This window comes from Blastomyces gilchristii (genome assembly GCF_000003855.2).
Source record: "Blastomyces gilchristii SLH14081 genomic scaffold supercont1.12, whole genome shotgun sequence".
Classification (NCBI taxonomy): domain Eukaryota; kingdom Fungi; phylum Ascomycota; class Eurotiomycetes; order Onygenales; family Ajellomycetaceae; genus Blastomyces; species Blastomyces gilchristii.
In genome coordinates this window covers 309,165-372,641 of record NW_003101671.1, presented here as the reverse complement: position 1 = coordinate 372,641, position 63,477 = coordinate 309,165, and the positions used below count along the sequence as shown (strand labels likewise).

General features: G+C 36.2%; 8 protein-coding genes across 11 annotated transcripts; 1 reads left to right on the top strand and 7 right to left on the bottom strand.

Moving 5' to 3' along the window:
• Positions 1–23,207: 23,207 nt before the first annotated feature.
• On the bottom strand, positions 23,208–26,453 carry BDBG_05820. Of its 2 annotated transcripts, XM_002623600.2 has the most exons (8): positions 25,992–26,453; positions 25,753–25,905; positions 25,623–25,663; positions 25,477–25,503; positions 25,296–25,371; positions 24,667–25,197; positions 24,164–24,587; positions 23,208–24,064 (listed from the first exon to the last, which is right to left on the bottom strand). In XM_002623600.2, exons 2-8 carry the CDS (start codon positions 25,775–25,777, stop codon positions 23,842–23,844), a joined length of 1,347 nt encoding a protein of 448 aa, XP_002623646.1. In that variant the 5' UTR covers positions 25,778–25,905; positions 25,992–26,453; the 3' UTR covers positions 23,208–23,841. The 2 variants fall into 2 exon arrangements, with proteins under 2 accessions (XP_002623646.1, XP_031579179.1); XM_031722326.1 differs by having other exon boundaries at positions 25,753–26,453.
• Positions 26,409–31,286, top strand: BDBG_05819 (uncharacterized protein). The gene is made up of 5 exons (XM_031722325.1): positions 26,409–26,815; positions 27,162–27,593; positions 27,688–29,254; positions 29,321–30,697; positions 30,804–31,286. The coding sequence occupies exons 2-3, from the start codon at positions 27,258–27,260 to the stop codon at positions 28,234–28,236; spliced, it is 885 nt and encodes a 294-aa protein (XP_031579178.1). The 5' UTR covers positions 26,409–26,815; positions 27,162–27,257; the 3' UTR covers positions 28,237–29,254; positions 29,321–30,697; positions 30,804–31,286.
• On the bottom strand, positions 30,610–33,472 carry BDBG_05816. 2 transcript variants are annotated; one of them, XM_031722324.1, is made up of 3 exons: positions 33,082–33,472; positions 31,343–32,950; positions 30,610–31,214 (listed from the first exon to the last, which is right to left on the bottom strand). In XM_031722324.1, the coding sequence occupies exons 1-2, from the start codon at positions 33,345–33,347 to the stop codon at positions 32,065–32,067; spliced, it is 1,152 nt and encodes a 383-aa protein (XP_031579177.1). In that variant the 5' UTR covers positions 33,348–33,472; the 3' UTR covers positions 30,610–31,214; positions 31,343–32,064. The 2 variants fall into 2 exon arrangements, with proteins under 2 accessions (XP_031579177.1, XP_002623642.1); XM_002623596.2 differs by having other exon boundaries at positions 30,610–32,950.
• Positions 33,473–33,484: 12 nt separating this feature from the next.
• BDBG_05815 lies at positions 33,485–36,862 on the bottom strand. Of its 2 annotated transcripts, XM_031722323.1 has the most exons (6): positions 36,546–36,862; positions 36,284–36,423; positions 35,699–35,809; positions 35,363–35,612; positions 35,035–35,286; positions 33,485–34,959 (listed from the first exon to the last, which is right to left on the bottom strand). In XM_031722323.1, the coding sequence occupies exons 3-6, from the start codon at positions 35,779–35,781 to the stop codon at positions 33,967–33,969; spliced, it is 1,578 nt and encodes a 525-aa protein (XP_031579176.1). In that variant the 5' UTR covers positions 35,782–35,809; positions 36,284–36,423; positions 36,546–36,862; the 3' UTR covers positions 33,485–33,966. The 2 variants fall into 2 exon arrangements, with proteins under 2 accessions (XP_031579176.1, XP_031579175.1); XM_031722322.1 differs by having other exon boundaries at positions 36,284–36,862.
• A 67-nt stretch (positions 36,863–36,929) lies between these two features.
• BDBG_05814 (uncharacterized protein) lies at positions 36,930–41,525 on the bottom strand. The gene is made up of 2 exons (XM_002623594.2): positions 40,627–41,525; positions 36,930–40,556 (listed from the first exon to the last, which is right to left on the bottom strand). The coding sequence occupies exon 2, from the start codon at positions 39,633–39,635 to the stop codon at positions 37,575–37,577; it is 2,061 nt and encodes a 686-aa protein (XP_002623640.1). The 5' UTR covers positions 39,636–40,556; positions 40,627–41,525; the 3' UTR covers positions 36,930–37,574.
• Positions 41,526–41,790: 265 nt separating this feature from the next.
• On the bottom strand, positions 41,791–42,209 carry BDBG_17308 (uncharacterized protein; the record flags this gene model as incomplete). The annotated part of the gene is made up of 2 exons (XM_031725061.1): positions 41,791–42,121; positions 42,172–42,209. 2 exons carry the CDS (start codon positions 42,207–42,209, stop codon positions 41,791–41,793), a joined length of 369 nt encoding a protein of 122 aa, XP_031579174.1.
• A 1,155-nt stretch (positions 42,210–43,364) lies between these two features.
• Positions 43,365–44,101, bottom strand: BDBG_17307 (uncharacterized protein; the record flags this gene model as incomplete). Its single annotated transcript, XM_031725060.1, has 2 exons — positions 43,365–43,657; positions 43,738–44,101. The coding sequence occupies 2 exons, from the start codon at positions 44,099–44,101 to the stop codon at positions 43,365–43,367; spliced, it is 657 nt and encodes a 218-aa protein (XP_031579173.1).
• Positions 44,102–44,183: 82 nt separating this feature from the next.
• Positions 44,184–44,671, bottom strand: BDBG_17306 (uncharacterized protein; the record flags this gene model as incomplete). Its single annotated transcript, XM_031725059.1, has 2 exons — positions 44,184–44,420; positions 44,522–44,671. 2 exons carry the CDS (start codon positions 44,669–44,671, stop codon positions 44,184–44,186), a joined length of 387 nt encoding a protein of 128 aa, XP_031579172.1.
• Positions 44,672–63,477: the final 18,806 nt, after the last annotated feature.

Below are 63,477 nucleotides of genomic sequence, written 5' to 3'. Positions count from 1 at the left end.
GAAAAGGCTGACTGAAAGACAGTTGAAGAAAGTATTAAAACTGTTAAAATCTGAAAGACAGAGTGAGTTATATTGAAATCCTGATCAAGATATCTCAAATGAAATGCTTGAAAATAGAGTGAAGCTCATTACATCTATTATTCTAGCAAGTGTTAAAGACAATATTTCAAAGAGAAAGTCTTCTGAGTATTCACAATCTTGATGAAATGAGAATATCACATCTAAAAGATAATAATTGACTACTGTTAGAAGAGATTGAAAGAATGATATAATTTCTGATAAAGAGTTCAAAACTGTCAGAAATGAATATTTTTCAGATATTAAAAGAGCTAAAACAGACTGCTGAAATAAGTTTCTTAAAGAAGCATAAGAAAAGAAAGTTTTTAAAGCTTTTAACTATACTAAAATAAGAAGTGTAGCAAAACTTCCAATCTTAGAATATAAGTTTCAGAATGAATCATATACAGCAACCTCTTTTAAGAAAAAATGTCAAGCTTTTATAAGAACTCTCTTTCAAAACTCATCAGATTCAGATTCAGAGAAAGAGAATATGTCACTTCTCAACTTTATTAATAAAAATGACTGAGAATGGCCTGATCTTACTCAAGATGAATTAGAGTCAGCTATCTTCTCAGGTTCAGTTAAAACTGCTGCAGGGCCTGATTCAATTAATCACTTAATAATTCAAAATACATACTTCTACTTAAAGAATGAATATTTTGAGCTCTTTTTCAATCTCTTGAAAAATGAATATCATTCTGAATGCTGAAGAGAAGTCACTGAAGTGATTCTTATAAAACCTAATAGAAAAACTTCAATTCTTAAGTTATATAGAGTAATATCTCTATTGAACTGTCTAGAAAAGGTTTTAGAAAAGATAATAGCTACTCAACTATCTTTTATAAGCTCTATCAGTAATTCTCTGTTATTCAGTGAATAAATAAGAGATAGAAAATAGTGTTCTATAATTAACACTGTTCTCTCAGTTATTCATGATATTCAGATAGTAAAGTATGAAGATCTGGTCTCAACTGCAGTTTTTATTAATATAAAAGAAGCATTTGATCATGTTTCAAAGTCAAAGTTAATTCAGACTTTGAAGATGTTAAAACTGCCACTTTCTCTAATAAAATGAGTTAACTGTTTTATATCTAAAAGAATTATACAACTTTTCTTTGATAAAATGAAATAAGATAAGACTGAGATAAAAATAGAAGTACTGTAAGAATCTTTAATCTCACTCATTTTATTTGCAATATACACTGCATATCTATTCAAAAATAGAAATATGAGAATAGTGCAATTTTCAAGTTATATGAATGATATTGATCTAGTCAACAGCTCAAAAACTATCAAAGAGAATTTAAAAGTGATTGAAGAAGCTGCAAAGAAAATCTTTGTTAGAACAGATATTAATTAAATTCAATTTAATATGAATAAAACTAAGTTAATTCATTTCCTTTCTAGATTCAATGAGAAAGAACTATCTCTAACTCTTTTAAATAGAGAGATTTAACCCAGTGTTAATATCAAATGATTATGAGTATGATTAAACTTCAAGTTGAATTTTAAATATTACATTCAACAAAGAACTGTCAAGATAGAAAGACTATTGAACAACATAATCAGACTATTAAATACAGAGAGAGGTCTATTCTTCCAGGCTATGAGACAGTTATATATAGCCTGTATTACATCAGTAGCTGATTATGAAGTTTAAGTTTAATAAAATAATCAAGAAAATTTTACTGAACTCTTTCAAAGTCTGTAAAACAGAGTCTTAAGAAGAATTCTAAGAGCATTCAAATCATCTTTTATTAAAGCAATGAAAATTGAAGCTTCAATTCCTTCTTCTACTAATAGATTTAAAAAGACCTGTATGAACTATACTCTGAGAGTTATAAAGATGAGCTCAAATCATATAATCAGAGAAAGTGTCTCTTCTTCATTTCAATTAATGAACTCTGAAAATGAACTGAATTGAAATAGATTTCTTGATTGAAATGAAAATAATTCTTCAAAGAAAATGTCTTCTCAACTGTACAGACTATGCTCTCTGATTAAAAATCAATTTTCTTCTTTAAATGTTGAAAAAGTTGATCATGAGAAGTTATCTCTCTGAAGAGAAAAGCTTGAATCTCTTATAGACTTAGAAATAAGTAAACTATTAAAAGAGAAAGAATATAAACAGCATTTGAAGAGAATTTTTACAATCAATATAAAAGACTCTATTCTGATTTATTCAGATGACTCAAAAAATAAGAATTTGAATAGATTAGACACAGACATTACTTATACTGAAGATAATATCAATTTTATCTCAGATTTCTGAAATCTAGACTGTGAATCTGAAGTCTTTGATACTGAACTATTTATAATAGTGAAAGCTTTCAAACTCATTGAAATAAAATCTTATAAAAGAGGAAATAGTTTGAAAGAGATATGAATATTCTCTGATAGTCAAGCTGCTTTAAAAAGACTTAGAAATAGTCAGATTCATAATGATCAAATAAATCTTGAACTGATCTTAAACTCTGTTTTGAAAATTCAAAAGAGAAGAATATCAAAGCTGATAATTTATCTGCACTGAGTTCCTACTTATATGAATATTCATGACAATGAATTGGCTGATTTAGCTGCAGAAAAGGGTGCAGAATTAAGCAGATCTATTTAAAAAATTATGTTCTAGTCTTTTATAAAGAGAAAAATAAAAGAATCTTGTTTAGATAAGTGAAATGAAAGCTGGCAGAAACAAAAGAAGAGTATACATTATTCAAGCTTTGAAACAAAATCTAAGTGAAAATCCTGTTCAATTAAATGTAAAAAGAAAATATTCTCATCTATAATACAGCTGAAACTAGAACATGACTATTTCAAATCTTATATACAAAGATTTGATGATAGATTTAACTCAATAGAATGCTCATTCTGCAATATAAATGAGAATTCTGAGCATATTGTAATACACTGTGCATTATACAATGGTCTCAGAGCCAGATTGAAAGAGAAGTATAATTTAAATCAATTAAATATGAGATTCTTATTCTCAACTGAGACAGGAATTAAATACTTAATAGACTTTCTATCAGAAACTCAAGCAGCTACAAGAAAATGACTAAATTCAGAAATATCTGAATATGAAGAGAAGAAAATCAATCAGATATAGTCTGTTAAAACAGCTATATACTATCTTTTAATAATTTGTTTTGTTACAGTCTCTCTTTACTTTATCTTTTTCTTTTAATTTCTTTCTATCTATCTATTTAATGTGTCTATCTTTAAGACTGTGTTCTCTTTTCCTTTGACATGATATTGTCAAATGATTTCAAAGTATCAGAAGATGTTAAAACACTGCAATTTGTAAACAGTTTTTATATTCTGAGCTGAAATTTTCTGATTTTGCATATCTGAAATTGATGAATGTATAATAGTTAACTTTACAGATATAGGAAAAACCCTGAGAACTAAAAGTTCTCAGGTAGATGTTATAGTCTCTGACTGCATACATCTATAATTGAAGAATAATAATAATAATAATCACTGTGCAGAATGAGAATCTGAGTATAAAATATATTAAGCTGAGAGATCTGCTGAAGCTATCAAGCTTCAATGATGACTGAAAAAATAATGCTGTAATCAGCTGACTAAGTCAGATGTAATCATATTATCAGATTGAATAAGAACTCACAGACAGATAGTTAATAAAATTTCAATAAGTCTTAAGATCTGCTGTGTTTCTACACAGAAAAGTGAAGTCATTATAAATAACTGATGAAAAGATGAATCTCACAGATCTGAAATGATATTCATTCTCATAAATACAAAATGAGTTTTTCAAATGAATCTTGCACAACTTTGAGAAAGTGAATATATGAGATAAGTGTTACAAATGCTTCACTGAGTATAGATAAGTGAGTGATCTTATATTATACTTCACACACTTCAGTTTACACTATCTCATATTAAATGAAGAGCTTTCAACATCTTTCTGTTTATAGATCTTCATTCATGATCTTACATCTGAGTTAAGAGCAGAATGAAAATGCTTAATCTTATAATCAGACACAGTGAAAGAAGTATACAATATTCTCATTGTATAAGAATAAGTGAGTTAATTGTAATAGAAAATACTGCAATCAAGTATATCTCAGCAGAGAACAGATAATCAGACTTCTCTAATACAAGTCACATATCTGAATGTGATGAATCTAGATTTGAATGCTATCACTAAAGCACTGAATTCTCTGAAAAAAGAATTCTCTGAATGAAAACTTTGATATTATAAGCACTGAGCTTGCTTCAACTGCAGACATTAAAATCATGATGTAAAAGATTGTACACAGCATGTGCAGTCAAGAGAGTTAAAAAACTAGCAAAATCAGTGAGCTTGAAGACACTCACTGATATTCTATAAAAAGTCTTCAAAGTGAAAGAGATGTCTGTGTTAGATGACTCTCTGAATTCTATAAACATCAAGAGAAAGCAGGCTTCTGACTGAGATACAGGTGAGAATGAAGCAGACACTCATCTCAATGTCTTAAGACCTGAAATGTTAATGTATAAGAGACACTTGAATAAGAATCAAGAGATGACTGTAAAAGTGTTAGCAGATACAGAAGTATCTATATAATATATTAATGATTATATGATCTGAAGACTGAAAGAGATTCATCAAGTGAAGAATTCCTGATATATAAGATTGTCTGATAACTGATATTTATTATCATCTACAAGAGTAAGAGTTCCCTTGCACTTCAGAGAATGATTATGTTATATTTCAGTACAAGAGCTGCAGAACATGAAATATGATCTTATTCTCAGACTTGAGTGATTTCAAAGATTCAATTCACAGATTCAATGATGTACATATCATATACAGTTGACTGATAGAAGGAAAATGATTCATACAAATCTATTAACTGATATGAGAAGAACATTTCACATCTCTGATATAGAAGAATTAAATCTGCTTATATATCAATAAGTAAAGAGAATGATTCACAAGATCTCATCTGAAAGCATTCTGTATATCATACAGAACTCAGAAGTGGAGAAAATCAAGATAAAGAATATATAGAAGAATAAATATATGAAGAAGCTTCTAAAGAAGTATGAGAAGATCTTCTGAACAGATCTTTTATCAGAATTGCTGCTGAAATGAGAATTTGTATATGAGATTGACATAGAGAATATGAAATCAGTCAATCAGAATACATACTCTCTATCACAAATGTATCTTGAAGAACAGAAGTGTCAGATCACAGATCTTCTAGAACATGATCTCATACAACTCTCATCAAGCACATGAGCCTTTTCAGTTCTATTCATGAAAAAGACGGGTGAGAAGTGATGAATGTGTATCAATTATCAAGCACTTAACAAGCTTACAATTAAGAATGAATATTCACTGTTATAAATTCAACAACAGTTGAATATGATTGAAAATACCTGATATCTATCAAAGATCAATCTTCTCTCAGAATACTGACAGATCTGTGTAGACAAACTGTCAGTTTCACAAACTGTATTTAATATATAATGAGAAAAGTTCAAATTCCTGATAATATCATTCAGTCTGATAAATACACCTGTCATCTTTTAAATAATAATGAATATGATTCTTCATAAACAGAATAAAACCTCATATCTTGTATATCTCAATAACATTCTAGTCTTTTCAAACTTATATGATGAATATCTGAAGCATCTCAATAAAGTGCTTATAACTCTAGCAGAGTATAAGCTCTACATCAAATCAACAAAGTGTATATTTAAAACAGAAGAGTTGAAGTTTGTAGAATATATAGTGAGTGATGACTGTATACACTTCATCTCAGAGAAATTGAATGTTATAGCAAATTGACTGTAACTGAGAAATGTATATTATATATAACAGTTTCTTGAGTTAATCTCATACTACTGCAGATTTATTAAGGATTTTACATGAATATCTGCATCACTCTCAGATCTCTTAAGAGAAACAGATATAAATCTATGAAAGAAGAAGTTTCATTCAATCATCTGAAATACTATGTGTGAAGAGACTTTTCTCACACTTAGAAAATGTGTAATAACATTCTCAGTGCTTATTCAATCAGATTGTGATAAATCTTTCTATATTAAGACAGACACATCTGAATAAGCTATCAGAGACACTCTTCTATAGATAAGTAAGAATAGCAAGCTGCATCTGATAACATATAATGATAGAAAACTATTAGATGCTGAGCTCAATTACTCAGTGTATGAAAAGAAATTACTAACAATCAAGCACACACTGATATTATGAAATAGATATATTGATAACAGGCATACAACAACAGTGATCACAGATTATAAAAGCCTTATCTATCTATAATTAATGATAAAATCTTTCAAACACTTAGTACATTGAATCTTGAAGTTCTAAGTGTACAATCTTTATATTAAATACTGAAAGGAATTGAACACTGTAATATCTGATGTAATCAGTCACAGATCTGATTTCATGAGTGAGAGTTTTATAAATTAAGTAAAAGAGAAGTTTATATTAAACACACTGAGAAGATGTAAGAAATCAGAATGAGTGAACACAATGATCTCTTACTTGAAGAATGATAAGATATCAGATAATAAGCATCTTGTGAAAGTAGTAGAAGAGATACTTCTGAACTTCAAGCTAAGGAAATTGAAAAATGATATTATGCTTTACTATAATCTAGAATATGCAGAAGCTCTCTATCTAGAACATTTATTTAGATATGACTTGATAGCTCACATGTACAAGAAATTCAGTCACTTAGAAAGTTCTGAACTTATGAATGTACTTGAATCAAGAGTATACTGATCAAGCATGACTGAGAATATTCAGATGTATACTCACAAGTGCCTGAATTACCAGGTTGCAAAAGAATCTAAGAAAGAGTTAGAATATGAGAAAGTGCAACATCAGATAAAGTGTATAATACAACTGTTCAAATAATGAAGAGTGAATCTCATAGATATATTATCACAAATATCAAATGAAAATTGATGAATAATCACTGCTATTGATTACACTACTGACTGATCAGTCATGAAAGCAGTTTCAGAGATAATAGAGAAGATAATGATGAAGTTTCTACATGATAAGATCTATATCAACTATGAAATGTTATATGAGATTCTAACTGATAATAGTGTGAACCTTATAAAAGAAGCAGTGAGGCATTTTATGAGCCAGTTATAGACAAGATATTATAGAACAATATCATATCATTCATGAATGAATGAGAAGATAAAACACTTGAATGAAATCTTGAGCAATATGCTGATGAAATATCTAGTGAGCAAGTCTACAAGACTATGAGATAAATATCTCAGACAGATGCTATTAGTCACACAGATTCAACAGTATACAGTCTTCAAGTGTTCATCATTCTATCTATTATATGAATTGCATCCGCGCATCCTGAAGAATGCTTTGAAAAAGGTGAGAAAGAGAACAGCAGTTGCAGACACATCAGTTGCAGACACAGCAGAAACAGCAGTTGCAGATACAACAGTTATAAATGTAGAATCAAGATAGAAAGAGATCAGTTATACATATATAAAAGCTAATGAGTTACTTCTGAACTGAGCAATTCAATTGAAAAGAATATGAGACTCACTAGTTAAGAAATCAAGTCTTAAGATAAGAATGTAAGTTCTTATATACAATGAGAGTTCTGAGAAGTTTCAATCTAGATAATTTGAGCTATATAAAATACTTAAATCACATTCTCTGAGAACATATACATTGAAAGAATTAGAGAGATGAGTCTTACACAACTTAATAAATAATTCATAACTTATGAAAGCAAAGATACAAGATCTGAGTGAATTATAATTATTCACAGCACTATCATCAGTGTTAAAAAAGAAGAGACTTATAATTGAAAAGTCTCACAAAGTAAGAGAAATTATAGATGCTTATAAATCAGATAATCTCACTTATTTCAATCTATTCATAATTATAAGAAAAGAATGAGAAGCAATGAAGAAATCAGATGAATATCACACTTCAATAAGTGATGAGACTGTAGCTAGTTGTATAATAATATATCACAGATAGCAGATGCAACATGATAAAGAACAGTCTTAAAGTAGCAGACTTGTACATAAGTCAGATCACAGAAGAAAAAGGAATTCAGAGTGAGATTTAACTGTTTATATCAGTTCAATTATGAAGATTACAGAGAACAAATCATCTGAAATATCTGCAGACATGTGAGACTAAGTTGTCTTAACTTCTGAAAACACTTAGAGATTAGATAAGATTAATTTCAATGAGCTGTTTACTGTAGTGATCTGAGCAGGTGAAGAGAGACAGTATAATACATAAGACAGAATTACAAAAGATGAAAGCTGCTGAATCTAGTCACTGAACACTGTATTATATAGAGGTTGTATAAGAGTAGTGACTAGCAGACAAAGAAAAAGTATAAGAAAAGAGCAATAAATTGATCATCAACTGTAAGAGTCAGCTGTAAAAGACAAATGTTATCATACACATTTCATTCATTTTCATACATTATACATTAATCTATTTTCAACATCACATCACTCAAAAAACATCAAAAACAAAGAAAATCTCAAAACTCAAGATTTGTAAGAAATTCAAGAGCTGTAAGCTGCTCTTATAACAATGCTGCACACATCTCTGATTCCTCTATCACTGTGTGTATGACATTAATGTTATTTATCACAAGATTGACTGAAATACTAATATAGAAATGTGTACACATATATATAGAAAAATTGAAGAAGAGTATGAAACTCACAGAATCAGAAGCCAGAGCAGAGAGAACAGAGATAAAAGAAATAGAAGAAGAAGAAGATGCAGAATCAGATGAATAACAGTGAGAGCTACTCAGAGTTAAATACTTATGACTCAGTGTATACACAACCTTCTCTGCAGAGAAGAGAGAGAAAGTGATAGAAGAAGCTTGAGAGTGAAAGAGAATAGTCTTAGCAGTATTATCATCTTTAATTAAAATAATCTCTGGCACTGAAGTAACTAAGAACTATTGTTAGTGTACAAAAACTACAAAAGCAGGGATAATAATTACTGAATGAATATCTACTGATCTTAGAATTGTACATAGACTGACCGTGTGACCGTGTCTGAGACCAGGGCCAGATTTTTTGATAGTTTCATTACCAATTCGACTGATCCCATTACACGGTTTTAACATTAGATAGTAGTTTCATACTGTCCCAGTGAGACTTACTGTCTACTCTTGTCACATTTTCCAAATGAGACTATGATTTCCACTTCTCAATTTAAATTATTTTTATTGCTTTAAATGACTTTAAATCTCATTTGAGTGTTACCAAAAAGTGTTACTTTTTAAAAAATTAAAAATAGTCTAAAAAAAACCTTAAAATGTCTAAAAATAGTAACTTTATGCCAAGAATGGGACTAAATGGAATCAAATGAGACCACTTTCTCATTTTTTTCAAGTCATGGTTTCATTTTAAGATCTGATATATAGTCACTTTACATGTTTTTTTGATAGTCAGTCCCAGCGGGATTCACGCCAAGAAATGTATGGGACCAGACCAAATGGGACCAAATGTGAAATTCATGGTCCCGGCGGCCAGTCTAATTGTACATGCAATTACAACACATACAAGGCTTCTCAGAAAGAGAGAGAGAGACATGAAGAAATGCAGAAAGCAGAACACAGTATGTGAACAGCTCATTCTCATAATAATATCTCAGACAAGGTGTATAAGTCTCATGTCTGCAGATGTGAAAGAGTACAATATTCACATTTCTATTTCTGAAAACACAGATATTCTTCACCTGCATTATAAAGTTGAATGACAAACACTAGAGAATAGACTGATACAGGTTAATCATTCTGAAGATATTCATCAGAGCAGATATACTCACAATATTGAATTTAACAGTTGTAAAAAGTTTCTTAATATCTGTGAATATCACAACTTCATGCACAATAAAACTCATAACAATTTTTTCTAGAAAAATCAGTGTTAGAAGAGAAGAGAAAAAAGAAAAGACTTACAATCTTAACACTGTTGAGAAGAAGAGTGATTCTCTGATATAAATGAATAATTGTCTCATTATAAATATTTGAAATGAATGTAATAATCAGTGTCTGCAACTGAGCTTTAAATAGTCATGTTATACACAGTCTTCATGCAATAGATTATTCTAAGAATCAGTAAGAAGGGTGAGAGCATACACACTGAGAAACATGATTTATTAAGTCTACACAACCTCTTCTTGAAACAGAGAGAGCTGATAACAAAAGCAGAGATGACAGAAGCAGGGGGAACAGAGATAGCAGAAGCAGAAGAACTGAAAACAGGGACAAGAGTAGAAGATTGAGAGGGAGCAGCAGAGGGAGAAACAGCAGCAGAAGAGGCAGAAGAAGATGCAGAAGATCTGGCCACACATGATATAGATAATTTCTTCATTATCATGTTCTTCAAGTTTTCAATCAATAATTCAATATTGAGGTGTTCACTATCATTAGCAGACACAGATCTGTCAACATGTGAAGATTCTATATAAATAAAAATAAACATCAGCATCTGTGTCCACACAAAATCATGTCAGAAAACATAATCAGAAGCCTGCTGAGAAGAAAAACAGTTGAGAATGTATAAGAAGATGAAGAAGACATGTCATTCATGATAATATATTCTGATAATTATTAGAAGAAAACAAGTCCTGATCACATTTCACAATGTATTACACTTACTGCTAATGAACTGCTCAGTATGAGTACTACAATGATACTTATTATGAGAATAAAAGATCATCACCAGGAATGCATACAATGTGATAGATAAATGAATAGAAGATGTTGAACAGAAGAAGAAACAGAAATCTTGAATGAGATGATAACATTCAATGATGATGATAATGAAGAAGATAATTGAAGAATGAGAAAAGTTAGTAAATAAGTAATATAATATAGTGAAAGTTTCTTTGTGAGAATGTACACAGAACACTAGCTGAATCAGAGATAGATCATATAATCATGAACACTAGTGACATGCTAATTCACATGAAGCTAGACAGATATCATGATCATGTAAGTGTGACTGAATCTGATGAGAGAGAATGTAATTTGAAAGAATGTACAATTATCAGATAATAACACAGCTGCTTCTGAACTTGCTTACAAATGTAAAGAAGTCATAGCAGTCATCAATTAATTTAGTATACAGTATATAAGAAGTCAGTGTACATCTGTAATTATACACTGACTCAAGCAATCTTTGAATTACAAAAATCTGAAAGATAGAGTGAGCTATATTGAAATTCTGATCAAGATATCTCAAATGAAATGCTTGAGAATAGAGTGAAGCTCATTACATCTATTATTCTAACAAGTGTTAGAGATAATATTTCAAAGAGAAAATCTTCTGAGTATTCAAAATCTTGATAAAATGAGAATATCTCATCTAAAAGAAAAGAATTAGCTATTACTAGAAGAGATTGAAAGAATTATGTAATATCTGATGAAGAGTTTAAAGCTGTCAGAAATGAATATTTTTCAGATATTACAAGAGCTAAAACAGACTGCTGAAATAAATTTCTTGAAGAAGTATAAGAAAAGAAAGTTTTTAAAGCTTTTAACTATACTAAAATAAGAAGTGTAGCAAAACTTTCAGTCTTAGAATATAACTTTCAGAATGAATCATATATAGCAAACTCTTTTAAGAAAAAATATCAAGCTTTTATAAGAATTCTCTTTCAGAACTCATCAGATTCAGACTCAGAGAAAGAGAATATATCACTTCTTAACTATATTGATGAAAATGACTGAGAATGATCTGATCTTATACAAGATGAATTAGAGTCAGCTATCTTCTCAAGTTCTGTTAAAACTGCTGCAGAGCCTGATTCAATTAATCACTTAATTATTCAAAATATATATTTCTACTTAAAGAATGAATATTTTAAGCTCTTTTTCAATCTCTTGAAAAATAAATATCATTTTGAATGCTGAAGAGAAGTCACTGAAGTAATTCTTGCAAAATTTAATAGAAAAACTTCAATTTCTAAGTCATATAGAGTAATATCTCTATTAAACTGTCTAGAAAAGATTTTGAAAAAGATAATAGCTACTTAACTATCTTTTATAAGCTTTATTAATAGCTCTCTTTTATTCAGTGAATAAATGAAAGATAGAAAATAATGTTCTGTAATTAACACTGTTCTCTCAGTTATTTATAATATTTAAATAGTAAAGTATTAAGATCTGATCTCAACTGCAGTTTTTATTAATATAAAAGAAGCATTTGATTATGTTTCAAAGTCAAAGTTAATTCAGACTTTGAAGATGTTAAAACTATCACTTTCTCTAATAAAATGAGTTAACTGTTTTATGTCTAAAAGAATTATACAACTTTTCTTTGATGAAATGAAATAAGATAAGACTGAGATAAAAATAGAAGTGCTGTAAGAATCTTTAATCTCACTCATTTTATTTGCAATATACACTGTATATCTATTCAAAGATAGAAATATGAAAATAGTACAATCTTTGAGTTATGTAGATGATATTGATCTAGTCTACAGCTTAAAAACTATCAAAGAGAATTTAAAAGTGATTGAAAAAGCTGTAAAGAAAATCTTTGTCAGAGTAGATATTAATTAAATTTAATTTGATATGAATAAAACTGAGTTAATTCATTTCTTTTCTAGATTCAATGAGAAAGAACTATCTCTAACTCTTTTAAATAGAGAGATTAAACTCAGTTTAAATGTCAAATGATTAGAAGTATGATTAAACTTCAAGTTGAATTTTAAATATCATATTCAATAAAGAACTGTCAAGGTAGACAGACTATTAAACAACATTATCAGACTATCAAATACAGAGAGAGGTCTATTCTTTCAGGCTATGAGACAGTTATATATAGTCTGTATTATCTCAGTAGCTGATTATGAAGTTCAAGTTTAATAAAATAATCAAGGAAATTTCACTGCACTCTTTCAAAGTCTGTAAAACAGAGCTTTGAGAAGAATTCTGAGAGCATTCAAATCATCTTCTATTAAAGCAATGAAAATTGAAGCTTCAATTCCTTCTTCTGTTATTAGATTTGAAAAGACCTGTATAAACTATACTCTGAGAGTTATAAAGATAAGCTTAAATTATATAATCAGAGAAAGAGTCTCTTCTTCATTTTCATCAATTAACTCTGAAAATGAACTGAATTGAAATAGATTTCTTAATTGAAATGAAAATTGTAAGGAGTCTACGCTGAATAGATCGGTATTATATTGATAGGTCTTATTTAACAAAGATAAAAACATTAGAGAAGGAAAGAAAGAGAAAGTGCAAGAATCAGCAATTGAGATGAATATTTATACATGTATGTGGTGATGTATGCAGTGGAGCTTCGGGGCGGAAGAATATACGCGCGTTCATAGTGGCCGAGGATTGGCAATTGAGAATGACTGAGAATTGAAGTGTACACATTCAAGAATGAAGTGATTGAAATCTGTGAAGTGTAACAGAATAGTCTATATAATTGATCAGGCACAGTCTGCTACATTAGTTCTTTCTTTTCAGAAGCAGTTCTCATCAGTCAAGAGTCACTGTTTCAGATAATGTGAAACTTGAACTTCAGATCAGTTAATCATAGCTGATTCATTTTATAAGATATTATCAGTCACAGCTGTGTAATCTCTCATTGAGAATATCTTCAATCTCTCACTCAAGCTCATTATCTTCTTCTATGATTCCCGGCAGTTGTCAGTCAGAAGTCATTTGAGAAGAGAATGAATCAGTGACAGCATAGCAGAGCAAGCTTGTATGAAATACATTATAAATCTCTGATAATGTGTTAAGACAGTAGTTATGACTATCTAGAACTTCTATTACTTTATACCTGACATGACAGTAATCTAGTGTATGAGATGAATATGTGATTTGTATATTCTTAAGATTTAATTATATCAGATCTTCTATCTTATATTATTCAGTGAGATCTCAGTGAACATTGATTTGATTCTCTTGATCTTGTTTCACAGCTGTTATGAAGACTTCTGCTTAGTCACAGATATCTCAGAGCTTCATTACTATATTATCAGCAATCAGAATCAGACTGCAGAGGTTCAGTGTGAACTGTGTAATCTCTAGAAGATTCAACACTTTCATGTGATAATCATGTGTAAGAAAGAATGAGCTTACATCTGTTGAAATGACATCTTATTTATTAATAGTAATCTCTGTGTGTAGAAGCAGATCATGTCAATCATCTTATAAGTAATTATAGAACTTATAGAGATAGTTCTTTACAGTCTGAATTATCTGTTCTGATACATTATCAGTCTTGAGATGATAGACAGTTGATAGATAGTATATAATCTTGAGAACTTGTCAGATTCTTGTTCAGAGAGTACTTATAAATTAATGACTCTGATCTGATACTATTAATCTTGACAACTTATATATTCAATAGAACAGGCTCTGTAGAAAAGCTTCAGTAACTTGTTCAGCATTCATCTTATCACAAGATTTCAATATTACATCTTTACTCAATCAATTTATAATGATCAGAATGTTTCTATAATTCTTACTCTTAGAGAGATCAACAGCAAAGTCAATTATTACATCTTATCAGATTCTATTAGAAATATTGAGTGATTTTAGCAGATCTTTTCTACAGTTCTTTCATAAGATAATAGAAGAATAATAATTACAGTTTCAGATGAAGTGTTTAATACTGTTTAATATCTCAGATCAGTAGAACTCTCAGAAGATTATTTTATACAGTTATTCACAGTCTGAATAGTCAGTTATAAGTAAATCATGCATCTCTTACATTATTCAGATATGTAAGAGTTCAGAGTGAGAGACTCAGCATTATTCATGAAATCATAGAGTGTTATTATCATCAATTGAACATTCTGAGATATCAGTTCTTATATATAGTTAGACTGGCCGCCGGGACCATGAATTTCATGTTTGGTCCCATTTGGTCTGATCTCATACATTTCTTGACGTGAATCCCGCTGGGACTGGCTATCAAAAAAACATGTAAAGTGACTATATATCAGATCTTAAAATGAAACCATGACTTGAAAAAAATGAGAAAGTGATCTCATTTGATCCCATTTAGTCTCATTCTTAGTATAAAGTTACTATTTTTAGACATTTTAAGGTTTTTTTTAGACTATTTTTAATTTTTTAAAAAGTAACACTTTTTGGTAACACTCAAATGAGATTTAAAGTCATTTAAAGCAATAAAAATAATTTAAATTGAGAAGTGGAAATCATGGTCTCATTTGAAAAATGTGACAAGAGTAGACAGTAAGTCTCACTGAAACAGTATGAAACTACTATCTAATGTTAAAACTGTGTAATGAGATCAGTCGAATTGGTAATGAAACTATCAAAAAATCTGGTCCTGGTCCCAGACACGGTCACACGGTCAGTCTATATATAGTTCTGAGGGAAATCAGAGTGCTTCTTGATATACTGCTTTAATAAGTGCTTGAAGAAGTTCATCAGTTTAAGCTGTTATATGTCACAATTTATTCAGTGTAGGTTCAGAGAATGTTCTGACTGATGAAGCATGTATAGTGCTATGAGTGATCTCATTATGATTAACTAGTATCTTCAGATTCAAGAGCTGGTGCTCTCAGTTTATTCAGTAAGTATCTGTTACATCAGATAATATATCTTACTCTCATTAAGAGAGAGCATCTGTTATTAAGTTCTGACTGTCAGAATGATAGTGTATTGTAAAATTAAAGCAGCTTAAGAACTCAGATTATCACATCTATCATTCAGTGAGTTTACAGATAGTTATAAAGTATTTGAGATTCTTATAATCTATAATTATCTCAAATTCAGAGATACTTCAGAGTTCAGAGTTTCATTCTTTTAAATAGTATACAATCATGAGAAGTTTCTTATTATAGATTTCATAATTGCATTCAGTGGGACTCAGTTTCTTAGATATAAAGACATATGATTGTAGAACATCTTCATTATTATATTATAATATCACTTCTTCTATCACATAGTCAGAGAAATCAGTCTCAATAACTGTCTCATGATCAGAATCAAATGTTATTAGCAGAGAGGTATTAATGAACATCTTCTTTATCTGTGTAAATACAGCTTCAGCATTCACTGATCATTAAAATACTGAGTCTTTCTTAGTGAGATCTGTAAGTGATCATACAATATCTAACAAGTTTCATATAAATTACTGATAGAAGTTAGTAAATTCAACGAAGCTTCATACATCTTTCACAGTACACAGAGATTCTCATTTGAGAATGACAGAGACTTTCTCAGAATTCATTCAAATCCCCTTATCAGCTTCTATAATAAAACTCAGATATTTAATACTCTTGACTTCAAAATCACACTTATTAATATCTATCAGTAGTTCTGCTTCTCATAGTCATTCATAGTCATTATAATACTTTCTATACATGTTCTTAATGTTCTTTCCTGAACTCATCAGTGAAGATGAGAATGTCATTAAGATAAACAGATACAAATTCATTAAGAAAATCTCAGAGTGCTCAGTTGATATACTTCTGAAATGTACTGAAAGTGTTAGTCAGTTCAAAGAGAGTAACTATTCATTCAAAAAGACCATATTATGTTCAGAATACTGTAAGTCACTCATCTTCTTCAGTAATACAGATCTTATGAAATGCAGTGATGACATCTAGTTTTGTAAATCATTGAGCTTGTTCAATATGAGCTAGAGTTTTATTGATAAGAGATAGTGAGTAGTAGTCTTTCTTTGTTATTCTGTTCAGTTCTCAATAGTTCACACAGAACTGAAGTTCTTCATCTGATTTCTTTGCAAAGAGAATAGAAGCTGCAGCAGAAGAGTTGCTAATATATATAAATTCTTTATTTAACAGATTATTGAGTGTCTTTTAAAGAAGAAGAAGTTCATCTCAGAACATGTTATAAAGAGAGTCTTATAACAGTTCAGAGTTCTTATCATTCTTTTTCTCTAACTTAATACTGTGATTCACTTCAGAATCTTGTAAGAGAGATATGTTTATAATATTATCTTATCAGAAGATATCTAGATATTCATGATATTATTGAAAGAGTTTTGTACAAGAATCTGTTATTATAACACAGAATAACTTTTCTAGAGTCTTTTTAATATTGATCAGACTGACAGAATAGATTGATATATGATTCTACTATCAGTAAACTTATCAGTGACTCTGTCAATAATTTTGATGATGACTTCTTTTTCAGAGTATTTTATAAGCATTGACAGAGATCTGTGTAAGATTCATAGTCTTGTAAATATCATCTTTATAAATTCTATCATTGTTAGAAAATATCAAGCTTCTGTTTCAAGTGTTCAATAAGATGTCTTATTCAGATAGTCAGACAAGTTCTAACATAAGATTATAATCAAGATTATCAACTTCATATACATAGACATCTTCATATTGATATTCTCTCACATCTATAGTCAGCTTCATCATGTAACAGATACAAATGTTTTTTAAATTATTAAATTCTGCAAGAAGTCAGGGTTTTGATAAAGAGATACACTAAAGGTTATAACATCTTACAACTGAAGATTTTATCATTGCATAGTAACATAGACTGCTGTCTATCATGGCTTTCATATTATATATATTATCAATCACAGTAGATACAAGAATTGCATTCATTGTCATCTTCTCTTCAAATTATTATCATTCAACCTCTTCAAGCTTCTGTTTATGAATTTGAACAGAAGCTAATCTTTTCTCTGTTTCACTGAGACATTCTCATAGTTATTCTCTGAATCTTTCTTCAATATAACATGATTGGCGTGGACAGATGCTGATCTTTCTCTTAAGTGTGAAGACACATAGATTAATCAGCAGTTGAAAGCAATGTGTTCTGATCAGTTACAGTTGATACACACTTCACATTGACATCAATCAGTGACTTCTTCAGAAGTGATTTCAGGAACTTGAAAGTCTGTTTGAGCAGTAGAAACTCTTGCTTATATGTAGATATTCAAGTCTATCTAATTCATGACATCTGCATCATTGTTATTCTTCAGCACAGGTATGTGAGTGGCTGAGTTATTTCTCAGTGCAGATGTGTGAGTGTAATGTCTTCTATCACTGTTCTGTATACTCTTAAGCTTGATAAGATGATTGTTCAATGTTCAGAGCTGTGTGCAGAAGCCTTCATAAGTCTGGTCTTCATCTACACTTACAAGAACCTGTAAGAGTTCAAAAGTCAATATCTTCTTGAGCATGCTAATCTTCATTTAATTCTCTCAAGATTGACTATCTGCTTCTAGAATCTTGATGTTGAAATCAGAAATGAATGTTATAAGAGAAGTGTTTCTCTGTCAGACACTCTGTAATCAATCTAATACTTTCTATTGCATGGCAGTGTCTCAGAACAGAACATCAAGATGTTTAATAATATTATCAGATATTTGTAACACTGATTCACATGCTTTTATTCATGAATGAAACTTCTGTTTCATGTAATTCTTCAATCATTCATTGATATATTAATCTTGATTGATTAATGAACTGATGAAATCTCTATCTACCCTCAGTTTCATAAGTATATTCATTCTTCATGATGAGTAGAGAGTGAGATCAGAAGTATCAAAATATACAGAAGCATCTAAACATTCTTTCAGCACTTTTATATTCAATTCTGTAGATGTTGAAATCACATGAGTTAATCATTGAATCTCTTTATATTGAAGTTGTTGAGTTGCATGCATATCAGCTATTTATTATTATTGTAATTTCAACATTGCTTGAAGTCACTGTGGTATTACATCTATGCTTATATTCAAGAGTTTCATATTCTTGTTAGACATGATTATATCAATTATCAAATGTGTAATTATATGAATATTTCATACATCTGAGTGTCAGAACTCTCAGGTCTTTCACTGATATTCTCTTGTAAAGTCTTACTCTCTTCATAAGATCTTGTTACAGAGTCAGAGTGACTGATGAGCAAGCTTCTATCTGAGAACTATCTGAGAACTCAGTGTTCACTTAACTGTGTTTCTCTTTCTTACATGTCATTATGTGTTCAAATATCTCTTGATGAGTAATTATTCCTGATGAGAAGATAATATATGAATAATCATTTTCTAATAAGAAGATGATGAATATTTTTATAGTATAAGAAGCCTATACTGAATAGATTAGTATTATATTAATAGATCTTATTTAACAAAGATAAAAACATTAGAGAGGAAAAGAAAGAGAAAGTGCAAGAATCAGTGATCAAGATAGATATTTATATGTGTATGTGATGGTGTACGCGGTGGAGCTTCACAGTGAAAGAATATACACGTGTTTGTAGCAGCTGAGGATCGGCAATTGAGAATGGCTGAGAATCAGAGTGTACATGTTTGAGAATGAAGCAGTTGAAATCTGTAAAGTGTAACAGAATAGTCTATATGATTGATCAGGCGCAGCCTGCCACAAAAATAATTCTTTAAAGAAAATGTCTTCTCAACTGTACAGACTATACTCACTGATTAAAAATTAATTTTCTTCTTTAAATATTGAAAAAGTTGATCATGAGAAATTATCTTTATAAAGAGAAAAGCTTGAATCTCTTATAAACTTATAAATAAATGAACTATCTAAAGAGAAAGAATATAAACAGTATTTGAACAGAATTTCTACAATCAATATAAAAGACTCTATTCTGATTTATTCAGATGACTTAAAAAATGAGAATTTGAATAAATTAGACACAGACATTGCTTATACTGAAGATAATATTAATTTTATCTCAGATTTCTGAAATTTAGACTGTAAATCTGAAGTCTTTGACACTGAACTATTTATAATAGTAAAAGCTTTCAAACTTATTAAAATAAAATCTTATAAAAGAGAAAATAGTTTAAAAGAGATATGAATATTCTCTGATAGTCAAGCTGCTTTAAAAAGACTTGAAAATAGTTAGATTTATAATAATCAAATGAATCTTAAACTGATCTTAAACTTCATTTTAAAAATTCAAAAGAGAAGAATATCAAAGCTGATAATTCATCTATACTAAGTTTCTACTCATATGAATATTCATAGTAATGAATTGACTGATTCAGCTGTAAAAAAAGATTCAGAATTAAGCAGATCTATTCAAAAAATTATATTCTGATCTTTTATAAAGAGAAAAATAAAAGAATCTTGTTTAAATAAGTGAAATAAAAGCTGATAGAAATAAAAGAAGAGTATACATTATTCAAGATTTAAAATAAAACTCAAGTGAAAATCTTGTTTAATTAAATATAAAAAGAAAATATTCTCATCTATAATACAGCTGAAATTAGAATATAACTATTTTAAATCTTATATATAAAGATTTGATGATAGATTTAATTTAATAGAATACTTATTCTATAATATAAATGAGAATTCTGAGTATATTGTAATACACTGTGTATTATACAATAGTCTCAGAGTCAGATTGAAAGAGAAGTATAATCTAAATTAATTAAATATAAGATTCTTATTCTCAACTGAGATAGGAATTAAATACTTAATAGACTTTCTATCAGAAACTCAAGCAGTTATAAGAAAATGACTGAATTCAGAAATATCTGAATATAAAGAGGAGAAAATTAATCAGATATAGTCTGTTAAAACAGCTATATACTATCTTTTAATAATTTATTTTATTACAGTCTCTCTTTATTTTACTTTACTTTTTTCTTTCTATTCTTTTCTATCTATCTATTTAATGTGTCTATCTTTAAGACTGTGTTCTCTTTTCTTTTGTCATGATATTGTTAAATGATTTCAAAGTATCAGAAGATGTTAAAATACTGCAATTTATAAATAGTTTTTGTATTCTGAGCTGAAATTTTCTGATTTTGCATATCTGAAATTGATGAATGTATAATAGTTAACTTTATAGATATAGGAAAAACTCTGAGAACTTTTAGTTCTCAGGTAGATATCATAGTCTCTGACTGTATACATCTATAATTGAAGAATAATAATAATAATAATAACTAAGATCTTATTACAGTTTCACACAGCTTATTACTTTTATATGAATAATTTCATTCATTTCACAGACTATTCAAACCAGTTTTCAATTACTTTATAATATTATTCAGATATAATATAGAAAGATCTGATTAATAAATATAAGAACTCTGCTTTTATATAAGATTGACAGATTACTCTTTTCTAGTAGTAAGATATCACTGAGATATCACTTCAGCTATTCTTACTTGTAGAATAGAAGAAGAGTATTCACTTATTATCTATATAGAATAGCTAGATGCTGGCTTCTGATTAAAGAAGTCAGTGATTCATTTTCTTCTACTGAAATATATATAAGAGTTACTACATTTCTCATACAATCTTCTTAGCATACTAAGTACTATATCTGTGATATCCTTGCAATAACCCTGTAGCCCACAAGCTCACTATTCAAGCAAGATAGTCAAGCCCATTCATACGGCTCCTCAAACAACTACATGACACCGCCGACTAGTCACCGCTTCGGTTCCGCCACGTTACAGCTATCTACAACAGTTTAATATAGTAGTGGATCACGTGATCTAGGGAGATAGTTACTCCAGCGACAGTTTGTCTAGTAAAATCTGACTTCGTGCTTCATGATTTGAGGCAGTCACCACGAGTCGTGTGTTAGTCGACTCACACAAAGTACCGTGAAAACTGCTTGACTGAACACAGAGCCAATGAAGATATTTTCTTGAACTTTAAAGAACCCATCCCGTGCTCGTATGACAGGAGCGTGGTTGCAGGTGAAAGGAAACAGGAGGACGGACATGTTTCTGCTAGAGAGGGTTGGGCGGGATATAATACTTTTTTTCATTATTAGTGTTACATCAATGATATGTATGTCAAGCATGATCTCATCTTTCTTTCCTCTTCCCTTTTGCACCTATCAGATGGGCTCCATGCTCCTTTTGAACGAGGCTCTAGTTGCCGTGCAGTGCCATCCTACTTCGGAAAATTCACCCACATCCATATTCAGACACATGGGTGATTATCAATAGATAGAGGATGCTACTCCGTGGAAGCGAGGGTGATGAAACAAAAGAATGTGAGAGTTGTGATTGATACAATTTAAGACCGGGAAAATAAATACTGGGCCACAGATGTATTCCGACCAATAGTGAACTCAATCAAAGACATTTGTTAATCGAAGAGAATGTCTTTATGACTACAAAGAAACTATCCAGCCACATATTGAACAGATCCTAGGCTGGACAAGTGATCTGTCTTTATGATTGCCGAGTCAATCTCTGGAAAATCGTCTCCATCTCCGAAGAATCCAAGGGAAATGGCAGCAGAAAAACAAAATTTATGAGGAATTCAAGTTCGCAATGGCTATCCCACCATGAGTTGACATCTTAAGCGCTGTCATTAGATGGGAAAGTAATTGTGGGTATCAGATCAGCTGAAGATGCTTATGTCTTGTGAGGAATATGATGAAATACTGCTTGATCTGCTCATGTTCAAGGTCATGCATGATCTTTGTGCCTTTTGCAATAACTGAGTGAGGATATCAGTGGGGATGGGACTCACTACTCCCAAATATTCCAAGTGTCTCTCCCTCTACTTCTTCTCTGTGTAAGGGTCAAGGTCCTGCAGAACTCGCTTCCCAGCTAACTTGAGCCTATCGGGCAGGTCACCTCCAGCCTGCAATCTGTACTCACACTCTTCCTTGATTATCTTTAGAGGCATTGTGAGGAATTCAGAATCAGGAACACAAAAGAGCCCAGAGAAAAGATAGATGCTATGGATAGAGAAAAGAAAAGAAACAGAAACAGAAGATCATGGAAAGATCATGAGTAACAGATATCTCCAGTAGAAGGTAATTCAGTACAAGGTAATTCAGTAGAAATACAGCAGTGGATGAGAGGAACAAAAGAGAAGATGGAAACTGTGAGGTGGACAAGATGTCTGTAACTGCCATCCTCACTGTTTTGCCCACTGAGTGGTTTCATCGCGTAGACTTGACAAAAATTGAGAAGACATATTGAAAGATGAGTTTGGGGTGACTGGTGGAGAGACTGAGGGGGTGATTGCTGTAGGTGAGGATGGAATGGTGAGAAGGTGAGGCCTCAGGAGAGGCATGGCTGAGTCAGCAGGAGGAAAAGCAGCGCGGGCTTCGGCACTAATGCAGCATCAAGGAGTCCCTAGGTACTGTATTTAAGGCTTACGATTGTGGAAGGAAAAGTTGGATTTCAAACAGAAGCGCAAAAGGAGTGTTAATTATTACTATGTAGGGCAGTGTAGATACCTATATAAGCGGGAGAAATTAATCAATTATCGACAAAAGACTAGCCAACCCAGCCCAACCCAGCCCGACCTAGCATGCGCTGGGATGAGCGACACATCTCCTATTGGTTTCCGGTCCTTGGGGTCATGATTAAAGAAATGAAGGTGAATTGAAACATATAGAATAGTCTTGTCTGGATGTGCGCGGATGTTTGTGCGTCTAGACAGAAGGGTGTCAGTCAGTAGCTCCTGTGGTCATGTTCCTCGAGTAGAATGGGCAGGCATATATATTAGGAACAAGATAGCACATAAGTTCTTTACGCCAGGTAGTTATGGTCCATGTCCTGTCTGTGCCAAACATGAGTGGGAAAAAACGCCGGTTCAGTTGCCTTCAGCTCTACAGAGTCTTAAAAGAGAAAACATTTTGTTCCGGAAGGATTGCAAACGACTGAAAATTTAGCCAGGCATGGATGGAGTGGAACTTCCAGGGGAAGCCGTCGATTATGGGTTTAGGGGAGGGAGAGGTCTGGGGTATAATAAATAACAGCCACGTTACACGCACAAGAGCGAGCCACCGTCACGTATTTGATATCGAGTGAATACGTTTAGTATTCAGGCTCAACCTCCTCTTCTAAAGAATCGCTGGCAACTTCCTCATAGTCCCGTTCCAACGCGGCAAGGTCCTCACGAGCCTCAGAGAATTCACCCTCTTCCATACCCTCGCCCACATACCAGTGGACAAATGCGCGCTTGGAATACATGAGGTCGAACTTGTGAGAGAGCGCAGACCAGGCTTCGGCAATGGCGGTTGTGTTGGACAACATGCAGCTGTACAGTATATCAATCATATATTAGCCGCTGCTGTATTATTCTGTGTTCTGGTGATCCAGTGAAATGTCTTGGGGAGGGGGGGGGGGGGGGGGGTACACAGCGCGGTTGACTTTAGCGAGGTCGCCATTAGGCACCATCTGGGGAGGCTGGTAGCAGATACCAATCTTGAAACCGGTAGGGCACCAGTCAACGAATTGGATTGTACTCTTCGTCTTCAATGTCGCCACGGCACTATGTACATCCTTGGGTACAACATCTCCACGGTACAGAAGACAAGTCGCCATATATTTGCCGTTGCGGGGGTCGCACTTGACCATCTGGTTATTAGGTTCAAAGCAAGACATGGTTACCTCCATGACGGAGTTGGACTCATGAGACGCCTTTGCAGCAGACACGACTGGGGCATACGCAACGAGTGGGAAGTGGATACGAGGATAGGGCACCAAGTTGGTCTGGAACTCGTTCAGATCGACGTTTAAGGAGCCATCGAATCGGAGAGATGCAGTAATTGAGGAAACGACTAGATATTCGGGTTTTATTAGTTGTCAAACAATTGAGAGGTTAGAAAACCATATATGATCCGATGGAAGGAAACCGACCTTGAGCCATGAGGCGGTTCAGGTTGTCATAGCTTGGTCTCTCGATACCCAAGTTCCGGCGGCAAATGTCGTAGATTGCCTCATTATCCACCATGAAACTGCAGTCTGAATGTTCCAGAGTCGTGTGCGTTGTGAGGATCGAGTTGTACGGTTCGACAACGGAAGTGGCGTTCTGGGGGGCAGGGTAGACGCAGAATTCCAGCTTTGTCTTCTTGCCGTAGTCCACGGACAGACGCTCCATAAGAAGTGCACCAAAGCCGGATCCCGTTCCGCCTCCAAAGGAATGGAAGACCAAAAAGCCCTGAAGACCGCCGCAGTTATCTGCCACACGGCGGACTTTGTCCAGAACCTGATCAATCATCTCCTTACCCACGGTATAATGGCCGCGAGCATAGTTGTTGGATGCATCCTCCTTTCCAGTGATCATCTGTTCTGGGTGGAAAAGCGCACGGTACGGACCGGTGCGGACTTCGTCGACGACATTTGGCTCAAGATCGCAGTAGATGGTTCGGGGAACATATTTTCCCTGGCCTAGATAGGGGGGGCGATATGTACATGTAAGTTTCCCGAAATCAAATCAAAAATCCATATGTATCCATCGGCACTTTGTTGGAAGAGGGCTGTCGAACCTGTTTCAGAAAAGAAAGTATTAAATCCTTGATCAGGGTCGGCAGCTTTTCTTTCTTCAGTCAGGTATCCATCGGGCTATCAAATGAGGACGAGTCAAATTAGTCTCACATCCCGAGTAGATGTCAGGGAACAAAAGTCCATCAAACTGCAACGAGCCAGGAAGAGGGGCATAAGTTTTACCTGAATGCCATGTTCCAGGCAATACAGCTATAAAAGCAACACAGTTGAAGACATTAGCATCGTTGGCGATTTATATTGGTCGTGTGAATTTGACCGCATAAAGATATAATAAAAAGTACGAGTGATATGGAGTGGTGAAGTCGTACTTCCCAACAGGAGTTTGCGATTTGGCAACCCGCCTGGCCGACTGTTTACAGCACGTTGATATCAGCAGCAAGGACTATAGCTAAATGAATAAATATACAGATAAAACTGTAGCAACAAGGACCGACGTACCGTTCAAACTAACTACCTCTCTCATGGTGGATGGCTGTGGTGGAGGATTCGGTATGTTGTGCTAAATGATGAAGATTGGGCGGAGAGATGTTGCCCAACGTAGAAATGGGGAGGGCGGTCACGAAGCTCCGATATCAACAAAACTTGGAGCTGCTGCACCTGAGTCAGAGTGGAGTTTTGTCTTTGTGAGAAAGAGATGTAAGATGCAGCGGGGAGATAGCTGAATAGGGGGCAATTACCTGAGGTGAGGGTAGACAACGGGAAGTAAATAATAAGGATGGGGGAACGGGGGGGATTGAGCTGGGAGCAGAAGATCTCGAGTCTTTCTGTTCTTTTCTGTTGTTGGGCGAGGTATTTTTCTTTTTTTTATGTTTTCTTTCGGACAACGGTGGCGTTACAACTGGTAATCCTGAAATACACAATAATACAGAGATAGCACCGGTCCTGTGGCGAAAGACGGCGTCTGGAGCTGGGGTTTGTTGGGGTGAGGAAGCTACCTAGTATTACTGGCCAATCACTGCCTTCCATCACAGTACTGTCACTTTGGTTCGTGTGTTGTTTTACAGTGGTACGCGTTATTTTGTTATTTTGTTATTTGTTTTTTGTATTTTTTATTTATTTTTGCTTTTTCCCAATTGTTGGTCACCCATGTGGTGATGGGTTGTTTTGCCTCCAGATATCTCTTTTCAGTCCGAAATCGATAGATAGATAGATAAATAGATAGAAATACGACAGAGGGCGAAGGGAGCACACGCAGCCATCCATCCTGTTTTCTTGTGCTTCCATCCATCCATCCAGGTCTGGATTAGTCAGCCCAAATTAGCGCAATGTCACATGATATTTTCTTCAAAAGAAACCATCCATGAGAACGGGTGACCTCATACCCTCGCAGTCAACTACATCACATCACTCACATCCATCTTCAACAAATATCTATCTCCATGATTAAACACCGCTCTCCTGTCTACATAGATGTGACAGGGTTTTTTTTTTTCAATGAATGTACGTTGGACCCTACTCTCGACTGAGTTTCCGCGAATGATATAGCTATATTAATTAATTGGTATGTATTTATTTCTGCTTCTCTTTGAAATGTATCCTGGCTGCAGCAACTCTGATAAATGGGCCAAACAATATCTTATGGCCCTATTCTCTCCGTTTACCCTAAGAAATCCGTGGCTATCTTTGAAGAGGATACTTTCATTATGTTTTTAGTCCGAGCGCATTCCCGTTTGCTGGGTCTTGTTTCTTTCTTATTTTTCGAAACTAGGTTCCTTTTTCGTGTTACACAGTCTACCCCCATGTGAGATGACAATAGATTTTTGCAGCTCTCCTTTTATATTTGATTCTTCATATTTCGGAGTGATTGATCCGTTAATTAAATTTAAACACTAAATTATGCTATGCAGGTTCCCAAGAGTTACACATATCATCTAGATATACCATTATGACTTTTTGCTTGGCTGATAGACTGCTATTTATCGAGCTCCAGCGCCCAAGGATTTATGCCCTCGCTAGCTCGGCATCATTCACGATCCACGATCCACTCAAAAGCCATGAAGCCCCTTTTCTGCCTGGCCCTCCTTCTAGCCGGCGTTGTGTTTGCCAATGTGGAGAAAACTATATTCACGGCACCCAAGCCTAGCCCGCTGCAGTCGTATCAGGACCTATTTGATGACCTAGAGATAGAACGATTATCCCCACAGGCACCATCTATCAGAACATATGCCTTAGCTTCATTTCCGTCGGAAGAGGCTCCCAAGGGATTTGAAAACTGGTTTTACCTTGACTCTCTGAAACCTGGCCAGCGATATGAAGTTCGCGTTTGCTACCTCGCAACTGTAAGGCTTTTTCCAATTATATTTAAACCCCATAACGATCCCAAACTCTTGACCCAAAAACTAAAAACAAGTGAAAAATTGAATTGAACTCAAGCAACCTACATCTTTCACTCTAACAACCTACACCGTCTCCGAAATCCTCGACTCCCCTTCCCTAATTTCCAGCCTAACTACATTCTCCGCCTCACACCTCCCAACGCTCCTTGAACGACTTGACAAAGACTACCGACACAACCAACAGCAGCACTTGGCCGCCGACGAACACCCGCCCAGCAACCCTTTCGCCCTGCCGCCCAAACTGGGCCACTCATCGAGACAGGACGCTAGTAACAGGGCTTCAACATCCGCTTTATTCCTACAAGTCCACGCTGCTGCTGACTACTTCACAGTGGACAAGGGCTTGATGGAGAATGTGCCCCCCGTACATGTCGATGTCATTCTCGACCCTTATCTTTTTCACCTTTTTCCGAAATCATTGTTGCCTACTACTGTGTATATTCTTATTCTTGCGGGGATAGCTTGGGTTATCTCTTCGTTTGTGTGGACTGGATTTGAGGGTGTTGCGGGCTTGTCTAAGAAAAACAAAAGAGATCGGGAGAATCAGCTTAGGCAGCGTAGTGAGTCGGGGAAAAAGGAAATATGAGTCATTAGACGGCTTGCGCAGAGGGTTGATGGAGGAACGAGAGGGAGGAGGGAGAAGGAGGCTGAGGAGGCTGCGTGGCCTGTTACTTACTATCTGCTCGAATGTTCATGTCCCTCTTTCCCTGTTCCCCTCGGCTCCCATTATCGGATATGTATTCCATTAATATTGGCATTCTGACGCCTTACATAGCGTTATTGCATATTACGATTCCTTTGCATAGCTGTGTGACTGGTACTCAGATTCGTGCGCATGGCACGAGCTAAGTATAAACACCCCTGGTTCCAATCTCTCTCCAACCTCCAATCTTTTATACGCGGCTGAGCGGCAATTTTTTTTGACCGATGCGCATTTCGAATGAGTCCCAAATACGCCCGATAAATATATATATATATATAGGTATATATCTACTCATTGGAGATCAGACAGGCTGGTAAAGTCGGAAATGGTAGATGCGAGTCCGCCAAGAGAGAGCCAACGGTGGCCAACTACCCCTGGAGGGGGAATTTCTTGAACAGGCAGTGTTCGTTGAATGCTACAGACACCATCAGCTGAAGTGGCTTTCAAGACGTGTCATTGAGTGTTCATGCGAATTTATAGTTGACAAGAACGGTTTTATGTTTAAATTCGGAAGATTTCCTTTGACATATGGAAGGTCGCAAATAGCTCACCTTCACTTCACCCCTTGCTCCCGTGATGCACTGATGCTAGGCAGCCCATTAACCATTAGGAGGTAAATACTCCAAGTAAAGTCAACAAGTGGCCGGGTTTCATTCCAGTTCTTCACGCTGCCCTTTACATCCTTCGGGTTGGCTTCAAGCCCATTTACGCAGCGTAAAGTCTTTGATGATACACTTACCTTACCCCCGGTAGTTGAAGCCTCACATTTGACGCTGCTCATCAGATATCCAGAGCTGCGGCTGTTCTTCTCGCTTCCTACAAATTTCACGCCCCGCGGGCTTAACCACATCTCCCGCCCGCATGAGACCTCATTGCTTCTGAAACTCCTTTTTCACACCATGTTAGTATATATACCTAAAATTTCCACCGAAAAAGAATATCCACGAACTGATTGATTGCAATGCAGAACGGAGCGCTCCATGAGATACAAACCTAGAATAGTCTCTATCTGAGACTCTCGTTAATCATTCGCGTATGGTTGGACGAAGCCACCAGAACAGAAAAATCCACCGCAGCTCTGCTCATATTTTAGCTAAATAACTTAAATAAACATTTCATCTGCCCTGCCAGGGCGAGTCCATTCCGATCTGTTAGAAAAGAGATTTGGCAACAGGTAGTACCTCCATGATGAATTTGCATGCCTGACATTTTAGCAGATCTCATCTGATCTGGTTCCCCTTAGTTTATTATTTTTCTTTTGCTTCTGTGTCATCCTTTGGCCTACCCTACCTTGAAGATTTTTCTATTGGCTGCATTGTGCATTCTGTGTCTAGATTTCGCGAGAGGGTGCTGGCCAGTCTATTCTATTGATTGAGTCGGCTTCTTCACACATTCGGAGGCGGCTGATGGATATAAATTTTACATACGACCTAGAGATTTGACCCTTCCGCCGTATTGGACCGGGAATACGTGGCATTCTTTCATTTCAGAACAAAGATAAACACCCACTGCATCGCCCAGTTTCGGGATTTTGCTCTACTGGATCACTCCAACATACTAAAGAAAGACATTTGCGGAATTCTCTTCATTCCAGCCTCCTGTCTACATCTCTTTGAAACATGCTCGTTTTACTGTTCCTAGCTGAACAAACAACCCATATTACATCCGAAGATGGCATATCCCCTCAAGCAGCGTCCCTCGGCCTACTTGGCCTCTTCCTCACATTTTTCTCAGCAAACCCTCGTTTCGCCCATCAAATAAGGGCGGGGGAGCCTTCAACGATCTTGAGTTCTGTGGCGGCCTTGGTGGCATTCCGTGCCCTCCACCCAAGCAATGCTTTGATGATCCGACGGATGTATAGTCCAGACCTAGGACATCGTTAGTCCGAGGATTTGCCTTCAAGCAAGGAAATGATTTCTGGGGGTTGGGGTATGATTGAGAATGCGATTTGTAAGAAAGGGGAGAAGAAAGATGGATAAAGATTGGAGAAGCTATCAGTGGCGCATATTATCCCCCTCATGCAGGTGAGATTGAGATCTCGAGACGTGGGACGAGTGGCGGAGCACAGGGTAACTTGCAAGTTCCATTTTTGCAAAGGTTTATATAACTGGCTGATACGGCTAGCTAAAGTGTTGAGAATGTTATCGTCGAGCAGCCTTTCGAATATGATCCAATCCGCCCTTCTGGGCATATTGCGCCTCTCTCTTCATTTACATCCTAACTACAATTTATTTGTCTTTCCCACACATGCAATGCTGCAAACTTTGAAATGGTGAATGACTCGGGAAATCTATACTGGGCTGTGCATTCTACCATAAAAGATAGGAAAATATAAATACTCATGGTATGCTTCCGGCCCTGCCTTGCTTGCCCAGTTCAAATCTCGACATATCGACATCTTTAATGCTCTCTTTGGCCCAGCCCCTTTTTTCCCTAGCTGATTGAACAAGCTTCGTCAAATTGGCCTCTCCATTTCCAGGGACAATCTCTTCCACAACCTGTCAGTTTTAGCTTCTTGCGAGGATTCAACTGAGAACACATAAAAAAGAAAGATAAAAGAAACGCCTCCAAGATGAGCCCGATCGCCATTCTTGCCTTCCTGCTCGCCGCCGTCTCCGCATACCGTACCCCGCCGCGACAATACCAGCCTTGCGGCGACCATGGCATAAATCCCAAGCCCTGCCCCTTGGACTTCATCTGCATCGACGACCCGCGCAAGCCCGGTTGTGGTATGGCTTGCGATATTTCTGGCATCTGCATTAAACCTCGGTTCTGTGGCGGGTTTGCTGGCATCCAATGCCCCCGAGGGAAGAAGTGTTACGATGACCCAAGGGATACATGCGATCCAAACTATGGGGGAGCTGATTGTGGAGGGATTTGCGTGTGAGTAGCTTATGATTGGAGTTTAGTCGTGGTTGGTAAATTTGGGGTAGGGGCGGGGGGGCGGGTTAATGTGGGAGTATTGAACAAGAGTCAATGGGCGTTTCACCTTGTTATTATAGCTGAGGTTGAGATTGAAAACTTATTAGAGAGTTGGATGAGACGTGATGTGAGAGGGCAGAACTACAGAGGGTTTAACTAGAGCTTCCACCTCCAGGAGATTGAATCAATGGGTGCGAAGCCAGAAGCTGATACTGAGCGGTTGAATACAAAATGTGAACCTTCTTTTTAACCGGGCTGTAAAAAATGCAGAGGGATGCCTTATCTATGGGCATTAACGTGTGTACATTAGAATGAATTTTCTACCGAATACATCTATATTCAAGAATTATTGTTGTTGTTTGATGTTGTGGGTTCTTGCAACACTCTAGCAGTTAAATATATTAGAAATCCAAATTCCCCGTAATCAGGGTTATACCATCGGTCTGGATTGGATCCGGATTACAAAATTGTGTGACTTATTAATACTTTAACTTTATATCATAGGCTTTCTTGCAAAAAGTTCGGGGGCTATTGGGAATCTAAACGCCAAATTCAAGGATTATTTTGTTCCAGACACTCTTTGGTTTCTGGCAGGCCACATTTTTCATTGTAAATAGCCCAAATATTAAGGACAAGTGGCACTGATGTCTATATATATAAGATAACACATTCCCACCCGCCTGATCACCAGGACTAAAGGAAAACGAAGGAAAATGAAGGACGCAAGAAATATATGAACGCAAATAGCTCTAACAATTGGACAAAATCATACCTCCGCTAATCCATAAATCATCCAAACACTTCCTTCGTCTCCAAAGGATCCCGCCTCCTATTTCCCCGCCCTTCCGTCGTAAGCCCTAGTCCACTCTTCTTGACCGTTCTATCGGTCTGCCTAACTTGCCTTGTCGCGAACCGGGACGCCTTCCGTAGCCGTATTTCCCGACGCACCTGGTTGGGACTGACGAACTCCTTATTTTCGTAGATGACGGGCCCCCCGAAACTTCCCTCCAGTATCACAATGGGCGTCAGTACGAAGCGCGGGCCGATCTCGACCAGAGTGATATCGGGAGCACCACCCTTGCCACCTCGCTTGGGCTTCGGCTTTGCTTTCTCCGCATCATCTTCCTCAGCTTCGCCATCTTTTGTCTTCGTGGCAGCAACAGCCCCGCCCTCCGACTCGCGAATCTCAAACACCCGTATCCATATTTTCCCGTCAACGCCAAACACGCCGATGATCCGATCTATGAACGGCTTCATGCCCCGCACCCCGCGTTTCGGTACGCTGAATACACTCCGCAACATCTCTCGTACGAGACCCCTGTATTCATTCCCACTCCGCATCACAGCCGCCTCGTCGAATGTCTTATCAAACACAACCACCCCGCGTCCGCCTTTGAGGCAGTTGCCAGAGAACCCGGTTCCCATCTCGCCCATCGTGTGAAGACTGCTCACGGAGAATTTTATGGTGGGGCCATTTGGTGGTCGTGAGAGCCAGAGGTAGAGGTCCTGGCCGCGCTTCTTGGCTTCGAGGAAGAAGATTACGTTGCACGAGTGGAGGTCTGCAAGAGAGTTGAGGAGGAAATTGTAGCCGGCCGTTTTCTTTTTAGTGTCGAGCTTGCTCTCTTTGTGTGTGTGTGGGAGGAGGGAGGTGAGGTCTGAGAGAAGGTGGCGGTGCCTGGTGGTGAATTTATTCTATTAGCTTTATTTTGCACTGGTACATGGATCATGTTTAGACTGCAGCCATAGCTACAGCTGCGTGGAAATGAGATACAACGGTTCAGCATGGCGAGTATTTCTTTCACATACCGATGTGTAACTCCTCTCGAAGTTAGCATAAGCACTCGAGTTTTAGGCATGAATCCTGATGGTAACGATTGCGACTTAGTCGCTACACCACCTTCAAACCCATTCTGCTCATTCTGTTCATCCTCATCTTCGTAGTCATCGCTATCGCTTGTCTCATCCAGGTCATCTGACAGATCGTGCATGGAGACATCGGCGTCCTCCATATCCTCGCGGGTGACGGATGCTTGGTTTTTCTTTTTGGACAGGGACTTGTATACGGAAGACATTGTGAAAAAAGGGCCTTATACAACTAAAATTCAAATGAAAAGAAGGATTGTCAATGAGACGGAATACACAAACTCGCCCAGTTCATCGAGATTGGATATGTCTCCTCGCGATTAATATTTTTCGCGGCAGAATCTTTTTTTAATGAAAAGCTTAAGAAACTCGGGACTCACCGCCTTTTGATTGCCTTGGTCTACGGCACGTGATATGTGATTCGTGGACTAGTTAAAATGGCTGCATGGAACATGTTTGAAATCAGTTTGAGCTCCTCATTAAATCTATCTGCACATCTGTCCAAGAATCTATTTAGTATATTCTTTTCAGTTTTAAGTGTAACTAACCGCCAACCAATCAACCCTACGTTCGCCTACATCAGCCTAAAAAAATGCGCAAGGCAAAGTTCCAAGATTGAAAAAGTCCAAAAGAAAAAGAGAATGGGGTGGGGGTTAGGGGGAGGAAAGAAATATGGAAAAAAATTCGTCCAGTCATCAAGGCCATACAAGAAGGGAGCATATCATTCGACGGGGAAGTCATTATAAATAGCGAATGAATGCAAAATTCGTTCGTAGATCATAAAACATTTTTTGAGGTTCTCGCCCGTTTACTCACTAACCTCCGAACCTACCTGCCATAGCCACCTCCGTAGTGTTGCTGAGAATGTGCTGGCGGATATCGTTGGCCCCCATGCATGTCTGGAGGAGAGGGTGCTGATCCAGGATGCCCATGCCAAGGCTGTCCACTGACCTGACTAGTCTGTCGTTGCATTCCACGATCATCGTGCATGTTCTGTGGCGGCATTTGACTATATGGCGGATTAACTCTCACGTCGTATGCGTAGTTCGGCTGGCCTTGGTGGGCCCCGTACATATTGTGGCTTTGGGAAGGAGGGCCCATGCTCTGGTGATACATCCCCTCCGGCGGGTATGGGGGCTGTTGGCTGCGGGGCATGCCTACCGGCGGGGAATGGGAGTTAGGGGGTACCCCAGGGTGTCCACCGGAATAGTGAGGATTGTACTGCGGCTGGCCCATGGAGGGATGTGGGTTGTAGTGGGGTGCTGGGTGTGATGGATAGTTCCTCGGGGGTGTCGTTGTCATGCTCAATCGTGAGCCATGTGATTGACGTGGGCCGCCTCGATAGGGTGTGGGGAATAAAGGAGGCGCGTTTGGATCTGGGTGGATGATGGTGATGAGGTTTTCTTCCGGCTGAGGGTTTTGCACTGGTCTTGAGGCGTAATGGCTAGACTGGGCTTGCTGAATTAAGAGCTGTTCATTTGAATGCTGTACTTGGCCATCATAGCTGTTGGTCGGAGCTGGTTGGCCACTGGCTGGCTGGGAATGATACTGGCTATCCATGTTTGCGGCAGGACCGGCTTGGTGGGTCGTGTAAGGTTGATGCATTCGCATCTCGACGTCCGTGTGGTAGGTCGACGAAGAATCTTGCTGCGTCTGGTAAGATGCGGCAGTATTCGGGCTCACGCCCTGCATTTGCACGTTTCCTTGGTCCATTTGATCACCTTGATGGAACTGAGCGGATCCGGACATGTGTTGAGAGTTTAAGTTTGATGAGGGACTCGCTTGACCAGCAGGGGAATATCGGACCTGGCTCTGTTCCGGCTTTGGGAAAGTTAGCCTTTAACCCAGTATGTTTACTGGTGGATGCACCGGAAGACAAAAAAGGGGGATGTATACCATCTGCTGGTTTGATGTGTTTTCGCTCCCATTCTGGCTGGCGACGCGGTGGGCGAGATCTGAAGCAACCTGCCCTAGGATACCCTGGCTGGGGGAGCGGGACTGCTGCTGCTGCTGCTGTTGCTGCTGCTGCTGTTGCTGCTGCTGGCTGGAGACTCCGCCGACCGGAGTGCTTTGTGTTCCTGCAGACGGAATTTGTTGATAATCTTGTCCTGACTGTGGAGTAGTCTGTGAACTATCAAAGGGTGTGGTCTTCAAGGCATTTTTTATACATTAGTTAGCTATACCTTGGTAGAAAGGAAAAGAGAAAAGCACCCCAGTGACGTACGAGAAAGCTTCCCCCGGACTGTCTTAAGTTAGCTCCACGAAGATTCAGCAGCTCCCTCGTTGCCTCAGTAGTATCCTGTGCTGGCATGCTACCCACGCGGGGCGGATGGTAGGGCCCAGGGCTAGCCACAGATTGGGGGGTCGACGAGGGCGTCGGGACAAAGGGTTCGGTGGGAATTTCCCATTGTGATTTGCCAGTTGCGCGCTGTACGTAGTACCATTTTCTCGAGACACCTTCCCACTGCGCAAGCCTTATTTGGATGAGAGAAAATTAGACATTGTCAGCAGGAGCCTCTCAACACCGCGCGGAGGGACGGGTAGAAAGAGACATGCGTACCAGCCCTCGGGAAGCGAAGGTGGAGGAGAGGACGGCCCGCCGCTGTCTGCGGGGGTCAAAATGCGCGAAGATTGTGCGCTCATGTTTGAGTGGAGGACTTTTTTCTGCTACCTGTATATATATATATGTAAATCGACACAACCCAAGTCAGCAAATATTTTAGGTTCTAACCGCAAATGAAGGAAAAAGATAAAATAAAATAAAATAAAATAAAAAGTAAAAAATAAAAAAGCAAGAGAATAGAGAGGTCGATTGAAAAGCGTTCTTTTAGAATCCGTCGAGACTTTGCTAAGTCCACCGTTTGGAGCATTCAGCAGCAAATCAGAGCACACCAAAGTACCATGTAAATAACTACTGTACATGTACAGGGTACAGTAACTAGATCAACAGCAGCCAGCGAGGAAGAACCGTGCAGAGCAATGCCACGACAGTAGCTGCGGGGAACTAATCGACAGCGCAACCAATGTACAGTACACATAGAACACATTTATCAAAAGGATTGGGCTGTAACACGGAGGAAAAGTGATATCGGAGACGCGTGGTGGAGGAGGTATATCAAGATTTGCGAAGGGAAGAAAGGCATACGTTTTGCGTAGGAACTATTGTAGTGTACGTACATGTAATGTAGTAACTGAGGCACGGGGAATGTAACCCCAAGTACGAAACTATGTAGTATAGCTGTTGCTGGTTGGCTAGATACGTGTCCAAACAAAGGTCGGGCTTGACTGGGAGAAAGCGGGAGTTGTATCAGGATGAGTGTGAGTCTCATAGTCAACCACAGTAGGAGCAGTAGGAGCAGTAGGAGCAGTAAATAGGAGCAAAAGAGAAGAGAGGAGAGGCCCAATACCCTCACCAGAACGTTTCGATTCCGCCTTTACATGCAGCGAGCGAGCGGACAGGACAGGTACTAGTAGCAGATCCGGCGGGCGAGAGTAGGCGAAGGAATGGACATCGAGCGCTTTCTCAGGTGTTGTTGTAGTTACATATGTATAACAGCGAGGGACTGCGAAGCGGGGCTTGGATGGACACAGGAGGAGACAAAAGCCCTCTGGTAGCAGACCAGGAGGGATATTTATTAGATCAACTTCGCAGTGCTTAGACAGTAAGCAGACCACGCTGTTGTGCCGAAGAAAACGCCTTCCACGTGCAATGATGCATGGTTACCTAGGTATCTAACTTGTCCAGCAAACAATGTATCTTACACTTGTGTCTGTTGTGTTTATTTATCTGTGGAGTATGAAAGTTGCGCTGAAAATTAATTGATTTCCACTCTATATACTAAATATATATATATATACCTCCCGAAACTCTAACCCCTATCAGCTCCATGTTCGACCGCGAACGGGGGCTCGCCGGGAGGCTTGTCTATATTCACATTCCATGTTTGAATACGGCTTCACATTCTGAAACACCCTCGGAACCAGTGCCCCGTGGTGTGTAATGCTTTGATTTAGAGCATGGATTTGTATCATATTTATTGCGAAAACCAGGGGAATTGACGTGAAAAAAAGGAACTAAAAGAGGGCGAAAAAATACATCCGCGACATTAGATGACTTCAGGCGCCCTGTTTTCCATAGACAGACCAGTCCGTCGGTTTCTTGTGTAGTATCCCATCCCAAACCAACCCAACACCAGGGTCCTTCCATTGGTACCCGGAGAACAAAAGAATCAACTCATAGAGTGCCTTCCTGAAAAAGGAAATATTGCGCCTGTCCTGTATATCTGCCATGACTATTGTCCCAACCATGTGATCGCATATTGATACAGAAAGGAGAAAATCAATGAATGAAAAGAATAAAGCAGGAAAAGGAGAAAGAAAAGAGCAAACTATACCTCCAAGGACAGGATATAAGTGGCCGCTTGGCCAACCAAGGTTTACCATGCATAGCGATCCACCTCCACAGGATCCCGTCCGCTCCAGTCCTCGTCACCCGTATCGTCGTCCTCAAAGTTATCGTTCGTCAGAAGATTATCGGCTGGCCGTAAATTGTCCACGCGTATCTCTACCACGTCACACATGCCGTGGATGAATTCCTCCTTCCCAGCGGAATCGGCTTGAGGATAAATTTTCTTGGCGATTATCCGCCGCTCAGTGTCGCAGGTTTCAACAGATCGTTGCTGGGCAATCCGTGTACTATGCCTTGGTCCGGTGCGAGCTGGTAAGTCTTTGTTGGTGCTTGAAAACGACCTAGAACGGGCGCGGTTGGTATGTCCCTCAGCAGTCTGGCCTTCGGGAGTCGATCTAGAACGCTGATTGGGAGGTAGCGAGCACCTGCGATATGTCCTCTCTAATTTGCCGACCCATTCCCTGCGGAAAGACGCCCGATCACGCCATCCGATTTCAAGGATTGCTGACAATTGAAGGACTCTCAAATTTGGCAAATATGGTGCCGAATGGATCAAAGAGTCGAAGAATAACATGGCCGTGGATATTTCCCATTTTCGCAAACGCTCTAGTTTCAGGATTTGCAACGAGGCTGGCCACGAAGGGACTTCAGAGTCGTGAAGGAGCTCGTCAAAGTATGGATCGACATCATGAGTAAATGAGACCGGTGAGGTAAAATTTAAGTCCAGCGTGAATGCTTCCAGATGCGGACATGACATGGCTAGGTCAGCTGTGAAGGACATGTTGAGATACCGGTTATGTTCAAGTACCAGGTCACGGAGGCTCTGGCCGCGACGGGCAAGAAAGGTGCCAAGGTTTGCAGACGTAACATTTTCACAGTTGACCAGCTTTAGCGATCTGAGGTTTAGGTCGAGATATGATAAAAGGTTATCATCGACACTGTAACATCGATTGAATTCTAGCTCTTGCAATCCCGGGAGTAATGATAGAGCAGATGCGAAAAGTTCTCCCGACTTTGCTTGGTCCTCATCTGAGTTATTGCCATTAGCATTGTCATTTATCGAGGAGCTGGGAGGTAGATTGAGGAGGTGTAAACTCCGCAAGTTTGTAAATGCTGGGCGACGGTGGACCGCCGCAATCTTCTGCGGCTGAAAACGCGGTGATGACAGCAGAAATTCTCCATTCCAAGCCCAACTGCGGAGGCGGATATTGTTCGCATCTAGGGCATCTAGAAACTTTTCCCAGGTATTTAAGCGCTGCTTCACATTCATGGGAGGGGGCATCGCAAGTTGTGTTGCATCGTGGAGCCGTAGGTGCTGGAGTTGAGGTGTGAGAGCGATCAACTGCCCGAGGTCAAGATGGCGGACGTGATAGTGGCGAAACAGGATGTCGAGTCGCTTGATTTTGTTTCTATAGTTTGTATAAAGGGTCTCTTGTGGCCGTTCTAATAAATGGACCAGGCCTGACAACCTGGATGGAGGAAAAAGGGGCGGCGAGTAGTAGAGCGTTGTGATGGCGGGCTCAAAAAACTCTCGACACAGGCGCGACGTACTTAGGAGCCAACGAACTGATTTGGTGAGATCTGATAAGGCAGGAGACGTTGATGGAGAGAAGGCATGATTGAAAATATTAAGGAGGATATGATAAGGGAGTTTTTGCCATGGCGGAATTGGCCCAATCGGGGTTAGACGCGTTGCATCAGAATCTGTCTGTTGCCTCTGCTTCTTGGGCGATGGGGTTTTAGGGAATTGCTGAGAGTTTTTGGAAAACAGTGAGCGTTTAGCACGAGCGGATGACGATCGTGTCACTTTTCCCGGTAGTAATGGCGGAGTGGATCCGCTTTCGGCCCCAGCATCAGCTAGTTGCTCAGAAAGATGCTCAGCGGCTAAATCTTCACGGTAGGTCAACGGACGGCGACGAGTGGAGGAGCAGAATCGATCAGAACCATAACTATCCGTATCATCAAGGAAAGACAAATCATTATCGCAGCTATCCTCCCGGTACGTCCTAACTCGCTTCCTAGTTGAGCGAAGTGGACGCGCTGAGGGTTCTCGGGGTTCTGAGCGAAGCGGGCGAAGTCTGGGAGCCATGCGCACAGTAAAGTAAAGACATTAACCCAAATAATGGGAGAACGGAAAGGAGAAAGAATCCCAAAGTGTGTGTAATATTTAAACCATCAGCGCATTCCTGCGCATGGTGGAATTAGGGGGTGAAAAGAAAAAGATATCAAGTGCCTCGGGCTTCGTGGATAACAGGGAGGAGAAATGTGCCATTGGCAAAAGCGGTCACCGAAACAACGGTGAATCAGCAAACAGAGTTGCAATCCAGAAATCTGGTGATGAGGAATGATGAGTGAAGCTGACACCAAAATTTTTAGCTCCTTCTCTGGGTAGGAAAGTTGGCAGAAGTCAAGGGTTGGTGGTTGGCTAGCGGATGGCGCGGGGTTGTCGCTTATCGCTTATCGCTTAATCAGCAGTCATGTGATAATGATCAAAGCTAGCCCAAAATAGAACTAGTTTCGATGCAGCGCCCGAGGGACTGTTTTCGGATGATCGTTCGAGAGCCATTGTGAGAAATAAAGACCTGCCCACTTTCAAGAATCAAAATCTTTGGATTTGATTTCAATTCCGTATCATCAACACACACAACACCAAAGAAAGGCTCTCGAATCCATTTGGAGTGCATATCCGAAACCGTTGGTCTTCAGGGTTTGCCGAATCCCAGACCGAAAGTGTTTTTTAGTGTTCTTGGGCAACTCGGGAAGAAAAAACTAGTGTGGCGGGTATATCTATACATGTAGCTCCGGACATTGAAATTATCAACCTGAACGTTGTTTTTCTGTGCCAGCGTGAAGCCTTGTGCACAGTGCAGCCACTGGCTACCTCCTCATGATAATTGATTTCGGTCTGTCCAGTGTGAAGTGAGATGACCATTTAGGTTGTAGAATAGCGACAAAGGCACATGTAGATGTATTTCTGATCCCTGGAACTGACATCATTCAGGTCTGTGTCCTGTTACGCTCCGAGGTTGATAGTTAGTGACTAGATACTGGAAATATTGATGTTATGGTATAATGCTTACCTGAAGCTGCTTGTCGTCGCCTGGAGTGCTGTGAACGACCGGCAATGAGGATTTGAGCGTGCCTCCGACATGGACATTTGGCTCTTAGGGGTTTGAGAGAGAAGAGTTCATGGAATCAGCAGCAACCATGCACTATTTTTGACTCCGAGTTCGGTTGCTGCCCAGGATGGATTTCTGTTTTGTTGCAGTTCTTGTGACAGGTGGATGCCATGACCAATCAAAAGTAAGCTTTCCGTGCCTCCTACACGGATGCATGAGTTATGTAACTCAAGGGAGAAGAGCCCAACTAGCAGGAAGAAATGGAATATGGTTATTGATTGCGGATTGGGTTGGTGTCTGCGATGACCCGCTGGCTTTGTGGCTGGTATTGAAAGCTATGACCATCGAAAATGAGACTTCTGTGCCTCCTACATAGATATCTTTGGACAGCGGTTGATCCGAGTGGCAGTAACAGTAAACAGTTTATTGATTGCGAATCCGATTGCTAACTGAGATTACCTCTTACTACCAGAATCCATGGGGCCGCCCTTTTGATCACTTAGGTCTCGCGATAGTTTTCACTGGAGTTTTGAAACAAAGATAGAGCAAAGCAATGCGTGACACACCTAAAACATGCTGCAGCTGCGGATATAGATTCTGTGAAGTAAGTCGTTCAATTGTCCAGCATCGTAGCAAACTGATTCTTTGGCCCACCATTGTGTTTTCGAGTGGCGTACCACCGTACCAGAGAGTGACCTAAACATCAAGTGAAGCTGATCCAAATCCGAAGACGGCCCTGAAAAGTTGGCCTTATTAGGCATACTTCATAGCCTCTCCAGGCTGCAGCGTATGACATTGGTTAAATACACTTGAGAGAGGGCACTAACAAGCTTAGTGTGGATTATAGACTTACATTTTCAGAGATGGATTATTTCCCCTGAATGACAAGTAATCAAGTAACTAATCGGGAGGCTGCATCGACTTGCGATATACTCTGTAGAAAACCTTATAATGACTGAAACTGCGGCAAAGTTGGTCTGCTTGCTGCGTACTCCGTATATCGAAAGGGTTTGAATTCATGTATCTCCAAGTTCGTCTCCTTATTCTGAATATACTGCGAACACTGAATTTTCTAGAGGATACTAGAATACTCATAGCAAACAACTTGTTGTTTGGATGGAGATACTAGACATTACTATTTGGGGAAAGAAGAATACCACCTATGATACAATAATAATGAACATCAGAATTTGCCTTTTCATTGCTTCCCATGCCTAGTACACGCTCAAACATCTTCTCTGAACTGCTGCACCTACTTGCAAGGAACAAATATCCGCGGCTGGGTAGAAAGCCACATATCCACCGAGTCAAACTTGTCATCACTAATTCAGATCCATCATCGCTCTCAATTCCCACAGGGTCTACACACTCATCATCATCCAGATCATCGTCGTCAGCCTCGGCCGCACCACTCAGTGCCATGAGACGCTGCAAGACCCATTGCATATCTAGCAGCCTTATGTTTGGTAAAGGTAGATTAATCGGATTAGATGTTTCAAGAATTACCTCATCTCCAGAATGAATCGGGCGATCAGTGATGACATTGTGTATCTTTAGATGCTTGGGTTCAAAAAAAAGTGTTTCCACGATTTAGGTGGCTTCAAAAAAATCATGCTAGACCCTAGACCAGCATTGGGGTAGTTTCGAAATGAACGCTCAAAATTTCAGACTCGGAGGCCTAAAAAGAAAAAGAACTGGTGGAGCATAACATGTAGTTAACTATCAATTGCACTAGTCCCAATATAGTTGGTGTATGACTATATAAAGTTTAGTCTGTCTTGGCCTTCACAGATACAGCATATCTGTTGGGGGTCCCGGGTTGATCGGCCCTTCTACCAGCAGTGCGCTGGTGGTGACTGAGCTCTTTTGCCCCAGTAGCCTACAATATCATTATCATCAATGCATGCTCATTGTAATAACTTACTAGTATAAAATATATAAAATACACATCTGACTCATTCTCTGTATAGGCTGTCGTAGAAAAGCTGAGCATGGTTAGAAAAGGAAAAGCATCCCATCTAAAATACATACACACTAGAGCTTCTCACTATCTCAAAACACTCAATACTTAACACATAGTTATGTTAAAGATAAGAATTATAGAGTAGTTACTCTCTAGAATAGTTAACTGAAAACCCCTTTCATTTTTTAAATATAGTAAGTATTGTGTTATGTGAAAAATCATCAATGCGTAAAATAATCTCTAATTGAAATGGCGTATCTTTCCGCTATTTATTATTAGTCTTGAGAAGGAATGACATGGATGTAGAAGGACGAAACTTACTATGTTCAGCTAAGAAGACACCACTCAACAAATCGAACAGATGATGGTAGTTATTTACCATAGATCTCAAAGCTAGCCTTAGTTGGCTCTTTTATGCCATTCTTCTATCATCCAACTCCTTGAACGCTAACTAGGAGAACTCATGTGTGTGGTTTTCCCTTGGAAATTCATGTGGCATCATGCATTGCTCTGAGTACTGGAATCTCATCTCTCAAATAATTAATATTGCATAGGCTTCGAGATCAATCTATAATATAGAACATACCTCTTAAAAGACAGCGAAGAGGGGACAGAGAGAGGGAAATAAAATGAGAAGCGTAATCCAATTTGGGAGATATATAGAAATACACGAAGGGACCAATAAACCACACATACCCGAGCTCAGCTCAACGGAACAGCGACACATCTAATCCAACTAATGGCACGCTTTCCCATATTTTTGTAGCCTGATATAGTTATATGGGAGCGGCGCAAGGAAGCCTGCGGCCATAGACACACCAGCAGCACCCCAGAAATAAGGGTCAGAGAGAGCGACCACTCCACCGGTCAAATGGTAGTCCACTGTATTCTGGACTGCCTCCATGCTAAGCATTGAGATCGTACTCATCCCTGCAGCCGTTTTGAAAGCCTGCGCCCAGCCCAATTTATCACGTCCAAGGTGAAGCAAAACGGTTTCAAGGGTCATAGAACTTGCAATGCCACTCGCCACTGATGGAAGCTGATTAGCATGCTACGACGAGATCCATCGTGTTAGGGAAAAGAAAATAAAATGAAATCACAAGACTTACTAGCTACTCCCATGATGTATCCGACGCTTAAATCCGGGTAGTACGCCTGTAAGAACCACATGGCGGAGAAGTCGCCGATTGTACACCCAATTAAGCAGCGCAGTGTGTTGAGCATGGCTCTTTTCCAAATGGGAGGCGATTTCCAAAAGGATAAGCTAAGCGGAGATGAGGGGATAGTCGGCGGCGAGGTCTGACATTGGCGGTTAGTGTCAGATGAAGACTTTTCCACTCCCGGCGATACGTTGGGAAGGGTATGTTTTGATCTGAAATTATAGACACCCTTCGCCCAAGTAACACGTCGCTTAGCAACTTGTTCGCAACGCAAAACTGGCCCCCGAAATATTATCCCACGGGTGACCCTCATCCTACTCGAGTGCCTTAGAGTCCACATATGCCAATATATATAAGGGAGAGAATAGTGGGATGAATATATGGTGTTTCAGTGATTAATGGCAGCGATGGTGAGTTGCCTCTGGATTTGCGACTTGTTTCGCGAGATTTGAAAGTCGCGGCAACGCTAGGAAGAGCCCGGATATGGCAATACGGTAGAAAGTGCGGCGGTCTAAGCCGTTTCGTCGTATGCCTTCGGCGAGGATAAGAAGCGTAACCCAGAAGAAGAAAGGTCGGAGGGATTGAAATTGGGATGCGGACGCTGAGCCGATGGAAAAAGCATCAAGTAGGGTCTTGATTGTTTAACAGGACGTAAATATTAGCTTCAGCTCAAAAGATACATACGAGTCTGATTCAGTTGAGAACAGAGAATAGCAAATTAGGGAGGCCTTACCGGAAGCCAGCAGCATGTGCTATGAAGGAGAGCAGATGCAACGGGTGAGACGAACGAAAACAGCGATGAGCTAGTTAGGCTAGGGTTTGACGCGGTTTTCGAGTCGGACGAAGCTTTGCGCTCGTTGTTTGGATCGCAACAGGATGCCATAGGTACGAATGGGCGATGGATGACTAGATATATCAAGGGATATGCATATCAAGGCATATAACGAACTTATGTATATACGGGACCCAACCCCCCTATCCCGACGGCGTCGCAAACTCGCAAAAACCACGCACTTCGTAAGGTCTGGGCATCAAATAATTGTGGATTACATCAGAAACTGACAAAGCAATGAGTGATTTGTGTGGATACACGTCACTTGCTTGGCGGATATCGCAAATATCCCAATATCCCATGGATATTCCGTTGTCGGGGTTTGTCGTTGTGGTCAAGCCTGCCGTTAAAATAGCTAACTTATTTGTCAGGAAATGTTCCTGGAAACGCGCGCTTCGTTAGCCAATCAGGCCGGTTTGAACTCACCAGCGAAAATCCAGTCGTTGGCTTATATTGGATTTGACAAAAGGAGTTTGATCGTAAATGTGGGATTAGTCTAAAGCACCGCACACGTTGGCAGTGAGTAAGTTACATGTACTAAGTACTAGGCACCAAGTACAGTACATAAATCCATCGAGACGAGGCATGTGTAGTGCCATAACTTGAAAAATTGGCCGTGTGAAGAAAGAGAGAGCATGAATGGCCGTCAAGTCGCTGTCCGAACAAACTTGAGTCCCCCATTTTTTTCATTTTTGTATGAAGGATTTTTGGGTTAGTTATAGGTTTCTTGGAGACGGAAAATGCCTACAATCGTAACTTGTGCACCCGCAATTCGCCCAAGCACTAAGCTCAAGGAGTGGCTAATGCTATAAATATAAATCGTCCCTGACTTCCCTTGCTGCTCAAGTCTCTAGTATCATGTGTTAGAAGATCACTATTGATTCAAGAGAGATCCTGAGAGCAGGGGTTAGAATTAGGACAAAGTTTTACTGGTGGCATGATATATTATTATTATATTCTATAGACTTTTCTTACTGTCTGCCAAAGATGCACTGCCGCCGAGCTCAGCAAAGAAATGAGACGTTGTCAACTGTGGCTCGGCCTAGGAACCGCCACAGGCGATGGTGAAAACAAGATAGCGTGGAGACTAACTGCGTAGGGATAACTACAACATGAAACACGAAATGATCGCTATTGTACCCCCCAATTTTTCTTTGGTGACTAATTTTTTAGCTTTAGGGGGATCATCTACTACCTCACGTCACCTACCGGCGCTGAAGCGTCAAGAAGCCAGATGCATCCGAATGCCGTACAGCACTTCACCTGGGTAAATAAATGCGTACCAAATTGGGATGCAGCATCGATCCTTGTCACATGTTTTGCATTTGGGTGGTGCTGCATGTGCCCGGCGAAGATTTTGAACAGCCGAAATCATTCTTTGCAATCAAATCGTAGCTACCTGGGCCGTTGCCTGGACTAGCTTTCTTACAGGCAGTTCCCGGGGGGATCTTCGTATGACTGGACTGGCCATATCCCATCCCCGATGCAATCATCTGCTACTTGATCAGGACATTACAATAATGGTTATCAATATATTGTAGTCAGAATACGGGGGCGTTTCGAGACTGGTATGCACTTCCTGCTCATACTGGACTGTATGTATGTATGTATGTATGGGACCCACTTAGTAACTGCCATGGTTGGTAGATTCGAGGCGAACATCTGGAAACAAGAGGGCGACAAAAATAAAAAATAAAATAAAAAAAAATAAAAATAAAAAAAAAAAAATAAAAGTAATAGGACGAATTTTGAAGGAAGGGTTTCCCTCAAAGAATAACCAAATATTTTGCATAGTGCTAGTCTTCCATGAAAGTTCACTAGATTGTAACTAAGTTACTCCGTAGAATCTTGCCGAGTTAATTAATGTAATCAACCACCTAACGCTCGTTTCCACCTAACACTCGCCTTTGTAAATCAATTACAATCAACTTTAAATGTTAATATCTCAATAAATATTCATTATTTTAATTTTCTAATTTGTAATCTATAAATATCAAGACTTATAGTATAATATAATTCAAAATTATTATAATATAGTTAAAATTAATTAAAATATGAATTCAATTAGAAAATAAAATACAGTAAAATAAAATATATAATATTTTATTATAAATTAAGAAATATGTATTATATATTATTGAAAATAATAATTCTTATATAAATATATTATAATTTAATAAATATTAAATTATTTTATATAAGAATTCTATTGTAGTGTACACTGCTATGTAGAGTTAGATATAAGAGTAAAAACTTATCTAATTCTCTAAAAGATGAGAGATGAGCATACACTCTTATATATACAGTGATTGTTTTTATAGAGATTAACTCTTGTAAAAGAAGTGATTATCTATAAAAAGAAGAACAGAGACTCTGTGTAAGAAGTCTACACTGAATAGATTGATATAATATTATAGATCTTATGTAATAAAGATAAAAATATTAGAGAAGAAAAGAAAGAGAAAGTATGAGAATTGACAATTGAGATGAATATTTATACATGTATTTGTAGTGGCTGAGAATCAGTGATCAAGAATAGCTGAGAATCAGAGCATATGCATTTGAGAATGAAGTGATTGAAATCTGTGAAGTGTAATGAAATAGTCTATATAATTGATCAGGTGCAGCTCATTACATTAGTCCCTTCTTTCAGAAGCAGTTCTCATCAGTCAAGAGCTGCTGTTTCAGATAACATGAAACTCAGAGTTCAGATCAGTTAATTGTAGCTGACTCATTTCACAAGATATTATCAGCTGTGATTACAGAGTCTCTTATTAAGAATATTCTTAATCTCTTACTCAAGCTCATTATCTTCTTCTATAATATCTGATAACTGTCAGTTAGAAGTTAGTTGAGAAGAGAACAGATCAGTAATAGTGTAGTAAAGTAAGCTTGTATAAAATATATTATAAATTTCTAATAATATGTTAAGATAGTAGTTATAACTATCTAGAACTTCTATCACTTTATACTTGATATGATAATAATCTAGTATATAAGATGAATATGTGATTTATATATTCTTAAGATTCAATCATATCAGATCTTCTATCTTATATTATTTAATGAGATCTCAGTGAATATTAATTTAATTCTCTTAATCTTATTTTACAGTTATTATGAAGATCTCTGCTTAATTATAGATATCTCAGAGCTTTATTACTATATTATCAGTGATCTGAATCAGACTGCAGAGGTTCAGTATGAACTATGTAATCTTTAAAAGATTTAATACTTTTATATAGTATCTATGTATAAGAAATAATAAGCTTATATCTGTTAAAATAGTATCTTGACTATTGATAGTAATCTCTGCATGTAGAAGAAGATTATATCAATTATCTTATAAGTAATTACAGAACTTATAAAGATAATTCTTCATAGTCTGAATTATCTATTCTGATATATTATCAGTCTCAGAGTGATAGATAGTTAATAGACAGTGTATAATCTTAAGAACTTGACAGATTCTTATTCAGAGAGTACTCATGAATTGACAGTCTTAATTTAATACTATAAATCTTGATAATTCATGTATCTGATAGAATAGACTCTGTAGAAAAGCTTCAGTGATTTATTCATTATTCATCTTATTATAAGATTTCAATATTATATCTTTGCTCAGTTAATTTATAATGATCAGAATATTTCTACAACTCTTACTTTCAGATAGATTGATAGTGAAGTTAATTACTATATCTCATCAGATTCTATCAGAGATATTAAGTAATTTTAATAGATCTTTTCTACAGTTCTTTCATAAGATAATAGAAGAACAGTGATTACAGTTTCAGATGAAGTATCTGATACTATTTAATATCTCAGATTAGTAGAACTCTTAAGAGATTATTCTATACAGTTATTTATAACCTGAATAACTGATTATATATAAATCATGCATCTCTTGTATTATCTGAGTGTATAAGAGTTTGAAGTGAAGAACTCAGCATTATTCACAGAATTGTAGAGTATTATTATTATTAATTAAATATTCTGAGATATCAGTTCTTATATATAGTTCTGAGAGAAATCAGAATGCTTCTTGATATACTGCTTTAATAAGAGTCTGAAGAAGTTCATTTATCTGAGCTGCTGTATATCACAGTTCATCTAGTATAGAGAAAGCGAAGATATCAATAACAGTTCTAACTGAAGAAGTATATATAGTGTCATGAACTGTTTCATCTTGATCAACTAGTATCTTCAGATTTAAGAGTCAGTGCTCTCAATTCATTCAGTGAGTGTGGCAGGCTGCGCCTGATCAATTATATAGACTATTTTATTACACTTCACAGATTTCAATCACTTCATTCTTGAACATGTATGCTCTGATTCTCAGCCATTCTCAATCACCAATCCTCAGCTGCTATAAACGCGTGTATATTCTTCCGCTCTGAAGCTCCACCGCGTACACCATCACATATGTGTATAAATATTCATCTCAATCACTGATTCTCACACTTTCTCTTTCTTTCCTTCTCTAATGTTTTTATCTTTGTTATATAAGACCTATCAATATTATACTGATCTATTCAGTGTAGGCCTCTTACACTATAAAAATATTGATTGTCTTCTCATAAGAAATGATTATTCATCAAGAGATATTCAAACACGTAACAATATGTAAGAAAGAGAAAACACAGTTAAGCAAATATCAAGTTCTCAGATAGAAGCTTGCTCATCAGTTACTCTGACCCTGCAATAAAGATCTTATAAAAGAATATTAGTAAAAGATCTGAGAGTTCTGACACTCAGACATATGAGAATACAATTACATTTCTTCAGATTTCACAGATATTATACATTTAATAATCAATATAATCATGTCTAACAATAATATGAAACCCTTGAACATGAGCATAGATGTGATACCACAGTGACTTCAAGCAATGTTGAAATTACAACAGTAACAGATAGCAGACATGCACATAACTCAATAACTTTAATACAAAGAGATTCAACAATTAACTCATGTGATTTCAACATCTACAGAATCAAATACAAAAGTGCTGAAAGAATGCTTAAGTGCTTTCACATATTTCAATACTTCTGATCTCACTCTCTACTCATTATAAAGAATGAAAATGCTTGTGAAACTGAGTATAGATGAAGATGTCATCAGTTCATTAATCAATCAAGATTGATATATCAATGAACAATTGAAAGATCATATAAAACAGAAGTTTCATTCATGAATGAAAGCATGTGAATCAGCATTGTGAACACCTGATAATATTATGAAATATCTTAATATTCTGTTCTGAGACACTGTCATACAACAGAAAGCATTAGATTGATTACAGAGTACTTAACAGAGAAACACTTTTCTTATAATATTTATCCCTGACTTCAACATCAAGATTATAGAAGCAGATAATCAATCTTGAGAGAATTGAATGAAGATTAGCATGCTTAAGAAGACATTAACTTTCCAACTCTTACAGACTCTTATAAGTGCAGATGAAGACCAGACTTATAAAGACTTCTGCACACAGCTCTGAACAATGAATAACTGTCTTATCAAGCTCAAGAATATACAGAACAGTGACAGAAGACATTACATCTCAGCAACTTATACACTCACACTGAGGAATAATAATGATGCAGATGTCATGAATTGAGTAGACTCAAATGTCTATGTATAAGCAAGAGTCTTCACTGTCTGAACAGGCTTCTGAGTCTCTGAGATCACTTCTGAAGAAGTCACTGATCAATATCAACATGAAGTGTGTATCAACTGTAACTGATTAGAACACATTACTTTCAACTGTTAATCAATCTATGTGTCTTCATACTTGAGAGAAAGATCAGTGTCTTCTTGTTTAAAGAATGAATCAGTGTCTGTTCACATCAATTACATTACATTAGAGAAAGATTCAGAAGATAACTATGAGAATGTCTTAGTGAAACAGGGAAAAGATTAGCTTCTGTTCAAATTTATAAACAGAAGCTTGAAGAGGTCAAATGACAATGATTTGAAGAGAAGATAATAATGAATGTGATTCTTGTATCTACTGTGATTGATAATATGTATAATATGAAAGTCATGATAGACAGTGATCTATGTCACTATGCAATGATAAAATCTTTAGTTATAAGACATCATAACCTTCAGTGTATCTCTTTATCAAAACCTTGACTTCTCACAGGATTTGATGGTTCAAAAGACATTTGTATTCATTACATGATGAAGCTGATCATAGATGTGAGAGAATATCAACATGAAGATGCCTATGCATATGAAGTTGATAATCTTGATTACAATCTTATGTTAGAACTTGCCTGACTATCTGAATAAGATATCTTATTAAACACTTGAAATAGAAGCTTGATGTTCTCTAACAATGATAGAATTCACAAAGATGACATTCACAAGACTATTGATCTGATACAGATCTCTGTCAACATCTACAAAATACTCAGAAAAAGAAGTTGCTGAAAGAATCATTAACAGCAGAATCATGTATCAATCTATTCTGCCAGTCTGATCAATATCAAAAAGACTCTAGAAAAATTATCCTGTATTACAATAACAGATTCCCATACAAAACTTTCTCAATAATATTATGAATATCTAGATGTCTTCTGATAAGATAATATTATAAACATACTTCTCTTACAAGATTCTGAAGTGAATCACAGTATCAAGTTAGAGAAAAAGAATGATAAGAACTCTGAATCATCATAAGGCCCTCTTTATAACATGTTCTGAGATGAACTTCTTCTTCTTCAAAAGACACTCAATGATCTGTTGAATAAAGAATTCATACATGTTAGTAACTCTTTCACTGCAGCTTCTATTCTCTTTGTAAAGAAATCAGATGAAGAACTCTGATTCTGTGTGAACTACTGAGGTCTGAACAGATTGATAAAGAAAGATTGATATTTCTTATCTCTTATCAATGAAACTCTAGCACAGATCAGATGAGCTCAATGATTTATAAAACTAGATATCATTGCTGTGTTTCATAAGATTCATATCACTGAAGAAGATGAATGACTTACAGTATTCTAAACATGTTATGACCTCTTTGAATGAATAGTCACACTCTTTGAACTGATTAACATCTTCAGTACATTTCAGAAGTATATCAACTGAGCACTCTGAGATTTTCTTGATGAGTTTGTATCTGCTTATCTAGATGACATCCTCATCTTCACTGATGAATTCAGAAAAGAATATCAAGAGTATGTGTGAAAGATATTACAACAGCTACAAGAAGCAGGACTACTGATAGATATTGACAAGTGTGATTTTGAAGTCAAGAGCATCAAGTATCTGAGTTTTATTATAGAAGCTGACAAGGGAATTTGAATGAATTCTGAGAAAGTCTTCATCATTCTTGAATGAGAAGCTCTGTGTACTGTGAAAGATGTACAAAGCTTCATTGAATTTGCTAACTTCTATCAGCAATTTATACAAAACTTCTCAGATATTATGAGACCACTTACAGATCTTACTAAGAAAGACTCAGTATTTCAATAATCAGTGAATACTGAAGCTGTATTTACACAGATAAAGAAGATATTCATTAATACCTCTCTGCTGATAACATTTGATTCTGATCATAAGACAGTTATTGAAGCTGATTTCTCTATGTGACAGAAGAAGTGATATTGTAATATGATGATAAAGATGTTCTATGATCATGTGTCTTCATATCTAAGAAACTGAGTTCTGCTGAATACAATTATGAGATCTATGACAAGAAACTTCTCACAATCATACACTGTTTAGAAGAATGAGACTCTGAACTCTGAAGTATCTTCAAATTTAAGATAGTCATAGATTATAAGAATCTCAAATACTTTACAACTATCTGTAAACTCACTGAATGACAGATACAATGATCTGAGTTCTTAAGCTGTTTTCATTTTACAATACACTATCATTCTGATAGTCAGAACTCGATGGCAGATGCTCTCTCATAACAAGAGCAAGATATACCATCTGATGTAACAGATACTCACTGAATGAATTGAGAGCACTGACTCTTGAATTTGAAGATACTAGTTGATCAAGATGAAACAGTTCATGACACTATACATACTTCTTCAGTTAGAACTATCATTGATATCTTCACTTCCTCTACACTGAATAAACTGTGGCATACAGCAGCTCAGATGAATGAACTTCTTCAGACTCTCACTGAAGCAGTATATCAAGAAGCACTCTGATTTTCCTCAGAACTACATATAAGAACTATCTAATGAAAAGAAGACTTGTAAACTGATTTATTAATTCAAATGAGACATCAGGATCAGGTTATGAGATTATTCAATTTGATATTGAACTGAGTGAAAAACAAATGAGTGAAAATCCTCTTCTCTCTAATCAGTTTAACTTTGAAAAAGCTGATTGGAAAGCAGTTGAAGAAAGCATAAAACTGTTAAAATCTGAAAGGCAGAATGAGCTATATTGAAATTCTGGTCAAGATATCTCAAATGAAATGCTTGAGAATAGAGTGAAGCTTATTACATCTATTATTCTAACAAGTGTTAGAGATAATATTTCAAAGAGAAAATCTTCTGAGTATTTAGAACCTTGGTGAAATGAGAATATCTCATCTAAAAGAAAAGCATTAGCTACTGCTAGAAGAGATTGAAAGAATGATGTAATATCTGATAAAGAGTTCAAAGCTGTCAGAAATAAATATTTTTCAGATATTAAAAGAGCTAAAACAGACTGCTGGAATAAATTTCTTGAAGAAGCACAAGAGAAGGAAGTTTTTAAAGCTTTTAACTATACTAAAAGAAGAAGTGTAGCAAAACTTCCAGCCTTAGAATATGAGTTTCAGAATGAATCATATACAGCAAACTCTTTTGAGGAAAAATGTCAAGCTTTCATGAGAATTCTCTTTCAGAACTCACCAGATTCAGATTCAGATTCAGAGGAAGAGAATATATCACTTCTCAACTACATTGATGAAAATGACTGGAAATGGCCTGATCTTACACAAGATGAATTAGAGTCAGCTATCTTCTCAAGTTCTGTTAAAACTGCTGCAGGGCCTGATTCAATTAATCACTTAATTATTCAAAATACATATTCCTACTTAAAGAATGAATATTTTGAGCTCTTTTTCAATCTCTTGAAAAATGAATATCATTCTGAATACTGAAGAGAAGCCACTGGAGTGATTCTTGCAAAACCTAATAGAAAAACTTCAATTCCTAAGTCATATAGAGTAATATCTCTATTAAACTGTCTAGAAAAGATTTTGGAAAAGATAATAGCTACTTAACTATCTTTTATTAGCTCTATTAATAACTCTCTTTTATTCAGTGAACAAATGAGAGATAGAAAACAATGTTCTGCAATTGACACTGTTCTCTCAGTTGTTCATGATATTCAAATAGCAAAGTATGAAGATCTGGTCTCAAACTCTCAACTGCAGTTTTTATTGACATAAAAGAAGCATTTGATCATGTTTCAAAGTCAAAGTTAATTCAGACTTTGAAGATGTTAAAAATGCCACTTTCTCTAATAAAATGAGTTAACTGTTTTATGTCTAAAAGAATCATATAACTTTTCTTTGATAGAATGAAATAAGACAAGACTGAGATAAAAATAGAAGTATCACAAGAATCTTCAATCTCACCTATTTTATTTGCAATATACACTGCATATCTATTTAAAAATAGAAATATGAGAATAGTACAATCTTCAAGTTATGTAAATAATATTGGTCTAGTCTACAGCTCAAAAACTATCAAAGAGAATTTGAAAGTAATTGAAGAAGCTGTAAAGAAAATCTTTATTAGAGCAGATATCAATCAAATTCAATTTAATATGAATAAAACTGAGTTAATTCATTTCTTTTCTAGATTCAATGAGAAAGAACTATCTCTAACTCTTTTAAATAGAGAGATTAAACTCAGTGTAAATGTCAAATGATTAGAAGTATGATTAAACTCTAAGTTGAATTTTAAATATCACATTCAACAAAGAACTGTCAAGGCAGAAAGACTATTGAACAACATAATCAGACTATTAAATACAGAGAGAGGTCTATTCTTCCAGGCTATGAGACAGTTATATGTAGCCTGTATTACATCAGTAGCTGATTATGAAGTTCAAGTTTGATAAAGTAATCAAGAAAATTTCACTGAACTCTTTCAAAGTCTGCAAAACAGAGTCTTGAGAAGAATTCTAGAAGTATTCAAATCATCTCCTATTAAAGCAATGAAAATTGAAGCTTCAATTTCTTCTCTTACTATTAGATTTGAAAAGACCTGTATGAACTATGTGCTGAGAGTTATAAAGATGAGCTCAAATTATATAATCAGAGAAAGAGTCTCTTCTTCATTTCCATCAATTAACTCTGGAAATGAACTGGATTGAAATAGATTTCTTGATTGAAATGAAAATAATTCTTCAAAGAAAATGTCTTCTCAACTTTACAGACTATACTCTCTGATTAAAAATCAATTTTCTTCTTTAAATATTGAAAAAGTGAATCATGAGAAGTTATCTCTCTGAAGAGAAAAGCTTGAATCTCTTATAGACTTAGAAATAAGTGAACTATCAAAAGAGAAAGAATATGAACAGTATTTGAAGAGAATTTCTACAATCAATATAAAAGACTCTATTCTGATTTATTTAGATGACTCAAAAAATGAGAACCTGAATAGATTAGACACAGACATTGCTTATACTGAAGATAATATCAATTTTATCTCAGATTTCTGAAATCTAGACTGTGAATCTGAAGTCTTTGATGCTGAACTATTTGCAATAGTGAAAGCTTTCAAACTCATAGAAATAAAATCTTATAAAAGAGGAAATAGTTTGAAAGAGATATGAATATTCTCTGATAGTCAAGCTGCTTTAAAAAGACTTAGAAATAGTCAGATTCATAATAATCAAATGAATCTTGAACTGATCTTAAACTCTGTTTTGAAAATTCAAAAGAGAAGAATATCAAAGCTGATAATTCATCTACACTGAGTTCCTGCTCATATGAATATTCATGGCAATGAATTGGCTGATTCAGCTGCAAAAAAGGGTGCAGAATTAAGCAGATCTATTCAAAAAATTGTGTCCTGGTCTTTTATAAAGAGAAAAATAAAAGAATCTTATTTAGACAAGTGAAATGAAAGCTGGCAGAAACAAAAGAAGAGTATACATTATTCAAGATTTGAAACAAAACTCAAGTGGAAATCTTGTTTAATTAAATGTAAAAAGAAAATATTCTCATCTATAATACAGCTGAAACTAGGACATGGCTATTTCAAATCTTATATACAAAGATTTGATGATAGATTTAACTCAATAGAATGCTCATTCTGCAATGCAAATGAGAATCCTGAGTATATTATAATGCACTGTGCATTATACAATAATCTCAGAGTCAGATTGAAAGAGAAGTATGATCTAAATCAATTAAATATGAGATTCTTATTCTCAACTGAGACAGGAATTAAATACTTAATAGACTTTCTATCAGAAACTCAAGCAGCTACAAGAAAATGACTAAATTCAGAATTATCTGAATATGAAGAGGAGGAAATCAATCAGATATAGTCTGTTAAAACAGCTATACACTATCTTTTAATAATTTGTTTTGTTACAGTCTCTCTTTACTTTATCTTTTCCTTTCAATTTCTTTCTATCTATCTATTTAATGTGTCTATCTTTAAGACTGTGTTCTCTTTCTCTTTTCCTTTGTCATGATATTGTCAAATGATTTCAAAGTATCAGAAGATGTTAAAACACTGCAATTTGTAAACAGTTTTTGTATTCTGAGCTGGAATTTTCTGATTTTGTATATCTGAAATTGATGAATGTATAATAGTTAACTTTACAGATATAGGAAAAACCCTGAGAACTAAAAGTTCTCAGGTAGATGTCATAGTCTCTGACTGCATACATCTATAATTGAAGAATAATAATAATAATAACATATAAGAACTGATATCTCAGAATATTCAATCAATGATAATAACACTCTACAATTTCATGAACAATGCTGAGTCTCTCACTTCAAACTCTTACATACTTGAATAATGCAAGAGATGCATGATTTGTATATAACTGATTATTCAGGCTGTGAATAACTGTATAGAATGATCTTCTGAGAGTTCTACTGACCTGAGATATTAAACAGTATCAGATGCTTTATCTGAAACTATAATCACTGTTCTTCTGTTATCTCATGAAAGAACTGTAGAAAAGATCTATTAAAATCACTTAATATCTCTGATAGAATCTGATAAGATGTAGTAATTGACTTCACTATCAATCTATCTAAGAGTAAGAGTTGTAGAAACATTCTGATCATTATGAATCAACTGAGCAAAGATATAATATTGAAATCTTATAATAAGATGAATACTGAATAAGTCACTGAAGCTTTTCTACAGAGCTTATTCTATTGAATGCATGAATTGCTGAGATCTATAGTATCAGATCAGAGTCATTAATTCATAACTACTCTCTGAACAAGAATTTGTCAAGTTCTCAAGATTATATGCTATCTATCAACTGCCTATCACTCTGAGACTGATAGTATATCAGAACAGATAATTCAGATTATGAAGAATTATCTTCATAAGTTCTGTAATCACTTATAAGATAATTAACATGATCTTCTTCTACATGCAGAGATTACTATCAACAGTTGAGATGCTATTTTAATAGATATAAATCTGTTCTTTCTTATATATGAATATTATATGAAAGTGTTAAATCTTCTAGAGATCACACAGTTCATATCAGATCTCTGCAGTCTGATTCAGATCATTGATAATATAGTAATGAAGCTCTGAGATATCTGTGATTGAGCAGAGGCCTTCATGACAACTGTGAAATAAAATCAAGAGAATCAAATCAATGTTCACTGAGATCTCATCAAACAATATAAGATAGAAGATCTGATATAATTGAATCTTAAGAATATACAAATCACATGTTTATCTCATACACTAGATTACTGCTATATCAAGTATAAAGTGATAGAAGTTCTAGATAGTCACAACTACTGTCTTAACATATTATCAGAAATTCATGATATATTTCACACAAGCTTGCTTCACTGCACTATCACTGATCTATTCTCTTCTTAACTGACTTCTGACTAACAGTCACCAGGCATCATAGAAGAAGATAATGAGCTTGAGTGAGAGATTGAGAATATTCTCAATAAGAGACTTCATAACTATAGCTGATAATATCTTATAAAATGAGTCAGCTATAATTAACTAATCTGAACTCTGAGTTCTGTGTTATCTGAAACAGCAGCTCTTGACTGATGAGAACTGCTTCTGAAAGAAGAGGTTAATGTAATGAGCTGCATCTGATCAATCATATAGACTATTTCATTACACTTCACAGATTTCAATCACTTTATTCTTGAATGTGTACACTCTGATTCTCAGTCATTCTCAATCACTGATCCTCAGTCACTACAAACGCGTGTATATTCTTCCGCCCCGAAGCTTCACCGCGTACATTATCACATACACATATAAATATTCATCTTGATCACTGATTCTCGCACTTTCTCTTTCTTTTCTTCTCTAACGTTTTTATCTTTGTTATATAAGATCTATCAATATTATACCAATCTATTCGGCGTAGGCCTCTTACAGTGAGTATCTGTTATATTAGATGATATATCTTACTCTTATTATAAGAGAGCATCTGTCATTGAGTTCTAACTATCAGAATGATAGTATATTGTAAAATGAAAATAACTTAAGAACTCAGATCATTACATCTGTTATTCAGTGAGTTTATAGATAGTTATAAAGTATTTGAGATTCTTATAATCTGTGACTATTTTAAATTCAGAGATACTTCAGAGTTCAGAGTTCTATTCTTCTAAATAGTATATAATTGTAAGAAGTTTCTTATCATAGATCTTATAATTGCATTCAGTGAGACTTAGTTTCTTAAACATGAAGATATATAATTATAGAACATCTTTATTATCATATTATAATATCACTTCTTCTATTATATAGTCAGAGAAATCAGCTTTAATAACTGTCTCATGATCAGAATCAAATATTATTAGCAGAGAGATATTAATAAATATCTTCTTCATCTGTGTAAATGCAGCTTCAGTGTCTATTAATTATTGAAATACTGAGTCTTTCTTAGTGAGATCTGTAAGTGATCTTATGATATCTGAGAAGTTTTATATAAATCACTGATAGAAGTTAGTAAATTCAATAAAGCTTTATACACTCTTCACAGTACACAGAGCTTTTCATTCAAGAATAGTGAAGACTTTCTCAGAATTTATTCAAATTCTCTTATCAGCTTCTACAATAAAACTCAGATACTTGATACTCTTGACTTTAAAATCATACTTATCAATATTTATCAGTAGTTCTGCTTCTCATAGCTGTTGTAATATCTTTTATACATGTTCTTAATATTCTTTTCTGAATTCATTGATAAAGATGAGAATGTCATCTAGATAAGTAGATATAAACTTATTAAGAAAATCTTGAAGTACTCAGTTAATATACTTCTGAAATGTACTGAAGATATTAGTCAGTTCAAAGAGTGTGACTATTCATTCAAAGAGATTATAATATATTTAGAATGCTGTAAGTCATTCATCTTCTTCAGTGATACAAATCTTATAAAACACAGTGATGATATTTAGTTTTATAAATTATTAAGCTTGTCTGATCCATGCTAGAGTTTCATTGATAAGAGATAAGAGATATCAATCTTTCTTTATCAATCTGTTCAGGCCTCAGTAGTTCATACAGAATCAGAGTCTCTTATCTGATTTTTTTGTAAAGAGAATAGAGACTGCAGTGAAAGAGTTGCTAATATGTATAAATTCTTTATTCAATAGATTATTGAGTGTCTTTCAAAGAAGAAGAAGTTCATCTCAGAACATATTATAAAGAGAGTCTTATAATAATTCAAAGTTCTTATCATTCTTTTTCTCTAACTTGATACTGTGATTCACTTCAGAATCTCATAAGCAGAGTATGTTTATAATATTATCTTATCAGAAGATATCTAGATATTTATGATATTATTGAGAAAGTTTTATATGAGAATCTGTTATTATAATATAAGATAACTTTTCTAGAGTCTTTTTAATATCAGTCAGACTGACAGAATAGATTGATACATGATTCTGCTGTCAGTGAATTTGTCAGTGACTCTGTCAGTGATTTTGATGATAACTTCTTTTTCAGAGTATTTTGTACATATTGACAGAGATCTGTGTCAGGTTCATGATTTTATAAATGTCATTTTTGTAGACTCTATCATTATTAGAAAATATCAAGCTTCTGTTTCAAGTATTTAATAAGATGCCTTGTTCAGATAGTCAGATAAGTTCTAACATAAAATTATAATCAAGATTATCAACTTTGTATATATAGATATCTTTATATTGATGTTCTCTCACATCTATGATTAGCTTCATTATATAATGAGTACAAATATCTTTCAGATCATCAAATTCTGCAAGAAGTCAGAGTTTAGATAAAGAGATACACTGAAGATTATAATATCTTATGACTGAAGATTTTATCATTGCATAGTAGCATAGATCACTGTCTATCATGATCTTCATATTATACATATTATTAATCACAGTAGATACAAGAATCACATTCATTGTCATTTTCTCTTCAAATTGTTATCATCTGATCTCTTCAAGCTTCTGTTTATGAATTTGAACAGAAGCTAATCTTTTCTCTGTTTCACTGAGACATTCTTATAGTTATTCTCTGAATCTTTCTCTAATGTAATGTGATTGATGTGGACAGGCGCTGATCTTTCTCTCAAGTGTGAAGACATATAGATTAATCAGTAGTTGAAAGCAATATGTTCTGATTGATTACAGTTGATGCATACTTCATGTTGATATCAGTCAGTGACTTCTTCAGAAGTGATCTCAGAGACTCAGAAGCCTGTTCAGACAGTGAAGATTCTTGCTTATATGTAGATATTCAAGTCTACTCAATTCATAGCATCTGCATCATTGTTATTCCTCAGCACAAGTGTATGAGTTGCTGAGATGTAATATCTTCTATCACTGTTCTGTATATTCTTAAGCTTGATAAGATAATCATTCATTGTTCAGAGCTGTGTGCAGAAGTCTTCATAATTCTGGTCTTTGTCTGTGCTTATAAGAGTCTGTAAGAGTTCAAAAGTTAATGTCTTCTTGAGCATGCTAATCTTCATTCAATTCTTTCAAGATTGATCATCTGCTTCTAGAATCTTGATGTTGAAGTCAGAGATGAATATTATAAGAGAAGTGTTTCTCTGTCAGATACTCTGTAATCAATCTAATACTTTCTGTTGTATAACAGTGTCTCAGAACAGGATATCAAGATATTTCATAATATTATCAGATGTTCACAATGCTGATTCACATGCTTTCATTCATGAATAAAACTTCAATTTCACGCGATCTTTCAATTATTCATTGATATATTAATCTTGATTGATTGATGAACTGATGGCATCTTCATCTATACTCAGTTTCATGAGCATTTTCATTCTTCATGATGAGTAGAGAGTGAGATCAGAAGTATTGAAATATGTAGAAGCATCTAAGTATTCTTTCAGTGCTTTTGTATTCAGTTCTGTAGATGTTGAAATTGCATGAATTAATCATTGAATCTCTTCATATTGAAGTTGTTGAGTCGCATGCATGTCTGCTATCTATTGCTGTTGTAATTTCAACATTGCTTGAAGCCACTGTGGCATTGCATCTATGCTCGCATTTGAGAGTTTCATATTCTCATTAGACATAGTTATATCAATCATTGAATGTGTAATTATATTCTCATATATCTGAGTGTCAGAACTCTTGAGTCTTTCACTGACATTCTCTTGTAAGATCTTATTCACTTTGTAAGATCTTGTTGCAGGGCCAGAGCGACTGATGAGCAAGCTTTTATCTGAGAACTCAGTGTCTGCTTAACTGTTTGACTGTTTCTCTATTTCTTACATGTTGTTACATGTTCAGATATCTCTTGATAAATAATTGTTTCTGATAAGAAGATAATGCATGAATAATCATTTTCTAATAAGAAGATGATGAATGTTTTTATAGTGTAAGAGGCCTACACTGAATAGATTAGTATAATATTATAGATCTTATGTAACAAAGATAAAAATGTTAGAGAAGGAAAGAAAGAGAAAGTGTGAGAATCAGCAATTGAGGTGAATATTTATACATGTATTTGTAGCAGCCGAGGATCGGTGATTGAGAATGGCTGAGAATCGCAGCGTACGCGTTCGAGAATGAAGTGGTTGGAATCTGTGAAGTGTAATGAAATAGTCTATATGATTGATCGGGCGCAGCCCGCCACACTCTGTAAAGAAGAAGTGAATACTCTTATAGAAGAAGTAATTATATATAAAGAGAAGAATAAAGACTCTGTAGAGAAGAAGTGAAAGCTCTCATAGAAGAAGTAATCACATATGAAGAAAAGAGCAGAGAGAGAAGATAGAAGCAGAAGCTTTAAAAAACAGCAAGAGATGAAGTGAAAGCTAGAGTTGAATAGAAAATTAACTTGAATAGAGAGTGAAAGCACATCACAGTTCTTCTATCTGAAAGAATATATTTGCAGAGAAGAAAAAATGATGTTGAAAAAAGATAATGAGTATTGCAGATGCTAGGCTCAAAGAGGTGAATATTATTCAGAAGTGCTAGTCTGTTTATATATACTGCAGATATCATAGAAAAGAGAAGACTGAGTAATAGAATTGCTTATTTATACAAAAAGTGATCAGATGTAAGAATTGTTTATTCATATAAAGAGTGAAAGATGTAAGAATAGCTTGAAAAGAAATGATAAGAAAGAGACAGAAGTTCTTTAATCTAAAAACAGCTGTAAGAAAAGAAAGAGATTGTAAAGAAATTGCAAGAAGCTTGAATGAGAAAGAGTTCTTTGATGAGATAGATAAGAGCAGAAGTTTCATTATAGTGAGAGAAAGATTCTGTGAGTGATAGAAGTTAATATAGATGAATAATCATCTCAATATATATATTATAATCACTTTCTTCTTACTCTTCTCTTATTTCTCACATCATCTTGCTAAAATTTAACATAGTGAAATTAGTGAAAATTACAACACACAGAAGATTAGATCACAGAAATGATGAGCTCTAAGAAGAAGTTAACAGCCGCGAAGATGAGCATAGTGAGTATGGTGAAAAAGGCCTTGATCTTAGAGAAATTGTTTCAGTTGTTAAGTCAGAAGAGCTCTGTACATGTACAAGAATTCTAAACAAGATTGAGATCTTGTATACACAGTGACAGGCTGAGACAGAAGTCAAACAATAATTAACATTCACTGCAGATCAAGTATTTATTATGAAGAGCTTTGCTAACACAATCATCATCATCAATAAGAATAGAGAAAACCAGGTCTTAGACCTGCAGCAGAAGATTAAATGTTTATACAGATAGATAACTACACTGAATCTGAAGATCTCATTATAATTATTCACAATCTCTTCAGAAGTGTACATATCATTGAAGATCACTGTACAGAATGAGAATCTGAGCATGAAATATATCAAGTCAGAAGATCTGTCAGAGTTATTAAGCTTCAATAATGACTGAAAAAATGATGCTGTAATCAGCTGACTAAGTCAGATATGATTATATTATCAGATTGAATGTGAACTCACAGATGAACAGTTAACAGAATTTCAACAAGTCTTAAGATCTGCTGCATTTCTACACAGAAAAGTGAAATCATTATAAATAACTGATAAAAAGATGAATTTCACAGATCTGAAGCAATATTCATTTTCATAAATATGAAATGAGTTTTTCAAATGAATCTTGCACAACTTTGAGAAAGTGAATATATAAGATAAGTATTATAAACACTTCACTGAGTGTAGACAAGT

Excerpts from the sequence above, each read along its gene's own strand:
- BDBG_05820 (XM_031722326.1), bottom strand. The coding sequence starts at position 25,777 with ATGAGAGAGGTAGTTAGTTTGAACG. Across the intron at positions 25,198-25,295 it reads TACTTTCTTTTCTGAAACAG|GCCAGGGAAAATATGTTCCC; the intron begins GTTCGACAGCCC and ends CCCCCTATCTAG. Across the intron at positions 24,588-24,666 it reads GAACCGCCTCATGGCTCAAG|TCGTTTCCTCAATTACTGCA; the intron begins GTCGGTTTCCTT and ends CCGAATATCTAG.
- BDBG_05819 (XM_031722325.1), top strand. The coding sequence starts at position 27,258 with ATGCCCTCGCTAGCTCGGCATCATTCACGATCCACGATCCACTCAAAA. Across the intron at positions 27,594-27,687 it reads GCGTTTGCTACCTCGCAACT|CAACCTACATCTTTCACTCT; the intron begins GTAAGGCTTTTT and ends ATTGAACTCAAG.
- BDBG_05816 (XM_002623596.2), bottom strand. The coding sequence starts at position 33,347 with ATGTCTTCCGTATACAAGTCCCTGTCCAAAAAGAAAAACCAAGCATCC. Across the intron at positions 32,951-33,081 it reads TCGAGAGGAGTTACACATCG|GCACCGCCACCTTCTCTCAG; the intron begins GTATGTGAAAGA and ends ATTCACCACCAG.
- BDBG_05815 (XM_031722322.1), bottom strand. The coding sequence starts at position 35,781 with ATGAGCGCACAATCTTCGCGCATTTTGACCCCCGCAGACAGCGGCGGG. Across the intron at positions 35,613-35,698 it reads CCTTCGCTTCCCGAGGGCTG|GCTTGCGCAGTGGGAAGGTG; the intron begins GTACGCATGTCT and ends CATCCAAATAAG. Across the intron at positions 34,960-35,034 it reads ACACATCAAACCAGCAGATG|CCGGAACAGAGCCAGGTCCG; the intron begins GTATACATCCCC and ends ACTTTCCCAAAG.
- BDBG_05814 (XM_002623594.2), bottom strand. The coding sequence starts at position 39,635 with ATGGCTCCCAGACTTCGCCCGCTTCGCTCAGAACCCCGAGAACCCTCA.